This window comes from Schistosoma haematobium, chromosome 4 (assembly GCF_000699445.3).
Source record: "Schistosoma haematobium chromosome 4, whole genome shotgun sequence".
Classification (NCBI taxonomy): Eukaryota; Metazoa; Platyhelminthes; class Trematoda; order Strigeidida; family Schistosomatidae; genus Schistosoma; species Schistosoma haematobium.
The window spans coordinates 10,670,653-10,733,292 of record NC_067199.1 but is presented as its reverse complement, the minus strand read 5'-3'; the positions used below and the strand labels follow the sequence as shown (position 1 = coordinate 10,733,292).

Genomic DNA, 62,640 nt, shown 5'->3' with positions numbered 1-62,640 from the left:
TTTAAGAATTTCCAAATTATGTTGTTTAAAAGAATGAAAATCTTTTTCAGAAATATTATTTGCTTCTTCGGTATGATACCAACGGGGTACAGAACCTGCTGAAATATATATGCACGTATTAACTGTGTACACTGGTGGTGTATATGTATTGACTACTTATCTTATATATATATATCCACAGTATATTTATAAATACGCCTACACACCGGCCTTTCATTTTTTTATTATTCTATTATGTATACATTAGTTGTCTATATCCCTCTAGTTTTCTGAGTGTTGATCAATAATGGCACAAAATAACTGTACATATTAACACGATTAATGGACAGTCAATATTGTTTCTTTGTGTGATTGCTATTAGTTGGTATTTAATTATCGCTTTCAGGAATTTAGTGATTAGGCTGTGTACAATAAACCTCTTTATTGACTGTTATGATAAATAGAATGCGTGGTTTATATACATACACACCTTTGATCGTTTGATGACCGGAAGGAATTGGCAAGAAACCATAGTCCCTGAACAGAAATATTGATATTGGTTGGTAATCAGTGCGAATTCAGTAACTAATATCATGTTTGTCTAACTCCTGTAAAACTTAACTTTTAATCATCATGTCACAAGTTCAAACCTAATTTCATCTGCATACATTTAAATAATCTTGACATAATGGTAACACTTTTATATGGTTGATAGTGATTACAGTATGATGATGAAGATTTATAGTTCATCTGGACGCTTTTGATGGTGTTGCGTTCAATGAACTAGATGGCTTCAGGAGCTCAGCTTTTATTGTTTTTTTGAATGAAATCAACACGTACAAGTGAGTTGTCTAACAATTTCACATACGCTAAGTCTATCTGTTCTGCAAACACTATCTGTCAATGGTTATTTTCTGAAGCATATAACAAATAATTTGTAATGGGGTTTTTGAAGTAGTGACATTAATTAAATCCCTTGGTTTTCAACCAGTAAACCACAGGTTCAAATCTTCTTCCTACTTCGCAGTCAGATGCCATCAGTAGCTCTTATAAAAATGATCTAACTTAAAATTTAGTACAGGAATCAATACTTGGTTAATAAGTACCATATCAACGTGAACTGTGACATAAATAAAGTTAATACAATTTACCACCTAGGTAATCAAACTTAATGTTGAAAAATAAGGAAAATCATAAAGAAATTTATTTGATGTTTAAATAGCATGATTTCGTATTGGCTCAACTTATCAGAACTTATATAAGTCGTCAATCATTTAATAATGAAATTCATACCTGCTTGACAAGTCATTAGATGTTTAAACTGAGTAACTTAGTAGACAATGAGATCGCGCATGAAGTAATAAGTACTGCATATAGGTTTTAGTGTATAAACATCAACATTGAGATGCGGATACAACTAGCTGACAAGTCCCGATAGGATGAAATATACACCCCTAATTGTACTGTTAGTCACAGTCTAAATAGACTAGAAATTTGTAATCAAAGGTAACATCGTAACAGTCCACACAGGATCCAAATATACCAGAAAATATTGATTAATTAACGTACTTAATATCAATAACAACGGGACAATTCAAACCTTTATAAAAAGTTAGATAAATTATATAACTTCACGAATGAACTCTTTTAAAAAGATTCCTTTGGTGAATTAATTAATTTCTGTGAAAATGTTTACTTCAAAATAAGACGAATGTTATTGGTTAGGAAGAAAATGAAGTCGAAAAGTGAGTAAATCTATGATATGAAAACTGATTTCAAACTATCATCATTCAAAGTCTTCAATATTTAGTTTTCAATAGTTCACAGGCACTAGTCAAAGAAAATTAAGTATGTTTAGAAAAATCAATTAGAAAAAAGTACTTGTGCCTACTATCTAATCAATCGATATTAATTAACTTCAACGTTAAGTAGTAATGAGTATTCAAGTAGACTGTAACCTTGTCACGTTTAGTATCTGAATAATTGACAACTATAAACTAACAAATAAATGTTTCTGACGTTTTCAACTTCAAAATGTATAGTTTACAATGAGTAGTTATTACTATCATTTTTCTCTGACTTTTATTAATGATAGGACTCTATCGATCAAATTGCGGTGCGACAAACATTAGTTTAAATGATTCATAATTATATGAAATGTTTTTTTGTAATCTAGTATTTGGAACCAGTTGAAATGAACTTCTAATTGACCTAAGTTTTGAGTTCGTTTACATTTATCAACAATGTGTATTAATAGACATAAGGGAACTACTACTTTCCATGGAATTTGAACTTATATCATCCATTTGTGTAATCTAAAAATTACTTTGCTTATTGGAAAAAATGTTATCATAAAAAGAATATCATCAGTTGGGTTTTGAATGGCGGTCTAACACTGATCGATTCATGATCTTAATTAAGAACTAAAAAATAATAATAATCCTATACTGATATTTATCTATGAACATAGATAAGCAGTTACAAACTACGCAATATGTCATCACTAATATCGATTGGCGTAGGTCAGCTATGGATGTCAACTCTGGAGTTATGGCTCAAGGAAAAGTTAAAACTGTTAGGGAATTTTTAGATTCTTGATATCCAGGTCAGTTTGTGATCAGCTGATATGTTGATTTAGATTCAATTTGCCAACCCCTGTGAATTAGGTCAATCAGTCATGTGGTAAGAAGTTATTAAGAAAAAACAGTTAATGAACATGAAAATAATGAACCGTTTGAGGATGATTAGTCGATCACCAAAATCATTGGAACAAAATGAAACCTAGTGCTTGTGGGGTAATTTTCAAATTTTCACGCTGAAACTCGAACCTAGTACCTTCCAACTCAGTCTCTAACCCGATATCTACCGGGCTATTGAATTCAGATAGACACTTACTTACTCAACGTATAGGATATTTATTTTACTATTAGAAAGGGTTTGAGTCATTTCATTGTTGATATTCAGAACTGGGTTTTGATCGATCTGAAGCGAAAGTTACTTGGTACGAGTCAAAATGTGAACATAAGCATCGGGATACACTTACATCCACCTGACGAGTCCCAACTAGGAAGAAATATACATTTAAAATCATACTGTTGATTATAATGTTTTTATTCTATGAATCTTACACTAAATCGACACGTTGAGTTCAACGGTAGATATACTTCTTTTTTTCAAATAGATATGAAAGAAGAATATGTATTTATTTTCAGGTATCAATGAATCTATAAATAAAACACTGCAATAATCTATTGGACAATCAAGTCAATTATTCAGTCAGCATTTAGAATTTGTTTTTCGTATGAAAATTAAAGTGAATAATAGTCAAAAATACATTTTAACCTTCTAGAAACTGAAACTAACTACAATGAATGGAATAAAGTCTGAAATATACTATTAATCACAAATTACATTTTACAATATAAAGAATAATAGTTGAAAAGTTAAAAACTATTTTTGCTCTCTAAAGAAAAAAAACCGATTATTAATAATCCCTCATATATATATATACAAAACACCATAATATTGGACATGGTGTTTACGTCAATACTAGTCTTTCTTTCGCTCTCTCATTCTCTGTAAGCACAATATTTCTTGTCTCCTTCTTCGTCATCCTCTTGTTCCCTATTTTCTCTTCATTCAACTTTTTCCTCATTGTTATTCTTCTCTTTTATCAATTTATCTAATTTCAAGAGAAACCTTAAATTTGATTGGTTACAAATGAAATAGTAATCTATTTTCATTTAACCAATCAGAATCTAAATGATCAACTTTAAATTGTTGTTTAACTCTGACATTTCTGTTACTGCACTATTTTAGTAAGAAATAATTTTACAAACTCTATTACACTTTAATTCATTTTTGTATTGTTTGTTTATATATATGTTTGTTAGTGTGCGTTTATTTTTCCTATCTAAGTGACTGTTGTCAATTGTACATACATATCTTCTAATTATCAACCGATATGTAGTCCAAAATCTCAATTGTATATATTCAGGTATATATATATATATATACACACAGTAATCGGTAGGAAAAGTAGTTTCAACTTGTAAACCGATCTATTGGACACTTGGTATATTTCCCTGTTGATCTCTCATTTCCGTGTTAATCTGATTTACTTTTCCCCAAACGTATTTATTATCTATTAATTAATTCTGGAAATAATATCAACAAATTGATTATACATAATATAACCATCTTTGAGGAGATAGAGTGAGACACAGAAAGAGAGAGAGACAGCAAGCGATAGAGAAGTTGAGGTTTTTTAAATAATGCGGATTAAAATATTATGCAATTTATCAAACTATACATCTTATCATAATCTTATATATCTTCTGATATTACTTATATGCATACTGTGCTGTACAGTCAGTTTAGTCTCAAGTAAGTTTTGTGTATTCTATCTGTCATTTTAACCAACTATACAATATATATATATATATATATATATATATATATATATATATATATATATATATATATATATATATATATTGTTGATTTATGTTAGCCTTTATTTATTGGTTACTGAAGTAACCAGAGCAACTAAATGCAAACATTAAAAAGGGTAGCCATTTAAGTTTAATAAATTTTAAACATTGTTTAATGAATACCGAACTGGTTTCGTTGGTGATTCTATGAGTTAGTTGATTTATATGGCATAGATCAGTAGAAACTCAGAAAAGACTGATATCTAATATTAAATTATCAGTGAGAAACTTAATTAAAGTAACGATATTATTTTCTCTGAGATGGATTTATACATTTTTATAGCAAAGAACATGTTCCTGACTAAAAACATTTTACCAATCGATCCATGTAGACTTAATAGTTTTGTTATAAACCAATTTGTTCTGTAATTGTTAGTTATTTGTTTAGTAATTGAAGTAAACTATCTTCTAATTAAAAATGTACAATCTATACATTAGAAAACGATTAAAGGAACTACTATGTACCACTATGACTACTAAATTCAACGAGAATCACCTACATTCAGGGCTTAAAATGACAATCTAGGTGATTTACAGACTCCTAGTCCCCTCAACTTTTAAACTCATAGTGAAGTCGAAAGGCAGAGAATCACCTACATTTAGGGCTTAAAATGACAATCTAGGTGATTTACAGACTCCTAGTCCCCTCAACTTTTTAACTCATAGTGAAGTCGAAAGGCAGAGAATCACCTACATTCAGGGCTTAAAATGACAACCAATTAAATATGAGTCGATATTGAATCATAACTATGTTAAAATAACAGTTTATTTAGTAAATATTAATAAAATAATTTACATCCGAAGTAGTCAATGTAATAATTAAATAGAAATTTATCCTAAATTTTGTTGATAATTCCCTTTTTTAAAATTCGTTTAATATCATCTAAGTTATAGATTATTATTATTATTACTATTCAATTACTGATAAAATGAAGACATTTCATTGTCCGATGTGTTTTGTTAAAATACACTATCATGTTATTGACGGAATTTCACTATTATTTCTTATATCTGTTTAACACATACCTGATTATTGTATACTTTTAAAAGACAAAAAGCATCAATGTAGAATTGATTGAGTTAATTGTATGCTCACTACTGAAGAGTCTCATACTAAGACGAAACAATCGTTCAGTGCTTTCAGATTTTCAATAATGGTCTAGCTTAGATCAACTCATGAATTTAACTGTTAAAATTAATTTTATTTATTTATTATTTAATAAATAAAAATATTGATTTAGGCCTTTACAGTCTATACAGTTGATTATTAACAGAAACGTAACACATACACACATGGAAACACTTGTCTACTTTATTTTGAATAAAACATGTTTTGTTTTTTACTTTGTATTTAGACTAGTGAATATTAAACAAGAAAAAAACACATTTCAAAGATTTTTTTTGTTATTGTTGACCTATTTAGTTTTTGTAAGTTACCATGTTAAAATAAATAATATTTCTGATGATTGTTTTATTTGACTATAGATTGATTTAAGCCAGGTAGAACTGAGTCAGTCAGTCTGTAACAACGTAGAACTTCGTACGTACGTACATCAGTTCGAGTTGCCACACCACCTTAGCACAGAGATGCAGTTGTCGATTCAAATCCCGTAGTGGTAGAGGTAGCAAGAGTATAAGCAGTAATCGGGAAGATTAGGGTTTGGAGGTGTTATTTAAAGAGTATAATCCAGTTAAATAAATTTGGGAAGAGAAAAAAAGGTAGAACTGAACAGACTTTTATTTTCATGTTAGTACTCTTGAACTATCTTCATGAACAGATAAAAATTTGAAAATTTCGGGGTTTAGTTACACACGTAATATTTCTGTTAATATATATATTGAACTAGTTGAATTGATGTCTTCATGAAACGATGACATTAAAAGTCGATTATTTGTCAATATTATACTATACAATCAAGACCGTAACTAAATATCTCATGAATTAGACAACAAGCCATAGTCATCATGACTATATTAATTATGTCGTAGTGTTAACTGGTTGATGACATTTATCAAGAAGCATTAGATCTCGATTCCGTAGAGGCAATCGGCACTTGATAACAGTGGGAATCTACAAGGATGAAGAAATCGAGTCAACTGATATTACGGTTAGAAACGTTACTAATCAGCCATAAAGATCCAGACTGACCCCTAGAAGAAATAAGATACCTGCTAGTCATTTAATCACATTCAAAGCAGAACCCGGGACATATATGAATCGGCTCAAGCTGCCATATCGTATCAATAAAGCAAAATGAAATTAATAAAACAAACGACAAAGTAGAAAAACTAGTAACATAATCTATCATAAAAGAAGGGATTAGACATAGACCATACTATACTAGAAGGAAGTTTTCACGTGATAAAAAGTATAAAATAGTTTGAAAATCAGCATATTTATAATAATCTGTTACTTGATGGTACGCACTATCATAGGACTGATAGAATTCTGTTAATTAAAATGTAGTGTGGCTATTAGTTCCAATAACTTAACATCGTAATGTACTAAGACTGATACAAGACATATAATTAATTGATAAAATTTATGTACTTGTGATGTATACCAGTTGGCATTTGTAAACAAAGTGTATCTTTAAGCCTGAATGAATTGATGTTCTATCCAGCCATCTCACACAATGTGAAAATAAATGAAATAAGAATGAAATTTATAGTGAACTGACGAAATGTAATTACTGAAAACACTGTGATAAATTCGAACACTTCACTTTCATCTGAAGTTTGTACTGATGATGTCGTTCAGAAGAACGATGAAAGCTCCACGACCAAACCATCCAGCTCAGAGTACAAAACTCCATCAAAATCATCCAGTTGAGCTACAAATCTTTTCCACCAACTTAAGACACTTTCGTCATAACTATTATTATTCGCTTTATTTACCCATTAAGGTTATCACAACAACAAAAAGCATCAACTGATATACGATTTTATGCAATAATGAATTATTTTAAACAAATATTAGTGATCTTTTTGCTATAAATTATTTATCTGAATCTAACTCTAACTCGACCACTTTTATTATAGAAATATAAAAGCGTAAACTTTTAATATACACATTATTTACACATGTAAAATGTAACTTTACATATTTAATTTTTAGAATGGAGGTTCGTAGAGATTGTAGTGATTTTTTAATAGTTGAATTCATGAGTCGAAATAAGCTAAACCACCATTGAGAACCTGAAAGAACTGGACGATCGTTTCGTTCTAGTATGGGACTCATCAGTAGTTGGATGTCGGCTCAGTGGTTTAAAGGTTGAACGTTCGCGTGCAAGACTGAACGTCCTAGGTTCGAGTCCCGCAGGTGGGATTGTGGATGCGCACTGTTGAAGAGTCCAATATTAGGAAGAAATGGTCGTCCAAAACTTCCAGGTTTCCAGTGGTGGTCTAGCTTACATCGACTCATGAATTCAACCATTGAAAATTATTTAATTTTGTAAAGACAGAAATCCAAATAGATATTTGTTTTTGGCGCTTCAGAACTTGTCATTTGATGGTAGTTACATCATTTTTTATACTGCTTTGAAATATTATGATTACTACTATTATTATTACTATTATTATTATTACCATCAGTAGTGCTATTATTATTTTTACGATTATTACAATTACTTTGTTATTATATGGATAAAGAAAGTTTCGAAGACCGGTTGATTTTTGATGTTGGTTTTATCATGGATTAATATCATTTTGAGGTAGACAGAGGTGTCATTTAAATTATGTACTCATTAATATTTATAGTTTTGATGAAAAGTTGTGATTGATTGACTTCAACTGTGTCAGCTGTTATGTAGTTACCCACCCATTGAGAATTAAATGAGTTTTAATACGTGGATTCAAACGATACCGAACTTTCAGTAAGTACTGAGGATTTCGAGGTTTGTTGTAGGAAGTCCTCTCGTAACTACGTTTCATGTTAATTAACATTATTCAGTAGTAAAAATAAATCAACGAACTATTCTGATTTCAATAATTTAAGTATATAACTAGTCGAATTGAGCATTGAAGTTCAATGAACGTTTTATATTCAGCCTTTTCAGTAAGATTTTGGTTCACTTAGTAGGTGAACATAATTTCCAATAAAGATTTCATGGTTATGACGATCGATCTTAATGCTCTAGAGGTTTACAGAAAATATAATGAAATCAGTAATAATTTCAGTGTTTGACCAATCAGATTAAGGAATAACACAAATTTATTACCCTATTGATTTGATTACATATTTTCCAAATGTAATAATCAGTTAAAAGTAATTATGAGCACATTTTTTCCAGATTCTTGACAAGTTTTAAATGTATTTCCAGGAATTTTATTGATTCAGAAGATTTAGTAAACAAATATTGAAGGTATAGAACAAAAATAGTTCAGTACAGAACAATATCTTTTTTTCTATTGATATCATTTACAAAGTATCTAATGTGCTTAGCACTATCTAACCGAAACCGTTCATATTTCATTCAATGATACTAATGTGAATACGTTAGAATAACCGACTTAATAAATTCATTGTAATGACAGAGTATGAACTACTCCTATATTTATACAGCATAATCATCAAAAGACAGCAATGTAGGGCAACATCTATAATTGTAAAGAAAATGCTCTAGAAGCTGAGAAAATATTCAAAGTCTCTTTTAGTAAGTCCATTTTAATGGAAAGTTTTTGGGAAAATATTGAAAATAACAAATTGTAATTTTCTCTAATCTGTTTGGTTAGAAGTTGAATTAATTAATAGTTTTAGTATCTTTTCCAAAGTCTTCCTGAATACCAATGTCACTTGTAATTCTATTAATCCTCCTTATTTTCTGTGAAAGAACTAAACTTGGAATTGAAACTTTCTTCACCATTCTGCCTTTTGACTTCGCTAGGGGTTTAGGAATTGAAGATATTTAAAGTTTATAAATCGCCTAGAGACTAAGAATCATAGACGGTTAGTGTACAGGTTTTATCAGGAATCACTAACCAACTGACTACTTACTTTCGCCTGTTACTCCTAATGGAGCATAGACCGCCGACCAGTTCTCCAACCCACTCTGTCCTGAACCTTCTTTTCTAGTTCCATCCAATTCTTGTTCATTTCTCTCATGTCTATTTTCATTTCCCGGCGTAAGGTGTTCTTTGGTCTTCCTCTTCTCATTTGGCCTTCAGGATTCCAACTGACTAAATATTTATTAAATACGTTATTTATATGATAAATAGTAAACTTAAGTAGTAAGTATTTTGAAATAACAAATTTTAAATCAAGAATGAAATTTAAAGGTTAAATAACAGTCAACCAACTTTGTCTGTTATGTCTAGACTGATGATAAGACTGTTATCCATCACTAGTAAACGCGATCAATGTGAATGATGTTTGTGAACTATGGTAATGTTATAATAGAAACTAATTATTTCTAATTTCTAACTATACAATTGGTGTAGATCTCATGTTACATTCGATGATGAAGTTATAGAACACAAAAATGTGATACACTGTATTTATGTATGTATGTATGATTAAATAAAATAATGTAGAAGCGTAGTGAACGAAGACTCAGGAGAGGACAACCAACTTATTTACAGAATTATCTTGGTAAAATATGAGAACTATACACTAAATGCTTCGTTTGTAAATTTCTATCATTTGTCCTTCATACACTGTGTAATTCTTCCAGTTTACAATTCCTTTCTATTTCCCCTTCTATTCTCTTCAACTTGAACTTCTTAGCCTTCTGTTATCAGCCATTCAACCTTTGATTGATGTTACCTACTACTTATATCGACAGACATAAGTAGCATGCGCCACAGAAGTACCTCCGAATAACTTGGAAAGTGTAAATGTAAATTTATGAATAAATATGAGGATTATTATTCAGTTATGGTAAAGCTAATCTTGAACATTATTATTAAATGGATCTCTTTAATAGCTTTCACAAATGAACAATAACAACGGACTTTTAGTAAAGTTTAGGGTTAGTCACTCAATGATATACTTTTTTTAAAGTGAGATAAAAGAAAATGCATGTGACAAATTAACAATTATTGTCGAGTCAGTAAATAATCTCGTCGGTGTAATTTCATTAAATTTGAGGTGTGTCCCAGTAGTCGCAGAACACTCGATTTACAACTATTATTTTACCTAGAATAGTTTAATTAATTAAACAGTATTAACATTTTGTAAATATATGTATAATCAAGTTTAATTTAGCCCTTTCAACTGATAACCTGATCAAATATCTGGGTAGTTTATTTTCCAATTATATAAATATCATAATAAAACTCCTTGTTTTACATCGATTTGAACTGATTGATTATGAATGGTAATTGGATGTGTATACATGTGATTGTAGAAGGGTTACAATTAATTGCAATGTTAAATACCAGAAAATTCAAACGGAAACATTACAGTTATTGGTATATTTTCCCCCTTTCAAAAGCTGTAGATCAATGCGTCGGCATTCATTTATTCAACATCTTATGGATGAAAACAAAAGGGGGTTGTATCACTTCAACTGACAGTCAACTTCACTAAAGATGGGTGGACGAGACCGATTTTTAGAAAAAAAATATTTTAAAAAATGTAATTGTTGAATAACTATAATTTAAATGTATGTTTGAGAGAAATTTCTTGCAATATTACATAACTCGTGTTGAAAACTAGTTACTCTAATAAAATGTTTGTAGTAGTGCGTGCTGCTGATGTCGACAGATATAAGTAGTATGTATCACCAGTCGAAACTGGAATGCATGGAGGCAGAAGATTGAGGAGATTGAGAAGAAGAGAATGAGAACAGAGAGTGATCGACATTGAAATGAAGGAATAATGAAGCTTGAGGCAGTCGATAGACATTTTACGAATGAAGTATTTACTGTATAGCTCTCAGATTTTACTAAGCGATTCTGTAATTTTGTACTCAAACATATTTAGTTGTCCCCACTTGCATTCTTTTTCACTACACCATTACTACCATTAAATAAATTTCTAATGGTTTGAGCTCAGCTGAAAAAAAGTGACAAAACTAGGGACCACTAAGATAGGTAAATCTTCCGTTTTAATAGTATGAACTTTATAAAATTCACATATGGTCTAACTCAGAACTATGAATATAATGTTGTATGAATAGAAATCTAAAATTCAATACACCATGTGTCCTCAATCGGACTTCACTCAAATTTACATTAAAACATAACCATACTATTCAATATCGACCAGTCGGTAAATATTCCATGTTAGATATGCTTGAGAAAAAGTTCATTTATTTACTCAACTGTTAAATATGATATTTTATTTGACTTTTGTGTATTTATTTCTCGCTTATTTGTATAGGTGAACGAGTTGTACGTATTCGAAGACAAGATGATGGTGTATTAGATGAAGATATTTCAGCGAGTGGTGGAGACGATGATATACCAGAAACTACTCCAATACCATCAGTATGTAAATAAAATTGTTTCATTATTTTTAAAGATGTTAATCATTCTAATAATGGTTAAACGTTTTTCTTTCCAAACTATACAAGTCCTTAAAAAATAATTTAATGCTACTCTACTTAAAGTCAGTTAATGATGTAAACTACAAAATTCAACAATCTCCAAAATCCCCCTTACCGAAAAAAATAAGGAAAGATAAACCTACCAGTTTATATCGAGATAGTGGCTGCTGTCGTAATAAATAGATGGGGGTGTATGTATATATGCATTTGGTTTACTAGATAAAACTTCATTGAATGCTCTAGTTAACTTTTATGAATAAATTTCAAATTAGATAATTAAAATAACCCATAGTGTCGTTGAATAAGAAAAAGAGAATTCAGCGAAGAAAATTTTCTTTTCGACGAAATCAGTTACTTAAGCTGTACATTCGTATATATAGTTATATATAAAATCTATGTCTATAGAAAGATAGAATGAATTGTATCACAAAAATGGATTCGACAATAAATAACAAATGAGGTTAACGTACTAATCAAGGGGTAAGGAAGAACAAAATTTAAGGGTCAGATAATAGTCCAATTGACAAATATGAAGAAAAACGACAAAACAGCAGTGGTCTGTTGTGAGATATCAGCTCACTGAAGACAATGGTATATGGTGGCGCAACTTCGTGGATTGGTTGAAGTTAGACATTAACACCATTGGATGCCGGCTCAGTGGTCTAATGGTTAAGTGCTCGCGCGCGAAACCAGTAGGTCCTGGGTCCGAGCCCCGCGTGGTGCGGGATCGTGGATGCGCACTGCTGAGAAGTCCCATACTAGGACGAAACGGCCGTCCAGTGCTTCCAGGTTTTTAATGGTGGTCTAGCTTCAACTGACTCATGATTTCAATCTGTGAAAAAACAACAAAGGTCATAATAATAGACTGAATAATAATCAAGAAAACTTGTAAAAGGTAATAATAATAAATGATTAGAGTCTAAAGTGCAAAATAGTAATTTAAAATATAGATAATAATAAAAGTGCATTAAAAAACACCTAGAAACATACCCACTAAGGGAATTAGGGCCAGGGAAGGATGAGAGGTTGGACAAATCGTTTCTGCACGCAAAGTTCAGGCTTTAGTTTGTGGATTGCCAATGCCTCTGCGGTGCATAAAATATTGATTCGAACCCCCTTCGATCCAGTTCCTTTGACTCTGTAAACTATTTTGAACGAAGAGTCTTTTGGAGCGATATGTCCACAGTTGATTAAGTGCTCCTGTATAGAACTCGTGATTGTTTTTCTCTCCCCTTTCAAGAGCCAAGCCGGATAATGTTCCGAGATGCGTTTGGATAATGATCGCTTTGTGCGGCCTATGTAACATGCCCAAAAAATGCTTGTAGCTGAATATAACTGTCTCTTTGGAGTAGAATTAATGTCCATGAATTTATAAGGTATCTGCTTCTCAATGTTTAATACATGTGAAATATCTGCCACTTTTCCATTCATTTGGGTCAGTACCGACATGTGAAAGCATAACTTTCACTGGAGATCTCATCACCAACACTAACTCTTCTTTTATTTGTTTTTTTTTCATACTGGCAATTCGGGATCCCCTAGAGGGTCTCATTTTCATGGAGAACATATGTTAATACATGATTAAAATGAAGTTTTCAATGAAAATTACACTGTTATATCGAACACTGACATATAAAATGAAAGGGAAAATACACAAAAATGCTAGATATTACACTTTTATTGAACACTGAGAAAGGATGGTTATCCTTACACAGTTTTACTAAATCTTAGAGAAAACTGATTGTTTATGTGATGACTGAACGTAAACAATTCTAGCATTAACTATACTATTGAAATCTAATTGTATACATATAACATTCTAATTTACCTAAAAGACAATGGTGTACGGTGCCGCAATTTCGTGGATTGGTTGAAGTTAGACAGTTAAGAAGTTAAGAGTGATTATCTGTTTAACATAAGCTATCTCATAATTAAATGTTCGTTATAATGACCGAATCCTTTATCTATCTCATAAGCAAAACATATTCATTTCAATATTTATCGCATATCCTTATGAATTATTGAAAAGTATGTATATATTCATGCATGAAATATTGAACCCTATTTCGGTTATTTATGTATATCGTTTTCTTTTGCTTGATTTTTTTCAGAGTGTCAAAGGTCCTGGACCATTTTTGCAACCAAATATAGTAACAGGTCCTCGAGGGGCTCCAGGTGAACCTGGTCCACCTGGGCCATCAGGACCTATTGGACCACCAGGAAAAATTGGTGAACCCGGGCCACCGGGACCAGCTGGCGAAGATGGTGCACGTGGACCACCAGGTCCATCTGGTGATCCAGGAATCGATGGTAAACCAGGTATAGATGGTGAACCGGGTCTACGTGGAACTCCAGGTCCACCAGGACCAGTTGGTCCAATGGGTTTAATTGGATCTACAGGTCCACCAGGTCCAATGGGTATACCTGGTCTTAAAGGTATAAAAGGTTCCCCAGGTATTGATGGACCAATGGTAAGTCAAATTTGTTACCAATAGTAACATATATTAGGAGTAGACGTTTCATGTCATTAAGAATTTTACAATGTTGATAGTATGTCACGTTATAAAAACAAACAAACAAACTATATATTATGGTTTCTAATACTGGAAGATATGCAATTAAAAAACTGTAATTTGATTTTAAACATATTTTAAATAATGAAAAAGCTAGAAAAACTTTATGTATATTTTTAGTTGCTAAGTGTGTTTTGTCAATGAAAACTGTTTGATGTCATTTTAATACCGCGCATATAATATGATAATCTATAATTTCTTTGAAAAAACCCCACAAGTCTAAAAATGGTAGACTCAATATGTGTTAAGCTCCATTATGACTTCAATTTGGTTTCAAATGAGAATTACGAAGTGTGATATTTGAGTCTTTTAGCATAGATTTTAATTTGGTGATATCAATTTCTAATGAATACAAGTTTTAAATCCCCACAATATCGTTTTATTATCTCTGTATGTTTGATACAGTCATCTTCTCGTTCTTTAGTTATCTTCGAGTACTGATAATGCGTATCAAACAAGGGGAACAATTATTCAAAGATTTAAAACGGAGTTTTACTGATGTCATCAAAACAAAAGTTTCATGGTTTTTTTTAAATTAATGTAGTGTTCATGTTCCATGCTACTACGTTTTTGTAGAAGTATTTTAACTTTTATAGTTATCAAGTTTGTAAACGTGGATGTGTAACAAGTTTTCATACTATTTTGGATAATAAATAAAATGTATCACAAGCCAGAAAAGTAAAATGAAACTCATGATTGAAACTAATAACTAAATCTGCTGTCTTACTTACAGATCATTCAATGTTGGAGTTTCGTGAGGATAGCACGTTCTTTATGTAGGGATTCCCATAATTCTCTGTAAATAACTTATTTTAATGCTTCATGAAGGCTTATATTTTCACATCGTAGCCAGTTATTATTTACATGATATATTTTTAAACCGTTGAATTACAATAAATTGACTTGAGTAAATATTTATATTTATATTTTAGGGTGAACGAGGTGAAGTTGGTCTTCCAGGTCCATTTGGTCCACCTGGACCTAAAGGACCACTTGGATTACCTGGTGCTCAAGGCCCAGTCGGTCAAATGGGTACACAAGGACCAGATGGATTTCCCGGGCTTATAGGTTCTATGGGTCCTCAAGGACCTCCAGGACCTTCTGGAATGATTGGACCAGTTGGTTTAAAAGGCGATGAAGGACTTCAAGGTGCACCAGGTTCTCTGGGCGATCCTGGTGATCCAGGTTTAGATGGAAGTCCAGGAGCTGATGGTGAACCTGGACCGATGGTAACTTGTCTTTTGTTTTGTGAATTACTAGTCTACCTCATTTTCAGACTTATAATATCCTTAACATACTTCTGTGAATTTTTCAATATTTTATTCAATTAACCCATTTAATGTAGCGTAGTTCCAGTACTGACCCACTCTCATCATCATATATTCCTAAATTTGTTCTAGATTAGTTAACTTAAATCACCTATATTAAAAACAAAACGCCCAACTTCCTGTTTTAGTTAGTGATCCACTCTATACTAACCAATGAGTATGAGACAACTGTAGATTACAGGCATGATCGTTAAACATGTCTTAATAGGTTACATGTGGTATTACAATTGAGTAAATGACATCGAGATTAAACGGAAAGTCTTTGAAAAAACTGGATTGAGAAGCTGTAATAAATGAAGTGATTTGGTTAGATCTTGTACATGCTAGTTCATTATTTATATCAAAGTACAATACAGCCCAAACAAGGAGCAATGTTGAAAAGAAAGCTGTTCGTCTGAGTTATGCAAAAAGACGCCGACCTCCTGACTGAGATTCTGGCCACGAAAGAACTATGGTTACGAATCAAAGACAACACCTTCTGAGGTCTTACAATGTATTAGATATGTTAACTCATTACTTTTTGAAACCTTGAACATGTTACTATTCATGCATCTTTTGTTTGTCTGTTTTAATGTCTTTCCATCTATGGTGATTTCCTGTTATTCATGTATTGTTGCAATCTCGGCTATCCTAAACAGATATAAATTGATGTAAGCATTATTATATTAGAGGACATATCTGTCTAGTTATCAGTTGTCGAATCATGTTTCACTTCATTAGTATATTTTGCCTTATAGTAAACAACACTTTTAAAATAAATTGATCAATATGAGATTGAGCCACTAATTGTCAGTTGTTATCGAGGCCTAAATCATTATGAAATACTTGCTACTGAGTTGCTTAAAGATTAAAATGGAAACTGTTCAGTGCCTCTTAGTATTCAGCGGTTGATAATTTAGTGTTGGCTCTAGATTTTTAACGGTTGATTATAAAACTGAAATTATTGATTATGACGAAATAACTATGTTCAATGCAATAATCTAACATCGAATAAGTTCAACCATAAGCTTTATTCCATTTTATCTGATCCACTTTAATAGTTTTTCCAACCATTTCTTGTTGACATTTAGGGTCCTACTGGTAAGGATGGACCACCAGGATTGAAAGGTGAAAGAGGAATTCCAGGCCCTATGGGACCTCAAGGAACTCCCGGCCCAAGAGGATTGTCTGGAGGACCAGGTTCACAGGGGACACCCGGAGAGAAAGGAGCTGAAGGAGCTCCAGGACCACAAGGACCTACAGGTCCAGCTGGACCAATGGGACCACCTGGAGAGCCTGGTGATAGAGGGCTATTTGGTCCAATGGGAGATATAGGAAAGCCTGGTTCACGAGGTCCACCAGGTGAAACTGGGCCGAAAGGAGACACAGGGGTGATTGGTGCTCAAGGGATGCCTGGAAATCCTGGATTAGATGGACTACCTGGAATACCCGGAGAAGCTGGTAGTGATGGAGAAATGGGAAGACAAGGTATGCCCGGTCCACCGGGATTACCTGGGCCATCCGGTCGAGATGGTGAACCTGGTCCGAGGGGTTTTCCAGGTTCAAAGGGTCAAGACGGCTCTCAAGGTGTACGTGGAGTGATAGGACCAAGAGGCCCTTCAGGAAAGGATGGGGACGATGGTGAAATGGGTCCGGCAGGACCACCAGGACCTGCAGGACCACCTGGCCCATCTGGACCACCGGTAAGAAATACTTTTCACACATTACATTATAGAATATAACTCACTTTGGTGTATGCTCACTCTATCATTGATAGACTTGTATGACAGGGCCTAGCAACTTAGAAACCAACAGTTAAAATACAGTACGATAGAGAGTTTGATTCAACTTTCAAAATGTCGTTCATACGTTTACATTCCTTGAAGTTAATTAACAATGCAGTTACCTGGTGTAATATTAAGACATCATGTAGAGAAGGCATTTATGAAACGTTTTACAAAATTAGATAAATGAAAATAATGAGCAACATTTACATCTGAACTCATTACTGATTATTTCAATAATTTGACTCGCAAAAGTTTAAATGTTCTATTATCTGATTTTAACTAGTCAATATGAAATACTTCTTAGTTCCATAGCTAGTTATGATTCATAAAGTTTGACAGATGATATTAACTACTGAGAAAAAAATTATCGGTATGTGCAAAATTTACGACCCAGTATCGAAAATTTCATATATTTTTATACTGCCATAAAACAGAATGACGTCGTACAATCACTTCGATGTTAGATGGTTGAGGGATCTAGTCTAGAAACCTTATTCTATTTGCTTTTTATGTTAAACGGTTCTTGTCGGTAAAGACTACCTTCAATCTTGTGAGAGCTGATGGTCCCTGTAAAGTTTGAACCCTCGTTACTCAATTTAATAGTCTGAAGTTTTACTAATGAGCTGCTGGAGTGTGGATGACCTCCTGTATAACTTAAATATCTGCATCGATTGGTCACTAGATTATCCAGTGAGAATCACTACTATATTCATCAACGCGGCTCTATCAATATGTTTTAATAGATTTGTAGATTAATTTTTTTTTATCATACAATGATATGAATAAGAGAGCTTTTTGAAATTAAAAAGTATTAGACGATTGATTCGCACTAATTTGAAATTATTCATCACATCCCACGTCTACAAGAGGTTCTCCATCAAGTTTGATTTGGTTGGTGCTCTCTGTGTTGTATTTTCTCCTAGTGAACGTTGAGGCCTACTGTTTCAGAGGTTGCTGTTACGCTAGCTGTATTCACTTGCATTTGTTGGTGTGTATGGGATAGAAGAGCAACGTTATCTGCAAAATCCGAATAGTATAGTTGCTTCCGATCTGCTCACTGTATTCTTTACACCCCCTGAGATGTGGTCTTCGCAATAGAGTCAACAACTAGAAAAAAGATGAAAGACGAGAGTAAGCAGTTTTATCTGACACCGATCTTCACTTGGAATGCATCTTTAAGCTGCCCTCTCTGTTTCTTTATCTTCATACAGTATCATAAAAACATTATTATTTGGAAGGGTTTGGGCTATTTGATTGTCGATATACAGAACTGAACTTTGAACAGTCTTATTTAGTAAAACTTCGGTCATTAGCACCAATAAGAGGATGATTAATACCCTTTCTAATAATAATAATAATAATAATAATAATAATAATAATAATAATAATAATAATAATAATATATACACCATACTGGTTTAGCAAATTAGTGTCTATCTGGGTTCGGTAGCTAAGGAAATAACGCATTACTGTTTGAGATGCAAGTTAGTGAGTCCAGGTTTTAGTGTGAACGGTAACATTGGGGCTCAGATACATCTGGCTGATGATTTCCAGATAAGGGGAAATGTGCGTTCTGAATTCCCTTGCTAGTCAAAATCCACACTGTTTATAAGAGGGATTATTAAGTTTTTTATTATGCATTGAAACACTTAACTGTTGAGTTGATATTCAACATAATACATTCTTTTCTAAATTAGTTAATTCTTAGTGATAAATAATAATGACGATGGATGATTTGGATGAACACGAATAAATTTATAATCGAATAAATCGAATCGTAAAACACTGAACTAGAGTCAAGGAAGAAAAACAGTTAGAAAAATGAGAAAGAACATTTCGTCTGTACTGTATATTTTGTAAGTTTTCGTGTAAAGGCATGGTCTATTGAGAGAGAAATAATCTGGTTGTGCTTATCAGCTATTTCGATCCAAAAATCATGTAAATTTATCCTATTTTCCCTCTTTAAAAAGGGTGTACGTGGTGGTCGAGGCTCATCTGGTGAACCAGGTGATCCAGGTCCTTCAGGTCCACAAGGTAGTCGTGGTGCAACTGGTGCTCGTGGGCGTCGTGGGAAAGTTGGAGTTGCTGGTAGTCCTGGAAGTATTGGCGGTATCGGAGATAGAGGTCCACCTGGTCCGATTGGACCACCAGGTCAACCTGGTCCTATTGGACAACCAGGCCAACCAGGTGGTAAAGGTCCAACTGGAAGAGATGGAAAACAAGGCACAGATGGAAAGCCAGGAACTCAAGGGCAAGTTGGTCTGCCAGGCCCAAATGGTGAACGTGGTGCTGCTGGTGAAGATGGTGAACAAGGTTATCCCGGTGTACAAGGTCCCAAAGGTGAAGTTGGTTCACAAGGCATACCTGGACGTACTGGACCAGCTGTAAGTCCTTAAATGTCGTAACATGAATTATTGGTTGATTGGCAGTTTCAGTGAATTAGTTTTTGTATATCATAACTCCAAATAATATGTATTCCTTACTGTAATTGTTACATAGCAAAATAAATGATTATCAAGGTGTATTATTTTACTTTAACTAACTTTCCGTAATCAGTTGATCAAATGGCGAATTGGAGTACTTACAAACTGCTACAAATTAAGTTTTTCCACTATATTCCGTGTTTGTTGGCTGTTTAGTACATAAAATGTGTGTAGTGACAAATAATTTTCCAAAATGAATAACTTTGTAGTTACTTCACGATAATAATATTGGAAGACACTACTAACCAAAGTTTCTCTGTTGAACATTCAAGCCATTTCACGTCATAGCCCATATAAGATATCTCTCCTCATCTTCTAGGTAATTAGATTAATGGTCTCGGCTTACTATTAAATACATTATTACTTCTGTCCATTATCATCTTATTTGTTTTTCTTCTAGGTAAAGTGTTTGATAGAACGTGATATCAGATTGACTGAATTATATTATATCAAGATATTTTTATGAACTTTAAAGCTAGTCTCCATCAGTAATTAAAATGAATTCTCAAAGTTCTTCTTATAACCTATGACTAATGAAGTCAAAATTATTTACCATGCTATAGTCACCCACCAGTAAGATTGAACATTGACTGTACAATTTATTGCCGACTGGCTGAAAATGTGACATAATAGATCACGTCTAAACGTATCATGCTAGCTCTTGCGTTTCCTCCTTTGTGGCCAGAATACAGTAATATCTATCTTCAAGTTAATCTTTCCTGCTCAGGTTGCGTCCAGTGAGATTAGATGCACCGTCAGGTTGTAACTCCTCATTTCCACTTTCTATTTGAATGGTCTTCCAGCTCTCCTACATTGTTTGGACATTCCGAGCACTTAAATAAATGATTGCCTGATTTTTTAAGAAAGCCCATTGGCCTGATGGCTTCCGGAAAATCTCGACTTTCACTATGGGGCTTCATAACCCTCCGCTCCTCACATATTTTGGTCTGGAAAACTGGATGATATTAATGCTTACACATATGGAATGTGATTTTTAATCAAGAATGCGAACTTATACCTAGTAAATAAGTTTTAATAAAAGATATGAGCCTGACAATCATCATCCTACAAATAGTATAACCTTGTCCATCTGGTTCCACTTGTGTTCAACAGGTACTGTTTGTGGTCACGATGATTAAATTACTACCTTCTTTTCAAAATAAACTGATTCGTATCGTTTACTACTTTATTTTAGTTTCGTAGTTTTGTTTCTGTCTGCTAAATCAGACCTCACCACTACTATGGTAGCGAACAATAACACCAGTAGAGATAACCGAATCTACTTAACACAAGCATACAAGAATTGTGAATAAAATCTAACAATCATAAAGTTGATGCTTAATTTGCAAAATGTCCACCAATTGTCTCAAAATGACTCAGAATTCATTGTCCTTGCACTTTCATACAAATTGCATCCTGTTTCCATTCTTTACTGTTCGATCCTCTTGTCTCTCTGCTGCCAGACCTTCTGTTCACGACTAACATCATATACTACTTATGTCAATATAAGTAGCACACACCACACTACTACGACACAGATACATAGTTCGACTTTCATTTAAGCCCTTAACCAAAAGTAATTTTCCCAACAATAGTTTGTTACTCCCTTTATATTTTTTGAATTATTGCCTTAGTTCATTCGTCTTTGATTTATTCACTCAACCATCGGAAAAAGGATTTGCTTCTTTTTTCAATTTAGCTGACGTTGTAAACCAGTATTCAAAAAATCGATATTAAGATTCATTGAATTGTTAGTTATACTGTCATTAATTTATTCTACAGTCTTATTTCTAAATAAATATGATCCGTAAATAGATCGTCTTCAAAGGGATGTCTTGTTAAAACAGATTTTTTATCTCTTCAAAATCTCCCTTGTTTGTGACAATTTACTTGTTCTTTTTCCAATTACATTGTTTAAAACATTCCAAGAAACTTTCAAAATTTCAGGCTCTTCAGCTGCTTTGCCACTTCATAATAGTTTGTCTTCACATATTCCTGGCAGATCATTTCAAATTTTCGGGGCCGACATAATCACTGTTATAGAAGAGAATTATAGAATGACCTGTCAGAAACTCTTATTCAGTCACAGTCTTGATACATCATCCTAATGGTCTTCCCTGAAACGTTTTCTTCAATGAGTTATCCCCATAGTCAGTCCTCAATATTTCATCAATTACCTGAGTATTTTCTCATGTTCCTACAAAGATCTGAAAGTGATTAGTTATTCTTATGTTTATTGAAAAGATCGTGTAAACTTACTCTTACTTTTCCGTTTTCACTGTCTCTCACACACACATTCCTTCCGCACGAAATAGGGTCCACCAGGAGTTCGAGGTGGTTCGGGTCAAATGGGTTTAAGAGGAACAAAAGGTCCACGTGGTCCACCTGGAGAAGATGGACCACCTGGAAAAGACAGTGCACCTGGTGAACCAGGACCACCAGGTGAACCAGGTCCAAGAGGACCAATTCAAGTTCAAGGTTATGATAATGGTAAAGTTGTCGGTCCACAAGGAGCAAAGGGTTTACCAGGATATCCTGGACCACGTGGAAGACCAGGAATACCAGGTAAAGATTAATAAAATTAATCGGTAGCTACTTTTTCAATGTTGAAATATAAATCTAGGTGTTTTATTATAACTATAATAATAACAATCATGACAATTATTATCATCATAGAACACTGAATCATTACTATTATTATTGTTATTATTATTATTATTATTATTATTATTATTATTATTATTATTATTATTATTGGTTATTTGACATCATCGGTTCCTTTTTAAATTCACCTCTTTGCAGTTTTTCCTATTAGGTCAACTGTTTAGTCATTAATAAATTGCCTTAACTGATACATAAAACAGTTGTTTTAATTACTTGACGACAAAACGCATCATTGATAGTAACAAATGGAAAAATAAATTGTTTCAAAGTTCCAAGGAGATTAATAACAAATCATCCGAACTCAAATGGTTATGAATTCAAAGGGGAACTTACTAGACAATTAAAAGAGGTAACTCTTGTAATTCGAGTGACAGGCCATGGTGAGTGAACTTCAATCACGTCTGGTACGAGGCGGTTAATCACTGATGGTACAAAGAAATGGTTGCACTACTTCGTAAATCAGTCGGAGTACAAAATGTCAACCGTTGGACGCCAACTTAATGGTTTAGAGATTAAGTACAAGACCTGGAAGTCTTGGATGTGTTTTTTTGTGTGATCGGGAATAGGCAACACTAAGGAGTCCGATACTAGGGTTAACAGCTATCAAATGATTATCGATTTTAATGTTTATCTGACGAAGATCAATCTACTGTGTGAATTACAAAATTAGTAGTTCATTGCAAATTTATTTTAGACTGCTTTTGTATAGACTTTATATAACACCAGGATAAACAGTAGATATTAATAACAGAAATATTGAAATTCAGAGAGAGCAGTCCATTAAGTGTTGGGTAACGAAGAGTAAGTTGAAAATAGTCGAAAATTGACAGGTCGAGATATAGTATTTGTTCATATAGTCACTAATTGATGATCTAAACCAGAGTGGTAGTTACGGACTTCCTGATTGGCATCTTCATAATATACCCACGATCAGCCATCCTCAATCTTTTACGAAATATTAATGTAAGTGTGTATTCGGAGCTTCTTGCCACCAGCTAAATTAGTCATTAAAAACTAAGAAAAAAACATATTTCAAACTTATGATACTATTACAGTTAAGTTTTGCTTGAACATATACTGAATACTTTAAATTGACTATTTCTTCTTGACACTTATACACCATTTCGAATTTCTTTTACAAAATATCAGGAGCTCCTGGTGATCCGGGACCTATTGGAGAAGCAGGAGTACCAGGTGAAGACGGTCCACCCGGTCCTGATGGTCCACGTGGAAAAGATGGAATTGATGGAGCACCTGGCCGACCAGGAAAATCAGGTAAACCTGGTCAGTCTGGAGCTGTTGGAGCTCAAGGACCACCTGGAAAACCCGGAGATGCTGGATATGCTGGTCCACCAGGACCATCGGGAATTCCTGGCCCTTCTGGTGAACCCGGTCTACCTGGAATAGATGGTATTAACGGAACTGCTGGTGCCCAAGGGGCTCCTGGCAATCCAGGTGCACAAGGAGCACGTGGTGCTTCTGGGCCTCCAGGAGTTGATGGCGCTAAAGGTCCACCCGGTGATGAAGGGCCAACTGGTCCGAGAGGTCAAGCTGGTCCAAGAGGAACTCAAGGAAAAGACGGACTTCCTGGACTTCAGGTAATAATTTGTGTAAACTTGTTAATTCGTCTCTTTGGTTTATAACTTTGTTAGGGTGAATTATGGTAAAAATATTGAAGAACACAATTCATCGGCAATTATGCAAATGCCCATTGATTATTCTTATAATAATGTAAATGATTTTACCGAACGACAATATTATAAATTATCTTGATTAAGGGAATAAAATTGATAATCTAAGAAGAGGCCTTTAGAAGCTTCATTTGTGTTCAGCAGATTGATGACGTTATAGTGCCGTTTTTAATAAAAGACAGAAACTAATGTCACTTCTGTGTGACTACTCTCATAGTCGGATATCAATAACAAACAAGTGTTTCTTTTTCTTTCATCATAACTAAACTGACATTTAAGCGAACCATGACAATACTATTTCACTGGATTATAATCTAATACATCGGAAGACCAGTAATAGATTAAACTGAGTTCATAGACTATTCATAAATAATATATGATAATACATCGTAGTCACTTCATTGGCCCAAATTTCTAAGTCATTACCAAACACATCCTGAAAGTGTACCAGGGAAGAATAAAGGATTATATATCTATATAAGCTCTGGAAGACTGAACCTATGGAAGAACTAGTTACATTTTTAAATCATGTAAACTTTTGTATAAACCATTATGTCTCATATACATTTTCAAATGAATATACACGCAAATAGCTCTGTTCCGATTGATCGTTTAAGGTCAAAACATTGCTCAAGGGCGATGCAATTTTTGATAGTCCTGTCTAGAACGCTAAGATTTGTTTTTATTTTAACATAATACAACAGATGAATAATTAAAACCTTGAAAATCTAACGTTCTCGAAACGTCTACATTACGTTTCTAACAAAAATCAGGAAACTTAGCAGAACGCAAATAATAATTATCATTAGTATATACAATTGAGTTTAATTAAAATGAATTCGTTATATTCTTCATCATTGGCTACTGTTCCTTCTTATCCTCTTTTAGGGGAAAATGGGTGCTCCTGGAAGACCAGGGGCAAGAGGATCAGCTGGGGTTATGGGAGTCCCAGGATCACAAGGGAAGATAGGACCTGCAGGAAAAGAAGGACCAGAAGGACCGTCTGGTCCTGTTGGACCACCTGGGCCACCAGGGACAGATGGAGAAGTAGGTGGTGTAGGGCCAGTGGGAGAAGCTGGGTCCCCAGGACAACAAGGTCTTCCTGGAGAACGCGGACTTCAGGGTCCACCAGGTCCTGGAGGAGAACCAGGCCCACCGGGGCCTAGTGGTCCTTTAGGAATACCAGGACCAGACGGACCAAGTGGACCCAGAGGTGAAGTAGGTGATCCTGGTGTAGATGGTGCGCCAGGGGGAAAAGGCGAAGATGGACAACCTGGACTTCCTGGACGACCTGGAAAAGATGGATCCCCAGGAAGGCAAGGGAAGTCTGGACCACAGGGCCACAAAGGTTGGACAGGCCCTCCAGGTGACCCTGGTCTTCCTGGCATAGCTGGACAACCTGGTCAACCAGGACTTCGAGGATATCGTGGACTTTCTGGCTTACCGGGAGAAGTCGGACCTGTCGGTGCCCCAGGACCTCAAGGTGAGGCTGGATTCGTTGGCGAACCAGGTCCTCCTGGTGGACCTGGACCTATTGGAAGAGATGGACCAAGGGGACCTCCTGGACATATGGGAAGTGAAGGACCACCTGGACCTCCTGGGCCTCCAGCTATGAGTTATGGAAAGATGTATGGAGATCAAAAAGGCATCACTTTAGAAATGCCCAATGGTACACGCAGTTTTCCAGCAAGATCATGTAATTACTTATCGCGTACACATCCAAAATTACCAGATGGTAAGCAAATTCTATTTATTAAATTACCTAACTTTAAGAACTGGTCCACCGATTGATCATGAAGAACAGATACTAACTGCAGAGTTCGTTACTCAGTACTCTGCTATACTATCTAAATGATAGTTATCAGACTAGTGTTTTCCGGAACGGGAATAAAAGCTTTGAAATTAAATTGTCGGCACTCAGAGAATACAATGCCTTTAAACCAGAATAGTATATAATCCTTTGTATGTCATAGTTTCACTGAACAGGATGTGAGTGAAATGTTGATTCAAATTATATCTTTTAATAGATAACTGGTGTCCAAACTCCTTGTTATAACCTGTCTATAACTATTCAAATCTAAATATGAACACAATAGTGAATGTTAGAATTAACCCCATAAACGACCCCAATACAAATACGCTTCAACCATAATTTTACTATACCCTTAATGATACGTGAACCCGCTCCCAACTACTGCCAAGACTAAAGAAAGAAAATGGTTCATTGTTTACTCCAGTTGAATATTACGTGAGGAAAAACCCTGAATATTTGTTGAATCTTTCAGTTTATCATTGAGAATCAGTTGTTAAGGATGTGAATCATACAGCTCCAGAATAAATGTTACGCGCAGGGTTCGAACTTGAAAAATTGAGCAATTTTGAGAAATAATCCATATTTCAACACTCATCTTAGACCAACATTCTAGTTATTAATTAAATCAAAAAATGTCTCTATTCTTTCATCAATAAGGGTTCACATTTATATCATAAATCATAAATTATATCAAGGCAGATTGAACATGAAATATTTAAAGATGTTTCCAATTTTTGTTATAACTAAATCGAAACAAACCGTGTTACTGATATTAAGGACTGAATTGTGATTACTCTTTGTCGTTAAATATTTTCACCCTAAAAGGATTACCTTGATATAGTAACTTTGTCAAGTTTTTAGAATAGATTGGTTATGGATGCATTTTTATCCTATTTGGAACTCCTCAGGTGGATGTACGTTCATTCCAGTGTTGATGTTCATGCACAGACTCAAACCTAGTGCTAATTACCTTCAATTCCGACGCACTATCCACTAACTTACTGAATTCACATTAAGTTATTCAATGGTTATGATATTTTTATCATTATTAGTAAAGGTATGAGTTATCCTAGTCCTGAATATCAATAAGGGAATAGTTTAAAATTTCACCAAAAAGAGCACAAATAAAATATTAAATGAATACAGGTGAAAAGTAAACAAACTTATTCTCTGAATCCAATAACTTACTTTCCACTCTTCTCTCTCAAGGCAACTGTGGTGTATGCCACTTATGTCGACAGATATAAGTAAAATGTAACAACAGCCAGAAGTGAAATGGCTGGTAGTAGAAGGTTGAGAAGATCAAATTGAAGAGAACAGGAATGCAAACAAGGATTAATTGTAATAACAATAGGAATGAAAGAACGATGACGTTTGTCAGAGACGACTGATGGAAATAGAGTATTTAATGTATGGTTTTCATATTTTACGAAAACATTCTGTAATTTCGTACTAAAACATAAACTGGTTGTCTCCACCTTAGTGGTCGTTCACAGCATAGCAACCAAAGTCTGTTGAGGTTTCTCTACGCTAAATATTCTCTTCGCCCACTTTGCATTGTTTTGTTTTCTTCTATCCCTTTTCTTCTTCATTCCAAGGTGAATATTGGATTGATCCTAATGGAGGCTCAAATAAAGATGCTGTTAAGGTATTCTGTCGATTGAGCTCGGGTGAAACGTGTTTCTCGCCTTTAACTTCTTCCTATCAACAACAACAAAACAATAATACCGATACACACAAAAAGAAATATTCTGATCAACAAGATATTTGGTTTAGTCAGTTATATGAAGAAAAACAGGTAAGAAAGACAATAATATTTTTAGGTGGTGACTAATAAAAATATGTGCTCAACAGTGCTTAATTCTGAAAGTTAGTTCTCAGAGCCCTGGCGTGAAGCTTTAACTAGGGGACTTTAAACGTTTCTATTGTGAGGTAGCTGTCCAGAAATGACATCAAATAGTCCTTGAGTTGCATCATGATCTGATTGAAATTGTAAATGTAAACCATCAGATGTCAGTTCAATTATCGAAATGTTAGGCTCTGAAAGTTTTAGCTTTTATCCCCTACCAGGATGAAGCATCTCTCTAATGCTTTCTGTTTTCAAATGATTGTCTATCTAAGGTTAGTTTATGATCTAAACTACAAAGACATGAAACAGTCATCAAACAAACCTCCTTTTCAGTTTCATTCATTTATCTCCATATTGGTTTAAAATTGGGATATAGGTTTTATAGTTGATCGGTAATATCAATTCACCAATCATTTGACTATGAGTTTAACTAGATGGTATATGAACGAAAGATTAATTCATAGTGGAATAGCATCACCTCCATGAGTAACGAGTAATTGAAGACCAAACACATATCAGTTTTAACTTAACCTGGAACTCCTTATCAGGTTGCATCCACGATGCCGATGAGTATCGGACCTAGGATTTTTAGGTATCGTAGTAAGTCCGTTGCCTTTAGATTACTGTTATAGTTTTCAATGTTATTATCATTAGTAAATGCTTTATTCTCTTAATGACTGAACTCAGTATTTGTAACTTCTCATTCGCAACTTAAAAGATTCATCTTGAAGCTAGACATCCCTGAGCAAATGATCTACGAATACTAGTCTGACTAGAAAATGATTTACATCAGTTAAGAAACTATTGGGAACCATCATGACTTTAATTTGGTTTAAACTGTGTACAAAAGGTTGTTGTATCTGATGTACAACTATTAATTAATCGCAGTTAAAAACCAGTTTTTATCCTTCTATATTTATTAATTACTGAGTAGTAATCAATGTTATGTTCCTCTAGTCTTTCGAAGTGGTCGAATTCTATCAATGAAATTAAAACCAAAAACCTAGATCAAACAGAGCTTTGTAACGATTATCTTTGACCATCTGATATCAAAACACAGTGGTTGCGCGATATCAAATCACATGCATTAGTGTTCCAATATCAACTAGGTTAATAGAATTCCATCAACACTGAGGATTAAATAAATATTATCAATAATAAAAAACTTCCTGCTATCTGATCTTTATTTAAGCAGAAAATTTCTCCCGATTTCCGAAATATGGTTTTTAGTGTAAATAACCTTCCACCAAGCTATGTTATATACTGGTAATGTCATTTAACTTCGACTAAATTGGATTGTCTGCTTATTGGCTTTTCTTAATAATTCACATATTTTTACCAAAATATTTCAACATACATTTCTCATCTGAGATGAAATAGATAAATTTCATAAAGTCTATATCTGCCAACATAAACTAACCACCAACTTCCTCCTTGTCATAGATCAGTAGAATATCAAAATCCATAGGCTGGAGTTTATTAGATGAAGTGCTTTTGGTTTATTTTCCTTCTCTGAGTTGGGTGATCTAACCGTGAAGTTTTCATCGACTTTCTAGAAGGCATCATCCGTGCAAACTTCAGATTGAAGTAAGCTTTTCAAATTATTCCAAATATGACTAGCAGCTATCAACCCAGATTTTGCAATGCGTCTGTTATAAAGTGGGAAAAATTGATATGAATTGGGCAGATTACTTGACCGGTCACTTGACTGAATGTAACAATGCGATCGAGTGACGGCTATTGAATTTACTGACTCAGTTCATCTTTTCCCTTGGTCCAACGAGCAGTTGTCAATTGACAGAATAACTTGTTCGCAAAATATGAGCAATTTTATGTAATTAAAATGATACAACTTTATAAAAAATAGATTTGATACAAAGTAAATATTTAAAGCTCATAAAAATCGTCAGTGGTTGGTTAGCTATGGGTTCCGTAAGTCATTCACATACCTATCAAGTGAAGATCTAGTTATCAAGCTTACTTTTTTTCCCATCATATCAGTTTCAGAAATGATATTGATATTATATAAATGACAAAGTCTTATCCGATAAGCTCCTTTTACCCGTTTTTATACATAAAAAGCTTTTATTGATCATGAGCAAAGATGGATGGTGGCTAGAAGTGGAGTCCAGGATGCGCGTCTCGTCCTACTTGGGGCCTGTCAGCTGGATTTATCTGCATCGCAGAGTTGACGTCCACTCCGCGACTCGACTCCAGTACCGTCCACCAACTCTGGAATGTAGGTACATCCAGCTGACGAGTCCCAAATAAGACGAAACGTTCGTCCTGGATTCCTCTGCTAGCCATCATCATCTCAGCCTATAGTGCTTAAGACTTATGTCAATATCAAGACAGTCCACACAGGATGCACATATACCAATAACAGACTAATCAATCGCAGTCTTAAACATCAACGAGAAGATTCAAACAAGCAATACAAAATACATTTCATTAATTTACTTAAAATATTAATTTAAGCATCATTGTATCAATTCATAATGAACTAAAACAAGTTGTTCTTTTTTGTTAATCACCTTTATTTCGTATATTTTAGTTTACCTATAATATGGAAATGAATCAAATCAACTTTTTACAACTGTTATCATCGAAAGCTAATCAACAATTAACATTGGTATGCAATAAGATTATTTTCAGTGATGAAAATCTGCCACGTTTATTTACAAACAATAATAAGGAATTAACACAAAATGGAGCGATTCTTCGTTATAATTTACTGGAAAACGGTTGTCAGGTAATTATTATTCATACTATTATTTGTGGACATTGTTGATTTATTTGAAGATAGTGTACACTATGGATACAATTTGGTCAAGGAATAAGTAGGAATTAACAAGAACTGGGACAGTTGTAGAATCCATCACATACCTGGGAAGCATCATCGACAAACAAGGCGGTTCAGATGCAGACGTAAAGGCGAGGATTGGCAAAGCAAGGGTTGCATTCCTACAAGTAAACAACATATGGAACTAAAAACAACTGTCAACCAATTTCAAAGTCACAATCTTCAATATGAACGTCAAGACAGTCAGTTCTACGGTATGGAGCTTAAATTTGGAGAACTACAACAACAACCATCAAGAAGGTACAAGTATTTATAAATAGTTGTCTACGTAAGATACTCAACATCCATTGGCTGGATATCATCAGCAACAGCCTTCTGTGGGAGAGAACAAACCAGCTTCCAGATGAAGAGGAAATTAGGAAAAGACAATGGAAATGGATAGGACATACATTACGGAAATCACCAAACTGCATCACGAAGCAAGCACTAACTTGGAATTCTGGAGGGAAGCGGAAAAGAAGAAGGCCAAAGAACACATTACGTCGGGAAATAGAATGAGATATGAAAAAGATGAATACCAACTGGAAAGGATTGCTCAGGTCAGGGTTGGATGGTGAGTGCTAGTGGGCGGCTTATGCTCCTTCACGAGGAGTAACAGCCGTAAGTAAGGAAGGGACAGGTGTTTTATCATATTATGAGACAGTAGTTATGGCCAGTGTAATTCGATGATGTTAAAAGTGAGATGGATATCATCAATGGCAGTAAATGATGACATACAATATCAAAAACCGACTAGAGTTATAAGTTAAAACCACTAGATGGTATCTTGGTAGTTCTATTGGCTCAGCCTTCTCCATAACATATGAAGGCTCTGGACTTTATCCTTGGTGTGATTTTAGATAAGCACTGCTGAGGAACTCAGTACTATGACGAAAAAGCTGTTTAATCCTTTCTAGTTATTAATGACCAAAGTTAATCCTTGATGTACACAGGTAATTTTCCTCACGAACTGCCTTACTCCACTCAATTTTGGGACAAATATAATATCATATAAAACTGAACTTACGGAATTTGTATGTTCAATGCCAAGCATACCATTACAGGGCCACTAAATTGTACAAAGTCAAATGATTTACATTCTTTAACTTAAGTTAATCTTGAAGATCATTTTATTTAATTCAGCTTTTATTCATCATTACATGGTCATCTAGACTTTCATTATTTTAAAAATCATCAATCAGCAGTTTCACAACAATAATATTCATGAAAAAATATAATTTAAATATGATTCCAATTCATCATTTTTAAGATTAGTCAGCCATTTCGTGTACCGAGGGTCTTAGATTCAATCCTGAGAGTATACTAAACAGCATTTATACACAGTAAGGTGTAAAAGTCATTCACTAATGTATCCAGAAAAATTTAAACTGTGATTAGCTACTAATGAAGACAAACATACACTTTATACGTCATGTTTGACATGGACTAAATGTTTATTCTAAATGACACCGAACTCTATATTTGTGTTATAAAAACGTTTAGTCATTTAAACCTGGTTACCAATTAAAACTGTAGGACAAATATATCTGTAATCGTGTAATTCAACCACTGTCAAGTCATCACAATGTTTGTAATTGTTCATTGAATTAAAATATAATTAATCTAACCTATTCTTTTCTATAAATACATTATTATAATATTCCGTTTGTTACCATAGTTATTTTTCCTTTCTTTTTGAAAAAAAACCAATTACTAATTCAAAAGTCAACAAAATCTACATTTGGAAAGATAACAATTGAAGTGAATACACGACCGCATCGTTTACCATTACGTGATATAATTTTACCAAATGCTATTGATTCACAACAAATTCTTGGTTTGGAATTGGGCAGAGTATGCTTCCAGTAGGAAAATACAACATTTATACTTAACAATATTGATAATAATGATTATGATGATGTTAATTACTGTGTATGAGTCTTCTAAATTTCTATAAATTAATAAATAAAGTACAATGTATGAAATATTATTACCATTTTCAAAACTATAATTAGATTGATAAACATTTCTTCACCAAGATTTTGTGATTATTTATGCTTAACACTACTAAATGCTAATGTCTATCCCACTGGCTACATCACACGATTGATCAATCACCACTACTGACTACATATCGTTCATATTGATAACGACTCGAAAAGACAGATTAGTGATATCCACTTCACTCATCAGTGAAGTAATTAAACTGATTCATTTCAAAAAATCAAATCAGTTTTACATATCACTTTCATTTATCAACTTTGATCTTAACTAATGAGTTGTGGTTCAGTTTTCAGTTATACAATCTAAAAGTATGATTATCGACAGACTACGTACTTCACCTACAGTCATGTGGTCACTTTTTTTAAGCCGTTTAACATAATTCAATTGAGCAAACTAAATAATATCTTCAGCTGTAACATGCAGGTATACAGAAGTTAAATATTTCTAATAATTGTGAACAGATCTTCACGTTTTGTTTACTATCAGCAATCTCATAGCTTTAGATTTTTTATGCATAATTTTTATGCATAATTAGAACATGCTACTCACGAGTAGTAACACATTTAGCATAGATAAAATTCAAAATTTTAAAGGGTATCTCAAGATCGTGGACCGATTGGAGTTAAACATTTGAGCCGTTGGATGCCAGTTCAGTGGTCTAGAGGTTAAGTGTTCGCGCGAGAGTCCGTAGGCGCGGGGTTCGAATCTCGCGTGTGGGATCGTGCTGAGTAGTCCCATACTAGGAGGAAACATCCGTTCAGATCTTTCAGGTTTTCAATGGTGGTCTGGCTTAAATCGACTCGTAAATTCAACTGTTAAAATACGTTAGAAGGCACAGTACCCCTGTGAACTGGTTAACTAATTGAAAGTGATTCTAACTTATCAGATTTAGGTCATTTGTGATCTATCTTAAATCTCATTCAGTTTTACCCGTATGCTTTCACAATTCACTGATGCAACTTGATCAATAGCCAAAGGTCAAGACTGCTCACTCCAACTCTGTCAAATCACATCCCATAGCTTTATAATGGTAAACCCGTAACGATTTCCAATTGATGTGAATTTGTGATGAACTATTACGACCTCATGTAAGGTCATCAATGTAAATTCTTTAGGTATTGAAAATACGATTATGATGAAACATACATCTAACACCCTGTCAGTTTTCACTAACTGCAAATACACCCCCGTCAATTGAGATTAGCTCTTGTTGAAAACTATCTTTAGGCTATATCCTAAATGAATCGGCAAATTATCCACAGTCAAAGTGTTATACTTCATGATGATACAATCAATATTACCACAAGCAGTTATCTCTCACTTCATATATATTAGTATGGGAATAAAATGCGAAATTATTGTTTGATTAATGTGTAATATTAATTTAGCACATTATTTATTTCACTGGTAATCCAATACGATATTTGTGTGATATCCAGTCATTTTAACATTCTAGTGTACAACCGATATTTTTATTCCCAATATTTCAATCTATGTATGATATTCATTTACGTGAGATGGTGAAGATTTGTAGCTCAAGTGGATGATTTTGGTAGAGTTTTGTTCTCTGAGCTGACTCAGAAAAATAAAATCTGTATATGAATGAGTGTATCTAGTCAATAAGTAGTTGACCTGCTTTTTTTTTTTGAAGGTGACTAAAATTCTCTTTCGTCATCATTTTTTTTGCTTTTATCGTACAAATATTAATGTTCTCCCTGATTTTTCATGGTTAAAACCATGAATAATGAATTCTGATAGTTTGACAAATTAACAGAAAAAGTTTTTTACTCACTAATGATTAACTTTAAAATCAACTGGCAAAATTTTAATAGGAAGTTATGATCGATGAAGTTTAATTAAATTGAAAGTGATGCAAATATCTACCTTATCAGTGATACTGGACGATGGGAATATTTTCTAACTATCAGTTATTCCTAGTAGCTAGAAAAATACATTATCCAGTCAATATTTTTTTTTAATAGTTGAAATCATGAGTCGATTGAAGCTAGACCACCATGGAAAACCTGGAAGCACTGGACGGCCGTTTCGCTCAACCAGGTCTGTTGTGAAATATCAACTCACTGAAGACAATAGTGTACGGTGGTGCAATTTCGTCGGTTAGCTGAATTTAGACATTAACATCGTTGGATGCCGGCTTAGTGGTCTAATGGTTGAGCGCTCGCGCGCGAGACTGTTAGGTCCTGAATTCGAATTTCACGGGGGTGGGACCGTGGATGCGCACTGCTGAGGAGTCCCACACTGGGACGAAACAGCCGTCCAGTTCTTCCCGGTTTCCCATGGTTGTCTAGCTTCAATTGACTCATGATTTCAACCAGTGAAATTTCTAAAAATCTCCACAAAACCCCTTCTCATAATATTTTTTTAAAGAAATACTAAAAAATACCTTATCATATTTTTCCTAAATCAGATTGAATAATTCCCATAAGTTACTATTGATTTTCGGATATTTTCTCCCTAAATTTTAAAATCCGTAGGTCACCTGTTATTTTATAAATACCACTGTGCTTTTGTTTTATTTTGTGCGTAACATCCATCTTTTGGTAGGTTTTCGTCTAGCCTGAAAGTACTTGGTGTACTAAAGGAGTGTGAGGAGCAGTATGTAAAATTACCTGGAAGAGTAAAAAATAAGAGAGAAAGTGAGCTGATAACTCAATAAGCACATAAAATGCAATTACATTTAATAACGAAAGTAATCGATAACAATCAGAAATAACATAAGCGTGAGATTAAAACAATCCGATAATCAAAATTAGAAATCGATAGCGTAACGTTTTCTTTCTTCTTGATTCAAGAATCAGAGCATTTGTGTGTGATAATCTAGAAAGAGGCTAGGTAGTTAATTAGTGAAACATTAAATGTACTAAACTCATCATCATGCTATAATTACGGATGAATTGAAGTCACTTATACAAACTGTTGGGTTTTGACTTAATTATTTAGAGATAGCACACTTATATTGGGATGTGAAGAATTTTATTTTAATCCTGCACACACAGTGGTAGATGTATACCAAACGAACTCTTAAACTAAACCGAAATTGTTATCTATTATATTTCCCAGTTGTAAAAATTAATTTCACTTAAGCACTATAATTGATACAACTATTTTTTTAATTTAGAAAAAAACCCGGTTCTTATATGTAAATAGCAAAGCAATTGTCATCAGTGAGATCGTATGATTGTCACACTATATGGTGTATTAATTGAAATTAGAAATGCTAATTGTCTACTCCGACGTCTGAATGTTAAGCTCTCTCCACAAGGCTAGAAGTTCCTGGATTCGATCCGCATTATAAACTCTGAATGGGCATTGTTGATGAGTTCCAAAGTGGAATGAAATAGTGATCTTTGGTTTTCACTGGTTGCCTAATTAAACTCAGCGATATTCATCTGAAACTACAAAAAAAGAAGTGGTCATGAATCGGTTATAATTTGCATAGAATTGTCATAGAGTTAATTGTGCCAAAGTTCTATAGATTCAGCCTAATATGGTTATTTTACTTATCTTCAATGTGACTGTGTTTGTGAGTTAATGTGTGCTAATGTTTGAGAGTAGTTATATACAATATTTTTATACTTATACAAGAATAAATTTGGATAAAGTACGGTTTTTGAGAGAGAAAAATGTGAACTATGAGTACATAGTACCACATTTTTCAACAAAGAAGAATTCAATAAATTATCATCACTACCATATACAACTAATTAGATTATTAATTAACTGAAAATAGAGAAAGTCCGATGAAGTAATAGAAAGAGAGAGAAAAAGAAAAAAAGGAGAAAGAACAAACCAGCTCACAGTTTGTATCACAGATTGGCCATATTTAGATAAGTATGGGAAAGAGAGCATGTCCCGAATAGCTATTTTGTTCCAGTATGATTTTCCTTAACACCGCGGATCCACAAACTCACTGGAAACTGAACGTATGACCTTCGAGTCACGTGAAGGATACTTGGCCTTTTGATCACTGAGTTACCATTCAATAGTTTACATGTCTAAGTTCAATCAAAGAGCAGTTTTACACCAGGATGAAACGGCTTCCATGTTTTCAACGGTTGTCTTAATATGACAAGTACATGATGTAACCTAAGAAATTCGATTCTGTAGTAATAAATTGTTTTGAACAACTGAAGAAGAAAGTGAAATATTATCATACAGAAATGAAAACACGTTTACGAGAATGAATGACCTAATAAATTAATAACCAGTCCATAAATTATATTCAGTTTTTTTGGTGAACAACAATAATAATAATAATAGGTACAGTTTAGTGAGTCAAAGACAAATTAGAGGCACTAGGTTTATAGTAGAGTGATAATGATCCTCTGTGCATATGATTCCACTAAATCATGAAAAAATGACAGTTAAATAACCTAAATTCTGAGGAATTTCAGAGATTTCAAACAAGTGATTTCTATAATAATGAAATCTTTGAAGCAATAGAAACAGAGATGGGGATAAGCATATTGTCACAAATATGAAGCATTTAAAACGGGGATAAAATTGATACATGCCGTTGAATTCGCAAGTCATTTTAAGCTGGGCAACCATTGAAAGCCTAGAGACACAGGACGGCCAATTCCGTCCTAGTATGGGACTCCTCAGCACTGCGCACCCACGACTCCGCGAGGGGGAATCGGACCCAGTACCTGCGGTTTAGCGCTTGAACACGTAATCTCCAAAACACTGAGCTGGTATCTAACGCTGTGATTGTCTAACTTTAACCGATCCATGGTCTTGTGCAACCCTTCATCCGTTGTCTGAAGTGGATAACTGTCTCCAGCTGACACAGATTGGACTCCACTGGTCACGGCTTCTCACTAGAACTCCGGGAAATCCATCTTGAAGCTGGTCATTAGTGAGCACATGATTATTATCAGTATGAGGATTTGTGAAGATTGTAGTATTTTCACAGTTGAATTCGTAAAATAAACTCTATTACAATTTCAGTCTGAATGCTTATTCGACAGATTATTTTTAACAAGATCGTAATGTTAATAAACTGATCGGTGAAATTTGGTGGTCATATTATAAGAGATTTGAAAATTTTTAGTTCCACAGTATATATAACTACTAATCGTAAGAATCAGTAGTATGAAGAAACGACCAAGAAAAAATACATGACTCACTTTAGACATCGAGAATTTATGGCGTGATCACGCAGTATCCTACTTCTGACATTTTCAGCACTAGTCACTTGGTATTTGCACAGCTAGTGCACTAATAATCATTTGAAGGCATATACAATCAAACAGTCACAACTTAGGGCGGCCTGCTTGAGCATCTGGGCTACCTGTCATCTAGATATTTCAACAAGTTATCTATTTTTGTTTGTTTTAATATATCATTATGTTTATTAATCACATAACCTATTCTGCGGCGTTTCCGAAAAGTGTACAACCTTTCGTTGTCAAAGTTACAAAAAACTCAATAAGAGACAGTGTGGTTGCTGGCAATATACAACGAAAAGAATGTACATTATTCAGATGTTCACTTACTGAACTGCTAACACCTAGCGGGCGATCACTCGATATTTATCGCCAGGACCGACCAAGAAGAAAGAAACGGAACCTTGTTGAAATACTTTGCGCTGAGAATTCTATATTGTACCAAAAATATAATATTGAATAAAGCTAATGATAATAATAATAATATACAATCAAACACTCACAACTTAGTTTCTTTACAGTTTGAAACTGTGGAGATTGTTGAATTTCATCCTGTGCTCACTAGTGACTAACTTCAAGAGGAATGTCTCGGAGTTCTAGTGATAAGCCATGACCAGTAGAGCTCAACCGTGTCGGGTGTGGGGCAGTTACCCAGTGCTGATGAGTCTCATGCTACGACGAAACGTCTGTCCAACGTTTCCAGGTTTCCAGTGGTGGCTTAACGTTGGTCGATTCATGGTTCTAGTTAAAATTACAGCTTACACATGTTCTCTGTCTTCGAGAGTCACATTTCGAAACTTCAGTAAAAAATTCAGGATTACTGCTCAATATGTTTCTCTGTAATCGATAGAGGAATTTTTCACCTTCCATAAAGTTGGGTTAAGTCATCAAAATCCGAATGAGTCTTTTGCAATTTTTTGAGACTTCATCGCTCACCAACACATTAGGTTTAATGAGACCCGTAATATAAGTAAAATGACCAGTACAGTCAATTGTCACACTTCTCATGATTTGGCAAGGTGTTGGCAGAGACCAGCCTTTAAGTAATATTCTGCCATTTTACTAATTGAAACTTATCCCCATGTGTCAAAAAAACCCTTCATTTTATTAAGAACCAATTAAGAAATCCTCTAATCAATGTTACAAGTATACAGTCAGCTACCCATAGCAGTGTTATTGTAACTTCGTAATATTTGCTTAAGTGAAATTTTAAACAGCCAGATAACTCAAAAATTTACTTCATATAATATGATCAGTTAATGATAAATATGTTGAATACGTTACTATTCATCAATGAGGAAAATACTCTATGATTCAAAATATGTCAAAAATACTCAAGTTTCTTCGAAGTTCATCGGCAGAAATACTTGTTACATCGCTTATTTCTCAGTCGGAATTATAGTTATTTTGCAGAAAATAAACCAAAAACCTCATCAGTAGACATCTGTTAAATTAATTAACAATATTTATTACATAAGATCGATCGATACTACTCATGAAATCAGATATAAGTAGATGGACGTAGATTCGAGTCAATAATCCAGTAGATTCTTTAATGATCAGTGACTGTTATAACTTATTTCTAGCTACTGAAATGAAAATATAAATTCATTAGTAAACTTCACGTAAACTAGTGTTCAAATCTAACTTGTATTATTCCCCCCTCCAATGATACGACCAACTCCCCAACTATTGAGAAGACAAATAAAAGTCAGAGGTTTATTCCCTCCCCAATTAATAGAATAGTTTTTATGTGTCTCTAAATAAAGATGGCATTCAGGATGTGAGTTTTTTTGCGCCTGACTCAAAAATACACTCCCTATTCAAACTTTTAAAATAACGACTATTAAAAAAAAGTATTTTTCGGCCGATTCTGTCTGAATTTTCGGGATATAAAACATTTCTCAACACAAACATACTAAAGTTTTCATAAAAGATTTATCATAAGACTGAAATATAACATAAATCAAAGCAATAAATAATCTGACCAATTCACTTATAATACTACTGAATACTGTATGATTGAGGTGATTAGATAAAAGTTCCTTGACCTAGTTGGTACTCATTTACAATAATGTGTGTCTGTGATCTTGACAGATAATGATGTACATCATGTGGTTCGAGGATATGCCACCCATTTTAAAATAAAAACCTGTCTTCTTTAGGACTGAGGAATCTATACGGATTGATCATTAAACAGTAATTAATGTAATGTTTATATAATCCCTTTACTCTGCTCAAATTGTAATTTATTCCACACAGATTAGGTTATACTGCAATATTTAAAAGCAAAAGGCATGTAAACTATTGTGGTATGTACTACTGATATCGACAGATATAAGTAGTATGTATCACCAATCCAAAATGAAATGTCTGAAAGCAGAAGGTTGAGAAAATCGAAGAGAAGAGAACGAGTACAGAGAGTGATTGGTATAGAAACGAAGCAACAACAAAATCTGAAACAACTGATGAATATTTTGCAAATGAAATATTTTCTATATGGTTCTCACATTTTACCAGGATATTCTGTAGTGCTATGTTAAAGTACATTTGGTTGTCCCCATTAATGTTCTCGTTTACTACACTATTACTTTTAATATTATTTTAAAATTGAATTTGTAAATTATTTTAAGGTAGCATGTCACCATACATATTGAATGAACTTAGATGGTAGTGTTTGAAATTATGCTTAATCTATTGTCTAAGCAGTTTATGAAAGCTAATAAACTCTTATTTAAGGATATTAAAAATACAAATCAATACAAAATAGAATTTGTTCAAGAATAGAATTCTTTAAAACTTCAATACTTAAGAATAAATCTTCAGAATCTATCAAAAAGATTTCAGTGATTTTAAACAATAGTTTTACTTATTGATTGTATCATTAAACTAACAAGTTTTTATAAATTAACAACAATAATTATTTTAATTTCATAGCTGAGATCATGGGTCAATTGAAGCTAGATCACCATGGAAAACCTGGAAGCACTGGACGACCGTTTCGTCCTAGTATGAGACTCCTCAGCAGTCAGCATCCACCATCCTGCCCCGTGAGACTCGAACCCAGGACCTATCAGTCTCACGCGAGACTAATCGCGATCGTCCATGCGCATTGCCAAGGAGTCCCATACTATGACGTTATGGCTATTCAGTGCTTCCAGGTTTTCCATGGTGGTCTAGCTTTAATCGGTTCACGAATTCAACCATTGTATGAGACATTTGCATTCGCGTAATCCATTAATTAAAAGAAAGTTTCATCTATTTGCTTAACTATATCTTTCCCTCATATTGTGAATATATTTATAATCAACCAGTTAGTTAATGGATCGATCAGTCAATTTAGTGTATCGATCACAAAAACCTTGTTACATTAACGTAGTCAAAATATCTACCTACAAAAAATGTACGAATATTATATTATTAATAGCTCAGTAAATCCATGTGTACAATGAAGTATTGATTTATGCAACCATGTAAGCACATACATACAAATAAACATGAGGACTTCAATCCAATAAGCAAAAAAAACAAGAAAATCATTGAAGTACACTTAATCTCTAAGTGACGAAGATTTAAAAATAACTGGTGCATGCACGCACAATTTCATTACACAAACAATAGACCTTAGCAGGCTAAGGCCGGTTTTAACTTTATTTGTTTAAACTGGTTCTAGCTTGTTTTAACTCGTCGTAGATTATAGTGGTAACATACAAATTTTGTATATACACAATAAAAAAATCTTTTTTTTAATTTGAATTCATATGTGTAAGTGCACGTGCCTATACAAGTTTATCTGAATGTAGATATAAGTAATAGTATGCGCACATATACACATACATACATATATACATAATAATTAACAGACAATCAATAATATGATATACACGTATAGACAACTAGCTTTTCTAACCAACATTGGAATATTATTTTTTGGAGTACTTAATCGATAATTAATTTACATACTTTAGCACTAAATTACAACCACTCTTTAGGTGCATACGTTTATGTATGTGTGTGTGTGCCTATGATGAGCATATGAGTGCTTGCATAAGTAGGCGTCGTATGCTCATCACTATAAGTTAATATTTACCTTGAAAAGAACTTGTGTTAGAATTCTAAAAGACAAACAACGAAAAAAGAATACTCAACAGAAAAGGTAAACAGGGCCTGAAAAAGAAGAAAAAAAACAAAATCTGATAGGCATTAACAATATGAACAAAACAATCTAGATGTATTAAAATTTGTATACAATTCTTGTTTTAATAAACTACTTATAAAATTATTTTCTATCTTACAATATTATGGTTTTTAAAACCGGAGAATAACCCTTCCACTAGAAGCACATAAGTGATATGCTTCTATAATATAATGAAGGCAATAGCAGGATCCGAACAAATTGTGTGACAATCCTATGAAGATAGAGTTGTCTCTTGTCTTGGAGGAAGAAAATGTTATTTGATGCATGGTATATATCACTGCCTAATCTAAGTATAAACAGTAAGGTAGTTGAATATCATGACAGCTGACGAAATCTTAGCCATGCATATAAAATGTTCACCTAACTGTTACCGGTTTACATAATCTGTAATTAAAGCCAAATGTCTGTGTACATACTATCTGCGGAATATAATGTACAATCGTTCACGCTGTATAAGCTACGTATCTATGAACCAAAGTGTTTTAGAAGAATTACTTGTGAGTGGTGTCATCAAAGAGTGACTAATATCGAGGTTAGATGTAGGATTTCAACTGACTGATGAGACCATACCTTTTTATATATTGAGATGGTTCAAAAATATATTGCATACGAATAATCTTATCAAGACACATAATACTCTAGCTGACATATTGGTAAAAAAGTGTTTGAGGTAACAACAAAATATGCCATCGGTTCACGAAGTTATCAACTGTTTGACTGATCATTTATATAAGTGACTTTAATTAGTATTTCGCACCCTTCATCTAGACTATATGCTAACCGAAACTCATCAACATAGGACTGATTTGAGCACATGTAAACTGAATGATGAAAATTTAATTGCCTGAAACGTTATGTTAGTAATTCCCCCCAAATAACCTCAGATTAACAATTGATTTGCTTTAAGCAGAGTAATAGAATGCTTAAAACATAAATTGGAAAAAAAAATTGATAAAGTGAAATAGTTTTAGCAGAGGGCATTCTGTCTGGTACAAATTTGATATCTGTCACACCCACACAATATATATATATGCATATTCAGACAGTACATAATAATCAATCAAATACCAATGATATTTTTTAATAATTTAGTTTAATTCTCAAAATGAACTGTTTTGTAATGACTACTTAAATTGGGATAAAATGTTTTATAGAATAAATAGATTTGTGGCTAGTATTGGATTTCAGAACACCCATTTCGTCTCTTCCGAGATTCATCAGTAAGATGTACCTGAATTCCAGTATTGTTATTCACATAATAAGACTCGAATCCAGTAATTATCACTTCAAGTTATCCACTGATCAACTAATTTTAAATGATCAATAACTTATCCGTCAATTATAATGTTTATATCATTATTCTATATAACTTGTGGTAAAATTTCTAAGATTTATTCAATCCACATCAGATATACATGGGCCAATAAAGACTTATCAAAACTCAACTAGCAATATCAACAACGGGAATAGTAGTAGTGTAGTGGACGGGAACTCATATGAGGAAAAGCAATATTTGTTGAACGTAAAATTACAGTGTCTTCATAGAATATGAAGACCATACATTAAATACATTATTTGCACGTCTTCCATAAGTTGTCTCTTACAAACTTCATCGTTCCTTCAGTCCTATTGTTATTTTCATTGGTTTCAGTTTTCTTCTCTCTTCTTCATTCCAGTCTTCTCAATCTTCTGCTAGCAGGTATTCCACTTTCGATTGGTGCCACATACTACTTATATCTGTCGACATAAGTAGCACACACCACACTTGTTCCCCATTTAAACTCAAGTCACTCTTAAGATCGTTCTACTCGCCTTGCCACTTTCTACTTTGTCATGGTTTATTCCACGCACTTCATCGAAATGCTGAGTCTTCCGGTGCGCTGACCTCCTTAGCAATGTCGACCTGCCGTGTCATCTAAGTTCGATGTCCGTCCAGCACACGGAACGTTCAACACCCGCTCTCCAGAAACCCTCTGAACCATCTAAATCCAATTTTTATCCAGCAACCCAACGTCCTACTTCTTCTCCCTGTCAGCAGCGACTTATACAGCCAATGCTGCCCCGCCAGAACACTCAACTCGAAGTATCCTTCTTGCACCAGTCTACACCAAATAGCGACCCCTCTTCCAGCCTCTCAATGGCATTCGCTGAACTGCATCTTCTCCGTCCCTTTGGCAGTGACACTAAACGTAGCGAATGAAGACTTGAAGGAGAAGACCAATTCATTATTTTATCCAACATTACACAGTTGCTTAGCAAAATATGAATATCATACATTAAATGCATTATTTGCGCATCCTCTTCGCATTTTCTTTTATCTACTCCATTATTCTTCTAATCCTGTCGTTATTTCGATTGCTTTCCGATTTCTTTTCTGTTCTATTCAATTCAGTCTCCTGCTGCCAAGCATTCCACTTCCGATGCGGCTACATACTACTTACATGTCAGCACGAGTAACACACACCACATTAGTAGTGGTGTGAGTCGTAGTAGTAGTAGTAATAGTAAAGTTTGGTCACACTTTCAAACGTGTAGTATACACCACTGACTTAAATAAATAGTTAAATACACATTTTTGTAAGTCAGCTAAAGTTATCTGTATGTCAGACTGAAGTTATCATTATTAGTAATTTATGAGAATAGATTCAAATAGAAGAGATTAATGAATGTTCATGCTTTCAATGGGTTACATCCAGCTAATCAAATAATTTAATATGACCTCTATAGTAGTATCAAGTATATTCCATCTGAATTAATTCAAATTATTGAAAACTAGAAATCGTTGTACAGCTAAATCTTCCTCATTTAAAGACCCGATGTTAGTTTAAACCAGTCAAAGTAAAATATGCTGTTAAGGTTGGGGGACTTTAAAATTAAGTTGAGAAACCAAAGTAAATGTTTGGCCTGTCAAAAAACAGCTTCATGTAAGAAAGATTTATATTACAAAAGATACATACCGTTTTTATATCATTAATGACGTTCCTGTGTTCATAATGCGTTCTTCTATTTAGGTAGACTGAGTTTAAATTTATTTTGCCTCTGAAATGTTTACACGGGCTTAAATAGTTCTTTAGATTGACTAATCACAACACAGTTTTATCTGAATGAACCGAAACAATATTTGCGCAAGAACTGGAAAATCACTTCTATATAAAGTAAACACCGAAGATATGGTCCAGACTGATACTGAAAACTCCTTAGTTAGATCACCTTGATCAGACTACTCAACACATGTAGAAGATTCGCCCATGTCCACAATCTTCCTAATACATTCTATCAACAAAGGCATTAGAAACATTATTTCATGACATACATATCTACAGTACTGATACTATTGTACAGTCAAAGGATGACTAATATTCATCAGTGATGGTGACGTTGACTCTTAACTGCATTATTAGCGATATCAGTTGTCTAAGGATTATCTCAGAGTGACAGAAAAAAGAATCCGATAGGAAAACTAGCCCTTCACGAGTATCTTTGTACTTACGAACTTACACGAGGATCAAAATCAGAACAATTAAACCTCATAACATCTGAAAAATCAACGCTAACTTTTAACTGACCTTAAACAATATTGCTACCTGTAATGCAGTAGTGTATGTCTACATACAAATCAGATTTTCAATTTCCTTAGACGTTATAAAATCAATGTCTAAAAGAATATGGCCCACTTTAGTTCCATTGTATTTCGGGACTTTAAGCAACTATGAGTGGTTACAATAATTTTCCTGAAAGATGAATGAAAACATATTTACCAACATTCTACACATTAATGGCTTAAAATTTGAAGTGGAAAGCGAACTAGAACAATTCAAAGGATTCGTATACTTGCAAACTCAAAATAACCAAATCATCGTACAAAAAATAAATCTCTGTAAATTACTATTAATAGGATAAGTTTGGATCACATTAATTCTCTCTTTCCCTTTCAATTGAGTTGAAATAATCTATCGTATACGGTAGGTTTATTCAAAAGTCATGAACAAATTGTATTCTCATGAATTACAATACTTGAAGCTGAGTAGTGGTCCTAATCTCTGATTGTTTTACTCACTAAAATAAGGTACCTATACTTTCAATTAGTTTATTCAAGAAGAGATAGAACACAGTTTCAAGCAGATGGTTCTCAAGTCTTGTCTCCAAATCAAAAATGTAAATATGATTCGAGATTTCATGATTTGATTGATTTTGTTGAGAGAAAACACTGACATTCACTGATTGAATACCCACATCCACAATTGTGCTATATAACAATATTTAAGATTGATTGTGTAATTACCTATGATAATAAAAATACATAGGAGCGCCACAACGAATGACTCAATCATTAAAATATTCTAGGTGTTGTATATTTGTGTATATGTATCTTAGACTGATTGATATTTCTTTAGAATAATGAAACAATTATTACACACATACAACAACAGAGATAAATTAGCAATGATAAAATAGACTATACATAAACAAATGTCGGAGATTATAATAAGAATCATACTAATCATTATCAATACTATTAATATAAATATCTGTACTGATAATGTAATCAGTTACTAAATATCAATTGTGATGATACTGTTTTTCGTACTGCTGACACTTGTTTTAAATGAATTAGTTATACATGTGCATGTATTTATGCTACATGTATACACTTTTCTATTTATCACGAAGCAAAGAGCAATTTGACTACAATCATGTTATTAAGATTATTATCGGAATTATTCAACATTCTGGTCTTATTCACTTGGTTACTAGTCAGTATTGTCGAAATGTTGATTGTTTATTATTATTATTATTATTATTATTATTATTGTCGTTGTCGTTGTGCCAACCGGTTACTAACAGATTCATTTGCATTTTATCTGTTCGTGTTTATTTGGTCTTCCATAGTTTTGTGTATAATTTGCTGTAATACATCATTACGCGTGAATGTCATTAGATATGAAACCAACTATTCTGAAAATGAGCAATTTATCAGTAAAAAAAGTGTTTAAATTAAAAATTATTATTCACGCCTGTAAGAGTGTACAATAATTTCTTATTGTTTTCACATAATTAGTTTCTGTTATGATAGGTATGATACTGAATTATCAGGGGACAAAATTGTAATAGTTTGGTCTGCTTTCAAAAGGGAGTTACTAACCTCACATTTAACTTAAAATCATATCAATATATGTGTCTGATAAATACAGTCTTTAATTTCTCGAACACCAATTTACAATCAACTGATCACGGATTAATGATGAATCCTTGATATTGACTGGATTCTATTGATCTAGCTATAATCTAGCCAATAGTCTAAACGATTCCTCAGAGTTCAGGTAACCAATAGTTTGTGTTTCACCAACTCTCTCTCTCTCTCTCTCTCTCTCTCTCTCCGAAAACCGACTTTAATGATTGGTTTCAAACAAAATTCATTTCAATACTCTGCATGTTCCGAGTAGACATTCGTAGTTTTTCAAAAATATCATTTTAACATAGCTACATACTCGCATTAATTAATTATTGATTACTAAGCGGTGACAAATATATTTATCTATTGTTTGATCGTTGATCAGATTTCATCTTTCGAATTTCAATATAGTCATTAGTGTGAATGACTCTATATCAGGTGGACTATGTTTTGATATTGGGTGATTGGAGATAGTCTTCAGGAGGCCCCTCTTGACTTACGTTTTGTTCTGGTTGTCACTCGTCAGTCTGTTGAACGTAATTGTGTTCTTGAGAGAACCAATGTTCCGTGTAAGATTCAAAACTTATTTACAGGTCATTTCACTTAATTCTTAATCAAATGAATAATTATTTATCATATTGTTCATCTGTAAATTATTTCCACACTTTATCATGCATGTCTACTATGGGTATCAGTAGGATCTAGGACGAATATCAGTTCATTTATTTAGAATTTAATAGACTACTAGACACGCATATCTTTGTATGAGAACTGGAATGCCATTATAACCAGCCAATGAGTCTTAAACAAAACATAACTGTCGTTTTTTATTTCAGGACTGGTTACAGTTCAAATCTTCCAAGACTTGTAACTAAAAGGTAGTGTCTAGACCATCTGCACAGGAGGCGGATATTTGATAAGAGAATACACAGTTGTAGATTCTGACATAAATAATGTGGGAAATTTGAAGCTGTATGTGTACATTTTCATATTGTTTAAAAATATTTTACCCTACATCGTCCTTTTATTAATTGCTCTGTCGATTAGCGGGCGACTAACTTCAAAATTTTACTAGGTAATCATAACAATAAAGATATAGGGAATTGTTTTTCAGTCCTTTTAAGAAACTCTTTCATTTCCTTACTTATTTAACGACGCAAAGGATTTTTCCCTGTGTTAATGATCATCGACTAGAATAAAGATATGTTAATAAGATCTTGACCACCTAATCTGACTGGATTGAAATTCAGATTAGTACGAGGAATTCGTATAGTGTTATTCTTCACAGACCAATCTCATCTGGAATTCCAGTAAAGACTAATAAGACATTTAATGAATGTCCCGCCCTAATATGGGACTCCTTAGCAGTGTGTACACTTACAACTCCATCAGTGATCAAACCCAAGGACGTGTGTATGCGTGTAGATGTAGAATTTTGAAAAAAACCAAGAACAAAATAAACGTCATACAGTAATCCTTTAGCTAATATCGATTGATCAATAAAATACTTCTCAGATTGTACAGATGTCTTTACGAAATCATGACATTTAATACCCCATAGTTCTCTGAATCACTGAAATTCATTTAGAATTGTACTTAACCCAAAAGCTAGGCTTCTCAACCTTAATATAGTTAAATCGCTTAGTAACACCAAGCTTGATCTAACACTATAACTGTATTATAATATTGAAATTTGACCAAGACTAAGTTTTACATAATATGACATTATTTACAATTAAACCATCAGCCAGTGTACCTCAGGCCTACAGGAAGTCAGTCATAGCCCGAACAGCTCAGTGGTAACGACATAAACTGTAGAATTAGGAGATCCAGGTTCAAATTCTTTGGGGATCATCATTCCCCTCAATAATTCAGGTAAACTTTGCTGACGAATGCTAACTAGTGTGTAAGCTAGGTCAAGCAGGTTATCCTAGTAGCTATCTCCAATCACTTAACATCAATCAGTATAAAAATATAACAACCTCACAGTGATCACTTCTTTGCGATCAATATTGGGTAACAGAATTTCAAATCTCATGATGAGAACATTATTTTCTTCAAGATAACAGAAAACCAGATGCAGTGTTTCCTAATAAATCACTTCCGCAAATACGTCGAACTCATTATAGACAAATATTAGTTCCGTCAGGAACTAATTCTAAATGTAACATTAAGAATAGTTATTTTAAGTTTTGTTCTAATGCATAAACATGAATAAACTATAAACCACATATGTACATAGGCGTAAATAAAGATGAAAACACAACTATACACTCTATGTATAACGCACACAATTAAATAAATAAGTGATTCATGATTGATTAGTTAGAGATTATTGCGCCTATACAAAATTTGTCATAGTAAAGTATTCACTATTGTTTGTAATAGCTAAATTTCAAGTGTTCAATTCAAAATTACTAACATTCATTTCAATGTGAGCGTATATGTACACAATCAAACAAAATGATATTTTATATATAAACATAAGCACCTAGGTTTTTGTTTATAATAAATATATGCTGTACATGTCTTCTTAACTTGAGGTCAAATCAATAACATGTATATGACACGTGTCTGCATGTTTTTGAATTTGGATATAATGTTAATAATATCGACTAGTTCATGTGTAACTGTGTATATTTAACCATGTAAAAATGACTGAATTCGAAATGTACATATTTTATTTACAAAACTGTATTGAAATGTAATATACATCAGTAGCACAAATGAATATTCATTGATAATTCTATTAAAACACGCACATAATGATAAGTGTAAATGGTTTAATAACATAGATATAAAATTGTCTGCATTCAGTAAAGAAAAAAGTTGGCAATCATTTACACTAAACAATATATTACGATATAAACACGTTCTAGTTTAGATATATGATTACAAGGAGGAGGGGGGGGCGCTGATACGAGATTGATCAGCATTGTAATATATTAATCAATTCAAGTTGATTTTAATGAATTTTTTGAGACTATTATACATTAGGTAGTTTTTCTTAGGTGTTCCAAAGGATGTTATATATCCCAGCGTCGTGTTTATTGGCGGTCATTATAAAGGCCTGTCTTCTCAATCTTGTCAGGACTGTTCCTTTCGCTAAAACTCTGTCTTAGTCTGGGACTTTGCCGCCAAACTATTAGGCACTGAACCCAGGACCTACAGATCTCACGGTAAACACACAATCATTTAAACTACTGAGTTGCCGTCCAGTGGTCCAATTTTAAATTCATTCAATTTAAGATAAGGGGTGGTGATCGTTTAATCCTATTGGTAATAACCGTTTTACTTGCAACATGTTTGAATTCTACCAGTCAGTTCATTAGGGATCTACTATAAGATATTTCCGAATTTCCAGTGAGGAATTGTGAATGATAAAGTTCAGACATATCTGGAGTGAAACCGTAATCACTAATGGGATTGACTGACCGTTAAGCTACATAATAAGTCGATTAGGGCTAAAATTCTACAATAGGAAGTTAACTCAGTTTGATGTGACAACGAATATTTCTCGATTGGGTCTCTGCTAGGGTCATGATTGTGCAGTGGTTAAAAGTACCATACCAGAATCAAACTGCTGCCAGTACCTCCTTGTTTTCTATGGTATTTTCAATTAGATCAGTCGTATACAACCTCCAAACAACAAATATGAAATCTATGCCAAACTGGAGTGGTGCGGGACCAGGCAGTTGATTTCTATCGCACAATAAAATATTTAGCCTTTTACATACACACTCATAAAACTCTGAAGATTCGAATGATTTGTAGCATAAATATCATTAATCTATGAGAGTATTAGAGAAGAAATTGTATTTTTTTTTAAAAAATCCAGATTTATAAGTGATCCGTCAATGAAATTATCAAACGGTGATAAATACTACATTTATCCGGTTAATTTTGTTTATATAAACTATAAATTATTATGTAAACTGAGTACTACTGGTGAATACGATGGAGTGGTAACAAAATTATACCAAATTATAATTTGAACATAGATTACTCATTTGTATGACATAATTGATCAATATTAATTTCAGCGATTGAAATATTTGAGATAACAAGGCTTATTATAAATGGGGTGTTAGGAAGGCGTATTCACATAACCCAATAAATTCATAAGCTGGGATGGCAGTGGCTAGCAGTAGAATCCAGGAAGCACGTTTCGTCCCACTCGGGACTCGTCAACCGGATGTACCTGCATCCCAGAGCTGATGTTCACTTCGGGACTCGAACCCAGTACCGTTCGCTCCAAACAGCATCGCGTTACCCAATTAGCTACTGCGTCCAGCTAACCACTAGCTTGTACGATGGGATGAAGTTTAATTCGTATTCGTACTGGTTGCTTGAATCCTCCCATTGATGTTTAGGACTGCAACTGATCAGTCTCTTATTGGTACGTATGCAGCCTGTGGGAACGAGTTTCAATCAATCACAGAGAAGTGCTCAGGAAAGTATATCATCATGCTGATAATACCAAAGAAAGGAGATCTAAGTAAATGGAAGGACTACAGAGGCATCACACTACTATCTGTATCAGAAAGGGTTTTCAATAGAGTGTTGCCGAACCGGATGAATGATTCACTAGACGCTCAGTTTCGAGAGTAGCAGGCCGGATTCCGTAAGGATCGGTTGTGCACAGACCAAACGGCGACACTACTGATCATCGTTTAGCAATCACTTGAAAGGAATTCGTCATAAATCCTCTTGACTATGGTAAGGCGTTCGACAGTGTGGATAGGAGAACCTTATGGAGCATTCTTCGACACCATGGTGTGTCTGAGAAGATTGTCAATATCATGCGGGATTCATAAGATTTACTACACTACTAAGTCGTCTATGGAGGACAGCTGACGAGTGCATTTCAAGTGGGGACCGGAGTCAGACAAGGCTACCCACCCTCTCCCTTGCTCTTTCACCTGGTGGTTGACTGGATTATGTAGACCTCGACATCTGAGGCGGAGCACGGAATACAAAAGACAGCTCGGAATCAGTTAGAAGATTTGGACTTCGCGGATGACCTATCCCTTCTGTCCTATACACACGAGCAGATGCAGATAAAGACGACGATGTGGCAGCAACCTCCGCATCAGTAAGCCTCAGAATACACAAAGGAAAAAACAAGATCCTCAAGTACAACACGGAGAACACTTACTTGTTGACATTTGATGGATAAACCGTGGAACAGGTAAAAACCTTCACGTACCTGGGAAGCATCATCGATGAACAGGGATAATGGTGACGTAAACAAGTATGGCATTCCTACAGTTGAACAACATATGGATCTCAAAACGACTATTTGAAAGTTAACTGGGAATCTTTAATACGAACGTGGAAACACTATGGGTAACAGGCGTAAGTAAGTGCGGACAAGTCTCAAATAGGATAAAATGAGCATCTTGGATCCCACTGTTAGCCACCATCCATCTTTGCTTATAATACTTGTGAATTAAGGCTATATCAAGGCAATCCGTACAGGATGCACATATGCCAATAACAGACTGATCAATTACAGTCCTAAACATTAATAGGAAGATTCAAGTAATCAATATAGCAATGAATTACCCAATAAATTTGTTACATTCATTGGTTATATCATTTAAATAGTACAATATTTGTTGTAAATTCTATTCATACATTCGATTATTGATTAATTAATGATAAGTACTGTTCAGTTGAATATATTCACAATGTGATTATTAACTCGTATGGACGAAACATATAAAAGCCAGTATCTTTTAAAATAATAATTGTTTGATTTATTTTCTAATGTATAATAAATCTTCCTTTATTTGCATCTATCTTTTCTTTCTTAGGTCGAATCAATATCATTTTTGTTCCAGTTGTATAATTTGATTAATCCATCAAATATAATGTTCCAAAATGATACTCTAAGTCATCATGTCAATCTATATCAACTAATGTATAAAGTGTGATCAATTTTATTCAAACAATTGGATATTATAATATTGTACATTGAATAATTGGCAATATATTTAATCTTAGTCACGTCATATAAAATATAAAATGAGAATAGGTAATCATATGGAAAAATACATTAGTTCAATTATATTTGTTGATTTTGTCAAATTTATAAATAAATTGTTTTCTAATTGGTCTGAAATAAATCATAACTTCTTTGATTTACTTTACATTCTCTTCTTCAACTGTCATTTTCAGAAATGAAAACAGTTGATCATAATGAAATTACAATACATCAAACTATATTACGTGAATAAAAAGAAAAAAAATTTATAAGAGTGAAACTGGTCAAATGTATTTATGGATAAAGAGGATTATTAATTAATCATCACTGTTGAAAAATTGTGTTGATCATGATTTTTGAGTGTGGATTATTTACAAATTAAATGGATAGAAAATATTAATTTTTGTTACAATATTGGATATTTTGCATTGAGAGTTTTTTTATTGTAATCGAGCATATCATTATTCAAAATTACACTTTCATGAACTTATACATACAATAATACTTTCAGACTACAGTGAATCGGCCTCTAGATTGATTCTCAGTGTCGTGGAAGAGCATCGATTATGAGTCCTATAGTAGAATGAAAAAACTATCCAGTGCTTAATGATTACCACTGGTCATGTAAATAAGATGAGCTCTGTTGGGGATGCTAGATCCCCAAAACTCACTTGATAAACGTCTAATTTTCGTAATTTTATTTCGGAAATTTGAATTTTTAGTTTCCGCATCTGCTTGCAGAATATACTTTCCCTCATCTGAATCTGGACTTCTCCCTCTAGTTAGCGGGGCTGAGACGTATTGAAATAGTTTAGCTGTCTTGTTGTTGTGTCGCTGATCCATTGTTCCGTTCGCCGATTTTTAAGGTGATCTCGTAATCTCTTCAAACATAACGGGCTCGTGATGTTAACTGTATAAAGCCAGTTCACTATGTTTTTCAATCTAGCCAACTTTTGACGTCGAATAATTATCATTTAAGGTCATTGACAATCTGACATTCTCACTCTCTCCGCTTGATTGACCTTATGAATCACTGTTTTACCAATAAAACTTTGTCAGATCTTTCCCTAATCCAATCATTTTCATCAGCGCCATCATCATGGAAACTAATAACTTTCCGTATGCTTGAATTGTGTAAAGAATAAATTGATAGCTTGCCATTCCATGTGTAGGTCGACTTGATTTCATTTTTATTAAACGAAACAATTTAAAACAATGGTGTATTTTAAGTTGTACTGCTATCTGAAACCAGTTACTGGAACTAAACCTGGTATTATCTAAATTTAATTTGAATTATTCTCAATCATTTAAGTGTGTAAATGTATGTGCATGTAAAACATTAAAGTCCCAGTTATAAATTCCATTTTCTATGATAGACTGTGCTTTAGTCTATGAGTAATTAAAGACAAACGAGATACCTCACATTTGCACACTCACGAAAGCACAGATGGAATAGAACCCCTACTCTGACTGCCAGCTTGACCTGATGGTTGATCTTGCCTATAGTGACGACCCGATCGAGATATATATTAGCTAAAACACTTTTTCCTTTAAATTCCACCATGCTAGGCAGGTTGTTTGCAGAACGACAAAACTATAAAGGATCATTTTGACTTCTGAGGGCGAACTATTTCCACTAAATGTACACAGATGTGCCTGGACTAAGGTTTTTCTCTCAGGTAATCAGCTCCTGGAGCAATGCTGAGTTCTCACAACGTAACAAATAAGTTAGAAAAGGTCGACCCTAAAAATTTCATATTTCACCTTACCCCACAGGTTTACGTCGCCGGAAGTAGGGTATTTTAAACTACGGAAGAAACACTTTAAAAACTAATTGCCAAAAGTTCATGTATGACCAGCTTCAAGCAGTTGCACTTTAAGCACTGAGGTCACAATCCAGGTACACCAAGACCAATACTAACCCAGGTCTCTTTTGAAATACCTCAAGAAGTATTTTTCCACGGTGTGGACAACAGGGAAGTGGCAATCGTTTACATACCTCCAGCAGTATTAACGACCAAATTAAGGAGTCACAGAATAATAAGAGACATTCAGATCTCGACAAAAACACGTTATATTTATACCAACCATGTATTCAATCTCCTAATGGGTCATATTTTAGTCCGGTTATTGTTTGAAGTCAGTCTGTTTGCTAACTATTTAAATTGACAAAACCATATAACTAAAACTCATAAACTCTTTAGTCACAGATGTTATCAATGAGCTTTGACGTTGTAATCACATTTTACAATTGATAGTTTAAAAATACCATCTTTTAAGTGGTTGGAGTTAGTTGATAGGGAACCCTGAACCTAGATTTCCTTCTAATTACCACTCAGCATCAAGATATGTTTACAATCTTGAGGTAATAGTTGGTCAGTGTCATTTTCTTCTTTTATTAAGCTTATCAATGTTGTGTACAAATTAATTCAACCTAAGTATATTTTTCAGCAAAATCAGAACGTTTCAATGAAGAGAATTTTTTTTTTCTACAATATCATTCATGAAATGGTGTGTCATAGTTATTTTAATTAATTTTACACATGGTAGTCCATGATAAATTATCAAGATATTGTATCAACTAACAAAGCGGCTTAGAATTATTGACAGTTTACGAGTACTGAATATGTGTTACGTAATAATCTTATAAGAAAAATTATCATTTCTAGGACGAAATGCAAAAGATAATTGTTCACTTTACCAATTTGTGAAGAAAATAAAGAAAATGAGAGTAAATTACAATAAAGACTTGTAAACTTTTGAGAGGTGCTAAGACTATGGTAAGTCAAAGGTCTAAACATGACTTCGTCTTGTTGTTAAAGATTAGGTTTAAATCGATGAATCTCCATATCTTCATTCATGCTCAAATTTCTAATTCAAACCTTCTTTGAATCACATCATTCGATTTTGTAAACAACCTTGATTTATTTTTTTGGTTGTGAGATTTGGTGTATATTTGTTTACGTTGAAGTTGCTTTTTGTCAAGAACAATAGATGACTGTTGAATAGATGCTTCACCATAGTTTAGCAATGACCAGTGAGTATCTATTATCGATGAAGTCTAGTGATATTAGAAACAAGGTTACTATCCACGTATAATATTTTGTGATAATCCTATGTATTTTTTAATTCAAGTATGTTTTGTTGACGAGGGCCAACTAACTTGAAACCTAGTCTGATCATGTTTCCCACTGACTATCTCCAATCTTTATATATCACAGTTATTAAAGATATTTATGTTGAGCAAACTGTTTGCCCTATGTTACTGAAAACTGAACACAAACTGATCGATTGATATGTTTCATTTTTATTCCTACAGGAAATACACTTTAATCAAGGTACCTCGGTGACAACTATTGACTAGAAGTTTTGTCATTTCATTGTTCTTATGGCTACTACTGGTATACTATCAATTTATACTTTTTACTTAGTATGCGTAGTTATGCAATCTATTTCACTGTGACATTAACTCATAAATTGCCTTGATTAATTTAATATTTTCATACAGCCATATACAACTATTCATTGTATAATAGGGTAACCCGATAATGATATAGTTGACAACATTATTGTGTGCTTACATGTGTTCTGTAACAATGTTTAACTCAACTTATCTTAAAATACGAATGTTTTTCATCAGTTTTCTTCTTTATAATAGATTTTCTCCTAATTCATAATGTACTTGATGCATAAATTCCATCTACATCTTATCCACTTATCATTTCTTCACAAACAATATGTAATGAAATTTTTTTTAACTCAAGTGACAGTTTCACTTAAACTTCCACCAGTTATCTTCAAGATAGATTATCAGTTTTCTTCGGAAAAGCTCTTGAATAAAAGTGAATTTCCTTGCAAACACTAAAAAAGTTGAAAAACATATATCCCAGAATTCTGAGTAAAGTTCTTGGAAGAGTCATGACTCACAATTAAATAAGAATTTTCTTTTACATTAGATTCGTGTATATATATTAAACTGAAGATACTACGATACTCTAGTTTCACCAAAGAAAAATAACCTTTCATTAGTTAACTCGATTTAAGATGGAATGTTTTTTTGATTAGATTTCTATCATTTCAATATTCAATACTTAATAATTTTTTTTATTAATTATGGGGTGAGTTTTCCTTTTTGGTATTTGGTTCACAATTTAAAGATGTACTAGCTTTAAGATGGAACCCCTGTAGTCCTAGTGAGAATCTATGACCAGTGGAGTTCAATCCGTGTCGGGTGGAGACAATTATTCACTTCAGACAATGAATGGAGGGTAGCGCAAGATCATGGATCGATTGAAGTTAAACATTAACACCATTAGATACCAGTTCAGTGGTCTAGAAGTTAAGTTCTCGCGCGCGAGACTATGGGTACTGGGTTCGATCCCCACCTGTGGGTTCTTGGATGAGCACTTCTAGGGAGTCTCATACTAGGATGAAACAGATGTTCAGTGTTTTCAGGATTTCAATGGTGGTCTAGCTTAGATTGACTCGTGAATTCAACTTTCAATCAATGATTTACTTGTCATTTAAAACTAAATTTCAAACTGACGTTTTGATGGCGCCATTGCATACATACTATAAATATTTTCTTATTCTATGTAGTGTGATTTAACGTTTGCTTTAAAACTCAGGCCATATAGTATTATTCTAATTATTAATAAAATATTTACGCTGAAGTATTTTATAATAAGAAAAAATTGCATACCTTTGTCTACTTTTAATATGAATAAAAAACCTTTTATTACGTGTGTATATGTATGTATGTATGTGGGTATGTTTGCATACATCTTTGTATGTGTGGGTAGATGTACCTGTTCACTATCATAAAAAAACTTATACACATTTTGTCTAACAATAGATATTTCAAATCAAAACTGAAAAAGAATGATACTTACCGCCGTTCATTTACGGAATAATAATGAAAAAACTGCCAACATTATTAGAAACGTAATAATAAGACCATATTTCTTGGTCAAGGTTCTTGTCACTATGATTATTACTTCTTTTCATCATTATTTTCATATTACATATTAGTGAAATAATATAAAAGAATGTGTAAACTTATCATTCTATTTTTTTTGTTTTCAAAAACAAAAAAACACCAGTGTTTTTCTTTAGTTTTACTGTTTAATTATGTTTATAAGAATGATAGACTAGTGTCAGTGATTATTATTGTGTTTATTATTATTACTGTTAGTTATCTTTTAAAAATAAAATAAATTATTATGAGATATCAGCTCACTGAAGACAATAGTATACGGTGGCGCAACTACGTGGATTGGTTGAAGTTAGACATTAACACCGTTGGGTGCCAGCTCAGTGGTCTAATGGTTAAGTGACCGCGCGCGAAACCAGTAGGTCCTGGGTTCAAATCCCACGGGGTACGGGATTGTGGATGCGCACTGCTGAGGAGTCGGATGCTAGGACGAAACGGCCGTCCAGTGCTTCCAGGTTTTCCATGGTGATCTAGCTTCAACCGACTCATGATTTCAATCTGTGAAATTTCGAAAATCTCCACAAACCCCTTCTGATAATAATCATCTGCTCACTAGTGACTGACTTCAAGAGATACTTCTGGAGTGCTACTGGGAAGCTGTTACCAGTGGAAATAAACTATCATTTTAATTAGGTTAAAGTCAGAGAAATACTTTGGGAATAATCATTGTATTATGATTATGTGTATTGTGAATGTCCATTGCATTGTTATTCAATGTTTGAAGATTCTCCATTAGTGTACAACTGAATTATTATTTGTGTTTATAGCTTAACAACTTTGAATCTTGAAAAGCGGATAGTAATAATAATATTATAATAATAACCAGTGATTTAAATCATCATTATTCCCCTCTTTAATGAATAAAAAAGCTAAGTAATAATTAAAAGTTAGGTGGTAGCCAGAGATCTGTCTGTAATTCATGTACTACTTTTCACTCGAGATCAAGGTGGAGAAATTGATGTAACTATCGTCTGAGATTCGAACCTGTATCACCTAGTGCTACAACCAGAGATGTTAACAATCAACTACTAAGACTATGACTGATATTCTATAGGTTTGATTGAGTGCTGATATATAATGTGTCATAATAGTTTGAATTTTAGTGCTGATTAAAAATTCTGTTGACTAAGTTTCAGCGTTTTCAGAGTATCCTAAGTATTTCCTCCCCTCAAGCACTTAACGTCGCTTTTGGTTTAATGATCATATTGCAACTTGATTGTTGAAGTTCGATCGTTGATAGATAAAGACTGGATACATAGGACATTAGTCGCTACCTAGTGATTAATCATTGCGATTAGTCGGAAGTATTCTATACCAACATAAAGGATTAGACTTTAGTTGAAGGGGTTTTAACAGAAATAGATTTAATTTGTATATTGTATCCGTCACATATTGACCTCCTTTGGGAAACCACTGAGAATCAGGTAATATTAGACAGCTGTTTCGTCCTGGTATGGGAATCTTTATCAGTGTTCATGCACGCACTCACTGAACATCAAGCCCAGGATTTTCAGGTTCTTCTAGTGGTTCTGATGGTTAAGGGTTTAGTGTGAGAATTAAAGTCCATGAGCTCCATCATCAATGGGATCCTGGGTTCACACTAATAAGTAGTCCTATACTAATACCACTCAACTGTCCAGTGTTTTTCGGTTTCTAATGGTACCACAAATGAGATCGAACTGTGACGAATGTCAACTACAAATCAAGGATTAGAGTAAGCAGTTTAATTTTGACCAGGATTATTGAATGGTTATACCAGGAGTTGGTGATAAGGATTTGATTGAATTCTTAAATGATTTCTAACATCCTTGACGTGATACCTGTTAGATACGGTCAGTTTAACACATGTCCTTTATTTAACTAACTAAGCAGTACCAAATCTGGTTGATAATGACGTCAACTGAACATACATCAATTATGCACTAATCAATAAAGATTCTAGGTAAATAATCGCGAACATTGGATTAATCAAGATATTTTGACTGTTCATTTCTATGTTAAATTTAACTTATATGGCAATTACTATAATTACTGATACAATGACTAAAACTACTTACACTACTACTATTATGATTATCGCTATCGACGAACAAATGTTTATAGGACAGAACTAAACACTACTGATATCAATCTCTTGGTGTTTTTACTCAAATGACAAGCGAGAAAGTAGAAGAAAAAGATACAGGTTGGAAGTAACAATATTATATTTGATCTTACATATAGATAGATGAACATGAGACTATTATTAAGTCAGTTATCTAGATGAGATGGAAGAAGATCTCATGTTGACTTGCCTGGATTTGGGCAGAATAACTGATCAAGTACCATCAGCTATTGGTATTTAAAATTAACACACTTAAGATCAATGTAGTGGGCCTACAAAGTCATGTGCCTTACTGATATATTATCACTACATATATTACTCCAGTCTTTTGTATTGATGACCACAAAACACACCTTCTACCATATTAGCTGTGAAACTTTAGTTTTTACTTCCTCAGACATATACACCTATAGTCCCACATAAATTCTAAACTTTCGTCTTTAGTTCTCATGAAAACCACTATACTATAATTGAACTAATAATTATGTCTCTACATGGTTTATCTGACATTAATTTAAGATTAGAATTATGTTAAAATCATGTACAACTTCATTTTTGAAACTACTTAAACATTCACATACATCTGTCATTGATTAATGATAACATGTGATTATCATTAAGTTTATAACCATGCTTATTATGTAATCCAGTGTAACCATTTCATTTCAGGTACTAATATGTCTGTGTATGTGTACTTTTTGCAAATAATAAAAGTATTTTACGTAATTACATGTTAAGGTAAACATTTCAATTGTTACCACCTAAATCACATACCTTTATTTTCGTTGTACTACCCACAGATTTTAATATATTTGTTGATTTTGTCTAGCAGTGGAATCTATGATGAACGTTTATTTCTACTTGAGACTTGTCGGTTGAATATGCTTGCATCTCAATGTTCATGCTTAGAGATTGGAACTCGAATAAAACATTTTATATGTTGACACGTAATCTACTGAGCTATTGAGCCTAGAAAGGTAATGACTTATTCAACAAGTGTGATATTTATTGTTTATGTATGGATTTTAAATTTGTTAATTTTCAGGAATGAATTTGATCAATCTCTGCTGGTATATCTGTGTTAATGAGTTAGTACTTAAAGTCTCATTCTCTAAATTTGAGTCTCATTGTGAACGTCAACATTAATATGCATTGTACACCTACTCGATAAATCCCAAATAAGACGAAATACTTATCTTCGACTTCACTTGGTAGCTACCATAAAAAATCATGATAAACTTGAAATTAAAAGACAGTCTTGAGACAACCGGTTAAGGATGAATATCTTTCGGAAGTAATCGGTCAAAATTCAGTCCTTAATATCAACAACATGAAAACACAAATATTTAAAGTATTCTGCTAATTTTAAACATGATAATTAGCATCAACACAATTTTTTTTGTTTTCTGAGATGTAATTGCTCAAAGTCATCAAAATTATAGTTTGGTGGATTTTTATTGAATAAGGGGACTGAAATATGAAAGAATAGCAACAATACACTCAGGTGACACTCTATAAAAGCTGGAATATATTATGAATCATTTACTGTTGAACATCCCTACCATTTATATACCAGCTCAGTAAGTTAAAATCATCTTAATCACATTGAAACCTGAATATCTTCAAGAACGGGGTAGCGGTGATTGAAAACTTAGTTATTATTAGTACCCTCGACTCAGTTAAATCTAAAAAACAAAATTGTCCAACAAACAGAAGTGAAAAGCTTCGGAATTGCAAACAGATTATATTCTGTTTCAGGATTATCACATGCTTGGGGGATTTTGTTACAAAGGGATGAATTATTGACCTAGCCAAGTTCAGTGTTCATCTACTCTTGTCTTGATAATTCCAATAACATATATATAATAATTGAATACAAAGGGTGTTAAACGAATAAGAGGTAATCTTTTTAGTACTGGGAACTTCAGTAATGACAATTTGAACTTCTATTGAAGAACGAAGTATTGTTCTACTGGACCAGTTCAGACGTTCGATATAAGATAATATATATATATTTCT

The 62,640-nt window shown here is 33.6% G+C and overlaps 1 protein-coding gene across 1 annotated transcript; it reads left to right on the top strand.

The window, feature by feature from the left end:
- The first annotated feature begins 3,681 nt into the window (after positions 1–3,681).
- Positions 3,682–34,165, top strand: COL3A1 (collagen, type III, alpha 1). Its single transcript, XM_051215626.1, has 12 exons — positions 3,682–4,365; positions 11,797–11,903; positions 14,074–14,433; positions 15,468–15,764; positions 16,934–17,545; positions 19,600–20,013; positions 22,428–22,677; positions 23,926–24,374; positions 25,356–26,202; positions 27,879–28,078; positions 30,684–30,881; positions 32,697–34,165. The coding sequence occupies exons 1-12, from the start codon at positions 4,254–4,256 to the stop codon at positions 32,838–32,840; spliced, it is 3,990 nt and encodes a 1,329-aa protein (XP_051066158.1). The 5' UTR covers positions 3,682–4,253; the 3' UTR covers positions 32,841–34,165.
- Positions 34,166–62,640: the final 28,475 nt, after the last annotated feature.

Excerpts from the sequence above, each read along its gene's own strand:
- COL3A1 (XM_051215626.1), top strand. The coding sequence starts at position 4,254 with ATGCGGATTAAAATATTATGCAATTTATCAAACTATACATCTTATCAT. Across the intron at positions 11,904-14,073 it reads AAACTACTCCAATACCATCA|AGTGTCAAAGGTCCTGGACC; the intron begins GTATGTAAATAA and ends GATTTTTTTCAG. Across the intron at positions 26,203-27,878 it reads ACATCCAAAATTACCAGATG|GTGAATATTGGATTGATCCT; the intron begins GTAAGCAAATTC and ends CTTCATTCCAAG.